This window comes from Pistacia vera, unplaced genomic scaffold (genome assembly GCF_008641045.1).
Source record: "Pistacia vera cultivar Batoury unplaced genomic scaffold, PisVer_v2 Contig563, whole genome shotgun sequence".
Taxonomy (NCBI): Eukaryota; Viridiplantae; Streptophyta; class Magnoliopsida; order Sapindales; family Anacardiaceae; genus Pistacia; species Pistacia vera.
In genome coordinates this window covers 330477-402565 of record NW_022196405.1, presented here as the reverse complement: position 1 = coordinate 402565, position 72089 = coordinate 330477, and the positions used below count along the sequence as shown (strand labels likewise).

Below are 72089 nucleotides of genomic sequence, written 5' to 3'. Positions count from 1 at the left end.
TGGTTTTTATTTAATTTTTTGTATGTAATTTAGACAATCTACTAATTCTTATATCGTTTATTAATTGGTGGGGATCATTGAGTTTGGAACTTCTATTCAAAATTTTGAGAGTAAAGGAAAAGTTATCAAAAAGAAATTTGATTAAAATATGTTTTATGGCATGTTACATGAAAGTTAATATCAGCTGCATGTTACACAGCCAAAATCATGTAAACATAACGTGTTCAGTTTTTTAGAAGAGCAAAAAGTAGAATACTCAAAATGTTTTAGTTCTTAAATAATTGTTATATCACTGAAAAAGCTACATCATCATGAAGCAATTGAGATATATCATAAATGTAATCTAAACCATTTTGGGATAAAGTCAGAAAATTTAAATGATTTTTAAACTTTTATCTCAATCTCTTTGAACTTTTTGAATTTTGTCAAATATCTTCTTAATTTGAATCAATTGAGTCTTTTTCTGCTCCAAAATCTCTTCTATTAGGAAGTTTGACCAACTTTAAAACCATATCCAAATATCATGTATATCTGACCGAAAAGGGAGGAGAAGTTTTCTATTACCAAAAGAATCACTTGAACAATAACAAAGTTTTATCATGACGATAAAGAGTAGTAGTTTTAATAATTTCTTAACATTTTGAACGTCAATATATATATATATATATTGAATTACAATAACAGTGAAATTTAGATTAGAACTTGGGCGTAATTAAGAGATCAGAAACATTTATTATTTATGTTTAACAAAATGGAAAACTCTAATTATATGAAATATAAGAATTCCCAAGTATAGATAATCAAGAGAAGAAGTTGCAAAAAGTTAAGAGAGTTAATTAAAGAAAACTTAACTGATGAAAAGCGTAAGCATTTCTGTAAACGTCTCCTCTCGGAATATAAGTTTGTGGTTTGGTTGATGAATAGTTATGTGATCGAATTGCTTCATAAATAGCCGCTCGAGCTCTAGCTAAATCATCTTCAACCCTCTCCAAACTACTCCTTTTCTGCCCACAGTACAAATATATAAAAAGACATATACAGTAAAATAACATGCTCTAGTGGAAATGAACAAAGAGATTCAAGATTACTCACTCTTTTACGCCTATTAGAAGTTACAGTAGCTAAGTTGCCACCAATGCTTTTGAGTGCCGGAAATGCAGCCGCTGAGGACGAGGATAGGAGATTTTCATGGTTTGTTTTGATGTGGGTATAATTTATGGAGCTATATAAAAAATTGGTAAGGTTGTTTTTGAGGTTCAAGGGAGATAGGTGGAAAATAAGAAGAAGAAGAAGAAGTATTAGAGCTGGTATAAGTGAAATTTTCGTTGAACAGTTCAATGCAGCCATGGCGGTTCTATATTTTCTTCAGGAGAGAGAGGGAGTGAGAGAGAAAGAGATACTTGAAATTGATGATGTATGAAGTTACAACAAATGTAAAGCTAGTATTGTCATATATAGTTGTGATTCTTTCCTTGAGGTTTTTGTTTCTTCCGAGACAATCTTTTTAGTATTCGAGTCAAAGTAATAATATATATATTTTCATTAATATAACATTTTTAATAGTATAGCATTCTCTGAACTAACACATTTAATGAGATTAGAAAATTCCATGAGCTCCTTATTCTTATGTTTATTATCATTAGAAATATTAAAACTATTCTATTATTGATAAAATTTGGTTTTCCCAAAATAATAATAATAAATAAATAAATAAAAAGTAAACTTATCATCTTACTTTAAATAAATTAATAAAAATTTATTAAATATCAATTAAGTGAGAACATTTCTTCCCCTTGGGGTTTTTGTCCATTATATCATAACCTTACATTTCAAGAAATAGTAAATAATCTCCTAAATTTAACAGACATTAAAGTAAATAAGACGACTAGAAAATATTCTGACAGAAGAATATAGCCAGAATACCTTAAGCCCGTCTTGCCATACTAATGTAGCAACGCAAAAATTTTCGTGATAACTTATCAAGTTACACCAATTGTAACCATTGTACTTCGACACACAAATCACGCATCATTCCACATTAACTAAAAACGACGCGATCAACTTCATCAGATTGGCAACATTCACCAGTACAAATGTGGAACACCGGCACCAAGATTCATTGGCAACAGAATTTTGGAGTTCGGACTCCGGACTCAACATTGAGTCGTTCTAAGGCATAAATCAACTGCATATGCGCAAACCATACGATGCTATTGCCGTGTTGTATAGGTTCTACGGTACAAAATTTGCGTCATTTTCAGAGTACGACATGGACATGCGTCAATTCAGGATTTGGCATATGCGCTGCGTCATGTTCTTCAATCCAACAATCTTGAGACTGATGTCATGGTTGTGTCCTATACGTTATGTGTGTCTGGTGTCGGTGTGCATCGTGGAATTGACTACCCCGCTTTTCCACCACCGTAAGGGTTAATAAAATCAAGTGACTTGCTTCTTAGTTACAAAGTTCTGTGGTGTGATGCTATTTTGTTCGTATGATATTCTTTTATTTTATATAATTATTTATTTATTTTTAACTTCTCCTATAAATATTCATATTATAGATGTCTAAACGAAGGCATAACGAACATGATACCCATCCATCAACAGACAACAATTGAGTCTAATTCATAAAAACCCAACACTCATTAATTACTATACAATGAAAAATTATGATACATAACAAATACCTCTTACAATTAATTCGTTTTGCACTAGCCATTTTGGTTCACTCATCAAATCTTTACATCTTTGTATCAATTTGTTTTACATGAGCCACCTGTGAATCCAAACATTATACCAAGATTGTAACTTATCAACACAAAAATTATCAATAAACCATAATGAGTCAATTAATTCACATACATAATAGTTGGGGAAAAGGCTACACACAATAGAAAATTAACAAAAAAATCAAATCCAAATATAATATTATCCTCGTCGTAAGCATAAATACTACAACCTATACCAAACATATAGAATTTAAATATAGAATGCAGTGAAATAGAGCAACCAAAACCTAATCCAGACACCAAATTTAAGGTGGAAACCTTACAAGATGGAAGAAAAAACCATGAGGTGGTAGTAAACCGCCCATACAAAATCTTCATATAATAAATTAATGTGTTACAACAAAGTTCTTCCCCAAAAGATACAAGGGACATACAATGATCAAACTATTTCATCGAGAATCAATTTCATTTTCAAAATCTAATTCATCCTCTGTTAGAAGATACGAGACAGAGAAAAAGAATTGGGGAAAACTTTATTCAGTCAACTCAACTCTGTTTTTACAACTACTACAACTCTTCTAAATAACTAATTACAATATGACACTTGGACTTCAGCAGTAACAAAAACTAATATAACTAATATCCCCCCTCAAGCTGGTAATGATTGATGAACATCAAACATACCAAGCTTGGACATGAGAATGCGATGTTGTTGCTTGCATAATCCCTTGGTCATCAAATTGGTAGGCTATTCACTGGAGGAGATGTATGTAGTTTTAATTAATTTGTGATCAATCTTTATACGAATCAGATGACAGTCAATCTCAACATGTTTGGTTCGTTCATGGTATATTGGATTAGCAACAATATGTAGGGTAGCTTTATTGTCACAATACAATAATGCTTGTAGCAGAAGTTTGATGCCCAAATCAAGGAGAAAACTTTGTATCCAAGTAATATCGCAACAAGTGGATGCCAATGATCTATATATTCAACCTCACAAGATGATCTGGAAATAGTAGATTGTTTCTTTATTTTCTAGGAAATTAAAGACTCTCCAAACTTGATACAATAACCTGTTAAAGACCTTCTAGACATTGGACAAGCAACCCAATCAGCATCACAATAAGCCTCAATGGTGTAATTCTTCTTTGCAGAAAAAATAGGCCAGTACTAGGATTCTATATGATGTATCTCAGTACTTTGAGAGCAACTTCTAGATGAGATTTCTTAGGTGAATGCATGTACTGATTTAGATGTTGAACTGAATAACAAATATCTGGTTGAGTCATACATAAGTAGATGATTTTACCTACTAATCTCTGATAGGAAGAAGCATCCTCTAGGAATGGGTCATTTGTACATGTGCCAACTAATTTATCCAATTCAATAGTCATCAATTCGAGATGTTGCTCATATGGAGTGTCAACTGGTTTAGAACCTAGCAGACTAGTTTCAGAAAGAATTCTAGGACATATTTTCGTTGATTTATTACCAAACCAACTCGTGAACGACTGATTTCCATCCCGAGGAAGTATCTCAAGATGCCTAAATCCTTGATTCTGAATTTGGCATTGAGATATCGCTTGACTTTATCAATGGATGTAAGATTGTTTCCCGTTAGTACTATGTCATCAACATACACTAATAAGATCACCAAACTGCTCCCATGAGTCTTAGTGAATAACAAGTAGTCATTTTTGGACTGTGGGAAACCATACTCTAACAGTGCAGTGGTAAACTTGTGATGCCATTGTTTGGAAGCTTGTTTCAGACCGTATAAGGATTTCAATAGTTTGCAAACCTTATTTTTGGTCTCAAGTTGATTATTCAGACTTGGAGAAACCTTTATGTAAATTTCCTCATTCAAATCTCCTTGAAGGAAGGCATTATAGACATCCATTTGAAAGAGGACCCAATCATTCATGGCTACAAGTGCTGAAATGGTCCTAACAGTAACCATTTTAGCTACAGGAGAAAAAGTCTCGGTGTAATCAATACCTTCTTGCTGTGTATACCCCTTTGCAACTATTCTAGCCTTATATCTTTCAATGCTACCATCTAACTTAAGTTTCACTTTATAAACCCATTTACACCCAATGGTCTTCTTTCCAGGTGGAAGAGAAACTCATTGCCATGTTTCATTTGATTATAATGTGAATTTCTGTATTCATAGCATTCCTCTGATTCTGGTCACTGATTAGGCACGCTCAAGCCTATAGGTTTATAAGAGCGGATAATCCTCTCATTCAACAAGACTTTTTTGGGTGAGGAATCAGGCCCACCCCAAAATCTATCATGGTATCAGAGGTAGGTCCAGTTGAGCTGAGTGCTTGACCGATAGGTGAGGAGTTAGAGCTAGCAACTATCTCTATCAACAGACATGACCCAACATATGGGCTTGACCGTGAGGGAAAGTGTTGGAGTCTCACACCAATTAAGCACCCTCAAGCCTACTGGGTTATAAGAGAGGGTAATCTTCCCACCCAATAATGAGAAGTCAGACCCATCTCAAATTCTATCATGGTATCAGAGCCAAGTTCAGTTAAGCTAAGTGCTTGACCAACGAGTGAGGAGCTAGAGCCAGCAACTACCTCCATCAACAGGCATGACCTAACATATAGGCTTAACCATGAGGGGGAGTGTTGGAGTCCCACACCGACTATGCACACTCAAGCCTACTGGTTTAAAAGAGAAAATCAGACCTTGTTGAATGGGAGGATTACCCTCTCTTATAAACCAGTAGCCTTGAGCGTGCCTAGTTGATATGAGACTCTAACACTCTCTCTCATGGTCAAGCCCATATGTTGGGTCATGCCTGTTGATGGAAGTAGTTGTTGGTTGAAACTCCTTACCCGCTAATCAAACACTCAGCTCAATTGAACTTGGGCTCTGATACCATGATAAAATTTGAGGTGGGTCTGACTCTTCACCTAATAAGACCTTGTTGAATAGGATGATTACCCCCTCTTATAAACCAGTAAGCTTGAACGTGCCTAGTTGGTGTGGGACTCAAACTCCAACTTAATTAGAGGTGAAACAAATGGGTCGGGTTAGGCAAGTCAACCCTAACCCGACCTGGGTATACCCCGCCGAGTAGGCTGGGCCTTCATAGGCCATCCAGATGACCCGACGAGTTATTATTATTTTTTTTAAAAAAAAAAAAACCTGTCCAACCCGCCGAGTTGGACAAAAAAAATTAAATTAATTAATTAAGTTTTTTTTTTTGGCAAAAACCCATTTTACCTTTGAAATATAGTCGTTTCATAGTAGTTGGAGGGGTCTTTTCGGTCATTTTCTTTTCCCATTTTTCTTTTCTATAAGTATGGCCCAAACTCTCATATTTCCTCACATCCTAAATTCTCTCATTCTCTCATTTTCTCTATTGAAATCTCTCAATCTCTTTGTTGTCAATTTGCTCTCATTTTAATTTTTATTAGTTTTTGCAATTTTCAATTCATATTTCCAAATTTCAATTCTCCTTCTTTAATTCTTTCTTTCTTTTATATCCCATTTTTTTTTTTTTTAAACTAGAATGGATAGATATTTCCATCCCATCAATTTCGATGATGAAGAAAATTATCCTAGTCCCTTTGAATTTACTAACGTAAATGCAATAGATTCAAATAGTCCTGCTTTTCTATTCTCAGAATCCGATACAACTCATAATATTTTTTCCCTTCCTCCCCATGCCACTACAGCTCCCGGTGGTTCTAGAAGTCGTCCTTGTAATCGTCGTCCTCATCATCCAACTCCATCTCAAGCAGAAGCGGGTTCATCAACTACAGTCGGAACCGACGATAGGCACACATCAGACGTTTGGGTGCATTTCGATAAGTTTTACAAGACCAAAAATGAAGTTCAGGTGAAGAAAGCAAGATGCAAGTATTGTGGAAATATTTATAAAGCTGATGCAGGTAATGGTATTAGTACTTTAAAAAGGCATGTTAGTAAACATATGAATCAACATGGAAATAGAGAAACCAACCAAACTCAAATAACTAATATGGGAATTACTTGGCATTATAGTTCTGATGTATATAGGGGACAATTAGCTTTATATATTGCTACAACTGATCAACCTATTAATATGGTTGAAGATAAATATTTTTGAAAGATTTATTAAAAATTTATTTTTTCCAGGATTTAAAAGTTATTCTAAAACTGTAACTATAAATGATTTAATAAAATTGTTTGGGAAAATGAAATTAGAATTAAGAAATAAAATACATAGTTGTCATGTTAGTGTGACTCTAACTGCTAATATTTGGAGTGATAGAGCTAAACAAAATTATATTTGTGTAACTTGTCATTATTTTGATAACAAATGTAAATTAAATAAATCTTTATTGGCATTTAGATTAATGGATGTGGATCATAGTGTTCAACAAATTTATAATAAAATTGTTGAAGTTTTAGAAGATTATGATATTATTCACAAAGTGATAAGTTTAACTTTAGATAATGCAAGTTCTAATAGTAGAGCTATAGATTTTTTTAAAAGTAATTTCCTTTTATGACAATTTGAAGTTTTTTCACCAACATTGTGCATGTCACATTATTAATTTAATTGTGAAAAGTAGTATGAAAAAAAATTAGAAATAATATTGATAGAATTAAGGATTCTTTAGCTTGGATTACTAGTAGTAATAGAAGAAATACTGAATTTCAAGATGCTTGTATAAAATCAAATATTTCTCCTAGAACTTTTGCATTAGACATGTCTGTTAGATGGAATAGTACTTATTTATTACTTGATTCATGTTTACCTTATGCAAATTTAATTAGTTATTTTGTAGCAAATAATAGAGGTCTTCATTATTTGGTAGACAGTGATTGACATATAGCTCAAAAATTTCATTCTTTTCTTAAATTTTTTTATCAATCTACTTTAAAATTTTCTGGTGTGTATTATCTTACTAGTTCACTAGTAATACATACAATTATAAAAATTTCAAATTTATTTAAAAAAAACAGAAACAATGAAATTTTAGCAGGACCAATAGAGGTAATGGAATTAAAATTTAAAATATATTGGAAACCCATTCCTTTTCTTTTTTGTTTAGCTATCATATTTGTTCTTATAATTAAATTAGCGCGTTTAGAAAATGGTTTAGACACGTTAAATGAAAATTTACGAGACGAAGCATATACCAATCAACTAGGAGAGATAAGACAGTGTCTTGCAGATGTATATTTGCAATATGAAATCAGGTATGGGAACCAGCGAAGAGGCACAATACCCAAAGAAGTAGCATCAGAAAAAACAAATGAAGACTTTGACTCCTGGAGTGCACTTAATAGGCCGAAGAGGATCCTAACCCGAAGCATAGCCTCATCTTCAGAAGCATCAACAACGAATATATTGTCCTCCATGCAGCTACGGAGTAATGAGCTTCACCAATATTTGGGAACTCCCGACGTGCTAGCAGCAGATCCACTATAAAGAGCCAACTTTGATGTCTTAGAGTATTGGAAAATCAGAAAATATATTTTTCTGGTATTATCAAGACTTGCCTGGATGTTTTCTCTGTTCCTGTCTCAACCGTCTCATCCGAACAAACATTTAGTGCAACTGGAAGAATTTTAAATGACAGGAGGACTAAACTTTCATCAAAATTGATTGAAGTCCTCACATGTCTTTGAGATTGGGAACAGTCGCACCATTAGAATCAATTCGAGGTTGTCAACAATACTTTAATAGAATCATTTCAATTTTGTAATTTAAATGATACAGATGAATGAGGTCATAGTCAACCCTCAAATTCGTTGTTTTGTAAATTGTAACTTTGTAATTTGTAAATTAATTGTCAATTATTGCATTCTTTTTTCCTTACCAAGTTTTTGTTCCAATTGGGTTTTTCTTGGTAAGGTTTTTAACAAGGCAATATTTGTTGTAATTTCTTATTTCTTATTTATTTTTTTTATAAATGAATAAATCTAATTTTTCTTATATTACAATTTAATTGAATTAATATTTGAAATGTTAACAAAAAAAAAAAATTAATTTAATTGAATTATTGATATTTGAAAAGTTAGCTAAAAAAATTTACACAAAATAAAAAAAATCCAGGCTGGCTCGGCCCGCCTGCACAAAAACCCGTCGGTTTAGGGTTGGCGTGCCGGGCTAGGCCAACCCTTCTAGCCAAAGAGGCGGGCTGGGTTGTTGGTGGGCCGGTTAGGCTCGACCCGTAATTTTGCTAAACCCGTCACGGGTCGGGCCGAGCGGGTTATTTTTCCACCTCTGAACTTAATTATATATTCTCTATCACTTTCTACATTATGTTCAACATCATAAAAAATAAAATCATCGAAGAAATGGCAGTCTCTTGTTGTACGTTTAACCTCATCTTCATACATGATTGTATCCTCCATATCTTCTTTACGTAGCGGTGAATCATCGACCTCCTCAACGACATAGATATTTCCTTTTTTGGTATCTTCTTATTGAAATTCAGTACCACTATTAAACTCTCAATCACTTTTTTGACATTTGTCTCTTGAGTAGCCCATACACCTCTTTTGGGTACCTTATCCACGACCATCGAATTGTCACCCATGGAAGAGGTCTTTCATATACTGATATACATACACGATCCGTTTGAGTTGCCAATATATAAGGATCTTTAACGTACCAAGTCTAGTTGTAATTAATTGAAACATAATTGTGCACTTGTCATAATTTGCTCTTGTTTGGTTCAATGTCAAACCACTTACACTTAAATATTACTTGTGTTTTTTCCTCATATATCTTATCTCTAGCATATCCAAACAACTTACCATAAAACAATAACTTGTCTTCATGTTCACTAGGTTCGACTATACCAGAGTTATCTGTTTTCCTACGATCATCTCTACTCTCAACAAGAAGATACCCAGTTACATCGCACCCAGAATATGTTTTACATTTATATAGGGTTCACATGCTACTACAAGAGTTGTTCTTTACTCTCCAGTCTCCACCTCTCCTCTTTGTTGCATTTGCATAATCTAAATACCAATAACGCTTAAGTTATAAAAATTGTAAAACCAATTACATACACATAAGTTGATGAAACAACATTCTCTAAATTATTGATTAGTTACTACATACGAACCCAAATCCTTAACCATACAGGAACGATTCAATGTTGCATTAAAGTCGTGTTTACATGCCTCTGGGTTTGTAAAATCCTTGTATGCCACCGCACATGTAAGCATAAATATTTCAAAATCTTAGTGTTTAAAACTATTTAGTGTTATGATAATATGTATAACATTTATCAGAACTGGAGCACATCCTCTTTGTTTCAAGTGCACTAGGTTTGAAGCAATGAAGACAATCAACCCAAGTATTATAAAACTTAGAGATCATATTGGAAAGATATACGGAATCATTAAATCAACCTTATTAGATGTGTTCTTTTTCAACAAGTTAGTAAGATGAATCTAGTCTTCATCACTTAAAAATTTAAGCATATTGTTAAAAGAAAAATATATCTTTATTAAGTCTTATTTTCTTTGGCCATGTAACTCTTCTTCCAAGCATAATAATGGTCAAGATAAGGTGTCGCACATGTAAGTTCAACACATATATATGTCTATTCATCCTCCAAATCAATGCCGAACTTAAACTTCACATAGGAAAAATCCATAGTGTAAGTGAAAGAAATTTTAATAATTAATCATGCAATACTGTAGGTTTAAATTTTTTTGCATAAAGTTACCTTTAGTCAATGCAACAACATGTCCCTATATCAGGTTTCAAAATTTTTATCAACCTTGATTGTGATGAGGAGCCTTGAACTTAATGATGTTGCTGCATTTACTGGCCAATTTACAAGAATGCAATCCATTACTTTCATTGATTCCCTAGCAAACTGCATCGCCATCCTTATGTGACACTTAACATAGTTTACGCTGACGATACCACGGCTAACACCATGCTACTTTGGTTTTAGCTGGGTGGCTGCAACTGGAAAAATAAACAACAAAATCACTTGTAAATAGACAACACACAAATTGTCAAATCAATGATAGAGTTAAAAAGATTATCAATTACTTACATTAGACTAGTTGTGAGTTTAAATTATAGTCCCAAGCCTATGTCTCGTAGTTTGATTCAACAACAGGTCGCTTAGTCCTTATTAGTTGCATTATTATATTTGAGCTTAAGCTATGTTAATTGTATTATAATATTTGAGCTTAAGCCCACTGTATAGTCTAGGGTTTCCTAATTGTTTGTGTGTCCCACATCACCAAGTTAGCAGGATTATCATTCCTATTAAATAGAATATATGTGTACTATTTTAGAGATAATAAAGTAGACTCTTTTCACCAAAAGTTAACTTGGTATCAGAGCCTCTTTTTGTGCGATCAAATTTCCGATTTCAGTCACCTTCCGTCCTTCCGTCATTGATCTCCATTTGCTGATTTTCTTAGATCATAGGGCTTGTTTGTAAGTTTTCAAACCTGTAGGGTTTTATGAAGAGTGTGCTTATAGAATTAGAAACTTGTAGGGCTGTTTTGAAATTTATATTGTTGTTTTGAAATTTGTGTTTCTCGTTGGTGTTGTTATTTATTGTTTGGTTGGTGTAGTTATTTGCACTTTGGGAGTATTTGTGTTTCCTAGGTGTTATTTGCTGGTGGTGTTGGTTTGATTCACATGTGTTAATGGGTTCTATTGTACCTCACTGTGAGGTTGCCAGACCTATTGATGTTGTCTTTGACAGAACCAATTATGTTGAATAGCATCAGGCCATGAGGAGTTTCTGAAAGGGCACAAAATGTGGTGTTATATTACTAGTGATATCAAAGAACCCAAACAAAGGGAGCATGAAACTAATGAAAATGTCTCAAGATTGCCTTGAAAATTGGGACAACAGAAACCATTAGATGATTACCTAGCTCAATAATACCTCTATACCAAATCTCAGTTAGGAATTTGGTAACTATGACCCAGCTAAAGATGTTTGGAACTTGTTAGGCAATGGTTTTGTTACTAGTGGAATTGTTCACCAACATTAGGTTTGGAGCGCACTTATTACAGTGAAGCAAGAATTTGGACAACCAATTCATGATTATTATGCTAAAATGTTTGGTTATTGGGATCAGTTGGCTCTATCTAAATCTATACTTTAGAATCAAGATGATGTTCAGGTTGTACTTACACATAGGAAGAAGATGCGTCTGATTCAGTTTCTCATGGGTCTTCATCCTAACTATGAGAATATTCAGGCTTATTTACTACATCTATAACCACCAACTACCTTTGATAGAACTCTAGCTCATCTGATTCCAAAGGAAGACTGATTCAACACCCTAAAGACACCTCAGACCGATGTTGTCATGGTTGTATCATCTGTCTCATTTTCCTAATATTAAATCTAATACTTCAAGACCTAAACAATTGACCTATCATTATTGTAAGAAGCCTAATCCTTTCCTTCATGATTGTCTTAGTTGGCCTAAGGAGTTGACTTGTAATTACTGCAAGAAATCTAGCCATTTCATCAATGATTGTTCTATTTGGCCACCAAGATCTTTAGGCAACAATTATCATTAGGAAAATTAGCCCAAATCTCATCATTCTCATGATGATGCTTCTCACTCTGTTGTTGCTATTGTTGAAGATTCAAAATCAAGCCCTAAACCTTACATCAACTTTTTTGATCTTCAAAAATTATTGAGTCAGGTTGTTTTTTGTCCATTTACATCTAGCTCTCCAATTGCCATGTCTGTCACTCTAGGTAAATTTGCTTGGTTTTTTTATTTATTTTTTTATTTTTTTTAAATTGCTTGTTGTAACCAAATGACTCCTAATCCAAGTTTATTTATGTTTAAAAATCAACCCCTCACTTACCGTCTATTACACTTGCTAATGGTTCTTTTATGTCTGCTAGTCATGTGGGTAGTGTTTCTACTCCTTGTTTATCTTTGTCTGATACCTATCTTGTTCCAAAACTTACCCCTTAATTTGTTATATGTTGGTCAACTTTGCGAACTTGGTCTTGATGGTCTATTTTCTCAATCTGGTTGATATGTGTAGGATCTTCATACAAGGCAAATCCTTGTGAAAGGGCGTAAGGTTGGTCGGTTGTTCGAGCTTACTTCTCTTAATGTTCCTACACTTTAGGTTGCTTCCATATCATCTACCTCTCCATTGAATCTTTGAGATTCTCGTCTTGGTCATGTCTTAGTTTCTAGACTTCGTTTTATGGTGTCTATTGGTTATTTACGTCAGGTAAAGATAAATCTATTGATTGTTTGTCTTGTTAACTCGCCAAACAATTAGCTTTACCTTTTTCTGTTAGTGATTTTGTTTTTTTTACCCCTTTGATTTGATTCATTCTTATGTTTGAGGCCTTGTGCCAAATGAATCTATGGGTGGTTTTTGTTATTTTGTAACATTTGTGGATGATTGCTCTAGATTCACTTGATTATATCATATGCGGCAAAGATCTTAATGGCCTAAGAGTTATTTTGATTTTTCTACAATGATTCAAACTCAATTCGCTTGCAATAGTAAAATTATCCACACTGATAATGCTTTGGAATATAAGAAAAAAGAAAAAACTTCTTCATCAGCACTTTGAGATAAAGGATTTGGGTAATAAATAAGTAGTATTGCTCTTACAAAGCTTGTATAAAAATTTAAACATACAAAGTGGCGTAGCATTGCCCTTTAATTGACATATCATTGGGTAATAAATAAGTAGTATCTTTTTATTTTCACTCTAACAATCATTATACATCACATCACTTTGTATACTAAACATTGTAAAAAACTTTGAAAAGTAGTATTACTGATTACGATACAATGTGTATCTCATTTACAGTTCTTGAAGGAAAAAATTCCAAAAATTAGTTACAATTTGTTAATCCCTAATTCACACTTTCTGCAACTATCAACTCATATCTTTTTGCCAAGTCAACTTCCTTCTTAATACTCTTTCATAGAGCCTTATCACATATTGGGTTTCTTCTAGGATAAACCTTTTTTCGCTTAATTACTTACCAATAGGGCCAAATCCAATTAACAGCACAATATATATATATATATATATCCTCCTTCTACAATTATGATGAAGCTGGCAGTCTGAAGTTGAGTCTCCTGAGCCACACTGAGTGAAGCATCATATGAATCACATCAAATGGCTTTGCCGGTCGGTTCAAAACAAAATGTCTCCGCACTCTCTTTACTCTTCTATACATTTTCAAGTATTTGTTATTTGAAATTCCTTTCAAGATGGTCTTGATTTCCGATATCTTCTCCGTTGGAATATGTATAGAAAATTGGTCCCAGTTAAGTACATCACTAAACGGTAACCAATAATTATCAGAAATTATCACAGGAACACAACTCGCATAAATTGCTTCAACCTCTCTTGGGCTTGCCACTTCGAACCCACTTGGACATAGACAAAACTTGCTTTGACCCATCATTTCTGTGTAATCTAGGCCTTTTGGTAGACGCTCATAAACTTGAACTTCATTGTCTCTGTTCTTCCAATCGTTGAATAGCTTTTCCCGTATGTAACCATGAGCCCTTCCTGCAAAAAACGCCAGGATCGACCGGTTTTGGGGGCCCTGGCTCAGACGTGGGGGGCCATATCTCCCTAACGGCGGCAAGTAGAGTTCGGGCATTGACACATCTCTTGTGGGATCAAATCCCTCTGAAGTGTTGGCATTGCAAAGGACTCTTATGAAGTTTCGAAAAAACTCTGGATTGTCGTTTGTAACCTCTGGTGCCTGCAGTATGCAAATGATAATTGAAAGAAATTCAGTATAATTAAACTCCTGAATATATGATAATGACTCAACACCATAAAATAAAATAATAAAAATTAAACTTAATTCTTGCGGTCAATCTCGAGGAGCTATTGACTTTTAAGCACATGCGAAATCGTATTATGCAAGGTAACTATAAAATTAATTATAATCCATTAATAAAAAATTCGCATTAGATTTAAGATACCAATTATTTGTCATAATTTAATACCTTGAATGATTTTATACGTCACTTATATTATACGCTAGGCTCTAATTATTCAAAAATTACACATGAATACTTACCCAGTCGTGGCATGAGACCATGAAATGGTCGGCGCCGTGGGTTCTATTCCAAAAGGGGTATTTCTGAGCAAGGATGGAGATATAATCCATCAGCAGCCGTTGCATCCTGTCACGAGAGTAGTCGTTGATGGAGATGATAGGCAAGTAAACATAGCGAACAATACTTGAAACACTAAGCGGCAGAAAAAAAGCATGTGCCTCATCAGGATGACTAGCCCGGAATGGATTGGTTTTTCTCTCCATTTCATCGATGAATTGTCCTTCTAGGGCGTATTTATCCTTCAATGGCCCATTATGCACTAGAGGTTGCTCTCCTTCCTGGTAGATCCATATTTTGAATCTCTTCACCATCTCAATGTGGCTTCTGATTAGTTACAATAATAATTATTAAAAAGAAAAAAAAAAAAAGGAAGCCTTTAGGGTCAATTAAAAGTTTCTATGGTGAGAAACTTAACTGATGAAATGCATATGCATTTTTGTAAACGGATCTTTTGGGGGGGAACTTCTCTTCCTTTTCTGATGTGTAGTTTTGAAGCTGAACTGCCCTGCGAATGGCATCTCGTGCTCTGGCTAAATCTGCTTCAATTCTCTTTACACGACTCTTGTTCTACTGATACAAATATATATACAGGAGTTAAGAAAAATTGGCCGTGATCAATATTAATCGAGAAGTCAATCAAGAGAAAGTGAAAGCACATGATGATAACGATATAATATGAAGATTCTTACTTTGATTTTACTAGCTTTATGTTTACTGCTTTTATAAATGATAGTCGGAGAAAAGATGGGGGAGGAATTTTGTGGTGGGGTTGTGTCATTGGAATCTCTATTGATACTGGAAGATGTGATAGAAGTCAAGAAATGATCAATGTGGTTTCCATTAAAGGGACGAGAAAAAGTGAGAAAGAGAAGAAGAAGCAGAAGTGCGGGAAGTAGAGGGTAAGAGGTGGTGCAGCTTAAGCTTTCCATGGCGATTTCCCACTCTTTTGCATGAGGTTTCTTTCGATCTATCATATACATATAATATATAGATAAGAACATGGAAAAGCCAAATTAGTCTAACTTCATTCAATAGAGTCTTGTCATTTAACTTTATTTAAAATATAATCAATCATAATAATAGTTATATACAGGGAAGGGAAAAATAGAAGCATACATATAAAAGCATAATTTTACTGTACAAATAACAAGACTTTTTTTTTTTTGGATGATTATATATTTGAATTATGTTACATATAGTAAGACGTAAAACAATTTTTTTTTCCCTACTTTTTATATGCATTTGATTCAAATTAGAAGTGTTTGTTGATGTAGGACATTGTGGCATATTTATTAAGTTCTCATATTGAATATTTTAAATGTTTGTAGGAAATATTTTATTGACAATTTAATTATAAAAAAGAAATTAGTTTTAATTATATTTTCATTTTCTCAATTGGTCTTTTGTACGTAGAGAAGCTGATTATAAAGTTTATATAATGTATTAGTTATTAACTGAAAAATGGGCCGTGTTTTGACCCTATTTAAAGTGCAATATAACTTTTTAACTAATTAAATCATCTCATTTAAATTGGATGGGAAAGTTTATATATATACCTAATAAATCTTAAAAATTACATTAATTTAATAAACTCTATAACGGAGATGTAAGAGTAGTAATTGACCTAATCTTTTTTGTATCTTAGAGTCATTTTGAATAAGGCGGTTTTGACTAAAATTTATTGAATAATGTCATTCACTCCAGGAGTGAATTAAAAAAATACCCATTTGACTAAAAGTGAATTTTTATGTTTTGCTAATAAATACATAGTATAGAGAAACGAACGAAGAAGAATATGAGGATTCTAGAAAAGAGTGTACAGAAAAAAAAAAGTTTTTGAACCTTAGCAATATTATCAAATGATCTTGCTGCAATAAGAGCATATACTGTTTCGGTGCAAATGCCTTCAAGCACAAAGCTTTTAATGGGTATAAATAAATTATGAACAAGGAATTGTGTAAACTCTAACCCCGATAAGTAGATAATGATTGTTAAAAATTATACTTATTGATGAGAACTAGAGGAAAGAGTTCTCAAATGAATCTTGGATCACAAATCCCTTGAGCATTGTGCCTCTTGATTGCAATGCAAGTCATATGATGCTGAAAGTTCGACAAGATTAATTGGATAGTCTAAGCAATTGTTGCTGATAGTCATGTAGAGTCTCCTGTATAAGCATAGGGATTGGAGTTTTATAACTACTACCTTTTTATAACAATAGATGGTTAAGCTGGCTACTATTAAAGTATTAAGACCTTTAAGTTGAATGAGAACTAGGGTGTTACTGAGCTAGGCAGACTATGACCAGTTACCGAGATTCAGAACATTTATTAGTGGGTCATATAAAATGATTTTTTTTCCTAAACAATATGAATTATAATTAATGGTAAAAAAAAAAAATATATATATATATAATCTCCTAATTTGAGCCCTTTTGAGTTTTCAAAAATCTTATTGGTAGAATACTGTGGTTCGTTTTCCTAATTGTTTTCATGTGAAATTATATATCTTTAAGAAAATTATTTAATAAAAAATATAATTATAAATAGAAATATAATTTAAGAGTCCTATTAAGATTTGAAATATAAATCCTATTAGAAATAGGACATCCTATATCCTGCCCATAAATATAAGTGTGAAAACTAATTAAGGTTATAAGAAAATATGAGAGAATATGAGAACACAAAGTATTTGAAGTAAGAGTTATTAAACACCATGGATACAATGTCTTATAAACTAGGATCTATTTCACTATAGGTATTGGGTTGAGGTTAGAAATTAGGATTGTTTCTACTCTGCTTTATGTACCGAGTTTATGATGTTGTATACTCTTGTATATCGTGTTCATGAAACTATATTGGATTTATCTCATCCATGGATGTAAACAGATTATGCTGAACTACATAAATATCGTGTCTCTTTGTGTGGAGTGATTTTATTCCTATGTTATTTATATCGTGTTGTACTACCATAGGAGAAGATGCGTCTGATTCAGTTTTCTCATGGGTCTTCATCCTAACTATGAGAATATTCAGGTTATTTACTAATCTATAACACCACACTACCTTTGATAGAACTCTAGCTCATCTGATTCCAAAGGAAGACTGATTCAACACCTAAGACACCTCAGACCGATGTTGTCATGGTTGTATCCTTGTCTCATTTCCTAATATTAAATCTAATACTTCAAGACCTAAACATTGACCTATCATTATTGTAAGAAGCCTAATCCTTTCCTTCATGATTGTCTTAGTTGGCCTAAGGAGTTGACTTGTAATTACTGCAAGAAATCTAGCCATTTCATCAATGATTGTTCTATTTGGCCACCAAGATCTTTAGCAACATACATTAGGAAAATTAGCCCAAATCTCATCATTCTCATGATGATGCTTCTCACTCTGTTGTTGCTATTGTTGAAGATTCAGAATCAAGCTGTAACCTTACATCAACTTTTTGATCTTCAAAAATTATTGAGTCAGGTGTTTTTTCGTCATTTACATTAGCTCTCCAATTGCCATGTCTGTCACTCCAGGTAAATTTGCTTTTTTTTTTTTTTTTTTTAATTTTTAATTTCTTTTATATTGCTTGTTGTAACCAAATGACTCCTAATCCAAGTTTATTTTGTTTAAAAAATCAACCCTCCTTACCATCTATTACACTTGCTAATGGTTCTTTTAGTCTGCTAGTCATGTGGTAGTGTTCTACCTTTGTTTATCTTGTCTGATACCTATCTTGTTCCAAAACTACCCCTTAATTTGTATATGTTGGTCAACTTTGCGAACTTGGTCTTGATGGTCTATTTCTCAATCTGGTTGATATGTGTGGATCTTCATACAAGGCAAATCCTTGTGAAAGGGCGTAAGGTTGTCGGTTGTTCGAGCTTACTTCTCTAATGTTCCTACACTTTAGGTTGCTTCCATACATCTACCTCTCCATTGAATCTGAGATTCTCGTCTTGGTCATGTCTAGTTCTAGACTTCGTTTTATGGTTCTATTGGTTATTTCGTAGGTAAAGATAAATCTATTGATTGTTTGTCTTGTTAACTCGCCAAACAATTAGCTTACCTTTTTCTGTTAGTGATTTTGTTTTTTTACCCCTTTGATTGATTCATTCTTATGTTTGAGGCCTTGCCAAATGAATCTATGGGGGTTTTTGTTATTTTGTAACATTTGTGGATGATTGCTCTAGATTCACTTGATTATCATATGGCAAAGTTTAATGGCCTAAGAGTTTTTGATTTTTCTACAATGATTCAAACTCAATTCTCTTGCAATATTAAAATTATCTACACTTATAATGCTTTGGAATAGAGGTGGAACAAATGAACCGGATTAGGCGGGTCAATCCTAACCCGCCCGCATTAGAGAAGGTTCAATAAGGGGGCCGGGTTGAACCCACCCCTGTAACCCTCGGGTGGGCCGGGTTTACTATATGACAACCTGCCAACCCGTGGGGTTGCTATTGTTGACAATAGCCACCCGACGGGCTGGCCCAAAAAAAATTAAAAAAATAAAAAATTAATTATTTTTTTCAAGTTTCTCCCATTTTTTAATTCTTTTAATTAACTATTATGATTGAACTCTTACAAATAATTTTCACAATAATATTAAACTATACTTCTAAATCATAAATATTAAATAATAAAACTTCGTAATATTTGACACATTGTTATTATTTTTTTTATGGTACGTAAAGTATAAAAAAATTAATACTAAGTCTTATTCTTAAATTTCCATATCTTGTATAAAATATATTTATTCTTATGCTAAGTTTCATCAATTGAATGAATAAATCTAATTTTCTTATATTACAATTTTATTGTATTAAAATTGAATTAATTTGAAATGTTAATAAAAAAATTAATTTAATTTAATTATTGATATTTGAAAATTTAACTAAAAGCAATTACATTATTCATTTATAAATCGTTAATTATTTATTTGAAAAGTTTACTAATAAAAAAAAAAAAATCGAATAATAGGGTTAACCCGACCCGACCTGCAGCCTAACCCAGCAGGTTAGGGTTGGTGGGCCGGGTTGGGCCAGCCATTACCCAAAAATGATGGGCACTACCCGGCCTGTCTTGTTGGCGGGCAGGTTGGACCAACTCGCCAAAAGAAGTAACCTACCACGGGCTAGGCCGGGTCGGACCGGGCGTTCTTTCCACCTCTACTTTGGAATATAAGAAAAAGAAAAAACTTCTTCATCAGCACTTTGAGATAAAGGATTGGGTACTAAATAAGTAGTATTGCTCTACAAAGCTTGTATAAAATTTAAACATACAAAGTGGCGTAGCATTGCCCTTAATTGACATATCATTGGGTAATAATTAGTATCTTTTTATTTTCACTCTAACAATCATCACATCACTTTGTATACTAAACATTGTAAAAAACTTGAAAAGTGGTATTACTGATTACGATACAATGTGTATCTCATTTAGTTTTGAAGGAAAAAATTAAAAAATTAGTTTCAATTTGTTAATCCTAATTCACACTTTCTGCACTATCAACCTCTCTCTTTTGCCAATTCAACTTCCTTCTTATACTCTTTCATAGAGCCTTATCACTATTGGGTTTCTTCTAGGATAAACCTTTTTCGCTTAATGTACCAATAGGCCAAATCCATTAACAGCATATATATATATATAATATATATATATATATATATATATATATAATACTCCTCTCTACAATTTGATGAAGCTGGCAGTTGAAGTTGATATCTCTGAGCCACACTGAGTGAAGCATCATATGAATCACATCAAATGGCTTTGCCGGTCGGTTCAAAACAAAATGTCTCCGCACTCTCTTTACTCTTCTATCTTTTCAAGTATTTGTTATTTGAAATTCCTTCAAGATGGTCTTGATTTCCGATATCTTCTCCGATGGAAGTATAGAAAATTGGTCCCAGTAAGTACATCACTAAACGGTAACCAATAATTATCAGAAATTATCACAGGAACACAACTCGCATAAATGCTTCAATCTCTCTTGGGCTTGCCACTCTGCGAACCCACTTGGACATAGACAAAACTTGCTTGACCCATCATTTCTGTGTATCTACGCCTTTTGGTAGACGCTCATAAACTGAACTTCATTGTCTCTGTTCTCCAATCGTTGAATAGCTTTTCCCGATGTAACCATGAGCCCTTCCTGCAAAAAAACGCAGGATCGACCGGTTTTGGGGGCCCTGGCTCAGACGTGGGGGGCCATATCTCCTAACGGCGGCAAGTAGAGTTCGGGCATTGACACCATCTCTTGTGGGATCAAATCCCTCTGAAGTGTTGCATTGCAAAGGACTCTTATGAAGTTCGAAAAAAAACTCTGGATTGTCGTTTGTAACCTCTGGTGCCTGCAGTATGCAAATGATAATTGAAAGAAATTCAGTATAATTAAACTCCTGAATATATGATAATGACTCAACACCATAAAATAAAATAATAAAAATAAACTTAATTCTTGGGTCAATCTCGGGAGCTATTGACTTTAAGCACATGCGAAATCGTATTATGCAAGGTAATATAAATTAATTATAATCCATTAATAAAAAATTCGCATTAGATTTAAGATACCAATTATTGTCATAATTTAATACCTTGAATGATTTATACGTCACTTATTATACGCTAGGCTCTAATTATTCAAAAATCTACAATGAATACTTACCCAGTCGTGGCATGAGACCATGAAATGGTCGGCGCCGTGGGTTCTATTCCAAAAGGGGTATTTCTGAGCAAGGATGGAGATATAATCCATCAGCAGCGTTGCATCCTGTCACGAGAGTAGTCGTGATGGAGATGATAGGCAAGTAAACATAGCGAACTACTTGAAACACTAAGCGGCAGAAAAAAGCATGTGCCTCATCAGGATGACTAGCCGGAATGGATTGTTTTTCTCTCCATTTCATCGATGAATTGTCCTTCTAGGGCGTATTTATCCTTCAATGGCCCATTATGCACTAGAGGTTGCTCTCCTTCCTGGTAGATCCATATTTGAATCTCTCACCATCTCAAGTGGCTTTAGTGTCAATATAATTATTAAAAAGAAAAAAAGAAAAAAGGAAGCCTTTAGGGCAATTTAAAAGTTTCTATGGTGAAAACTTACTGATGAAATGCATATGCATTTTTGTAAACGATCCTTTTGGGAGGAACTCTCTCTTCCTTTTCTGATGGGTATTTGATGAGGAAGAGGAGGTTGGTGAGCTTAATTATGAAGAATTGGAACAATCATTATATGGAGAAGGAGCTTCCTATAGATGGTGGTGAATCTGGTGATCACCTATCTTATTATGACTCAGCAGATGCTTCAGAAGGTTATTTACAATTTTATAAGCAATTTCAATTTGGTATTATCTAGTTTATATTCAATTAGTTTAAATGGGAAAATTTAACCTATGGTTTTCCTTTTTTGCTAGAATTTTTTGTAGATGATGTCGCCGATGTTAATAATGATGACGATCCTCTATCAGGTGGTGTGTGAATTATGAATTGTTAATTTTAATTGAGGATGGAATGATGGATTGAAGACCATTCGGTGAAGATCATTTTTGGTTAGAATGTTGAAGTGTTGATTTGGAAGTTGAAAACTTGAAAGTTGAAAGTTGAAAACTTGAAAGTTGAAAGTTGAAACAACTATTATGTGATTTTTGATTTTTCTTCATTTATCTTGTTAGTTTGATTTGAAATTTGTTGTATTATTGATGTAATGGTGTATGATAATGCTTTGTTAAGGAGTTTTTATACTAGAATTTATTATTTGGAGCAAAATCTGGGAAATACAGGTTCTGTGAACAGTATTTTTGTGACGTCATCATGCTGACGTCAGCATGATGACGTCACCGGTTGAACCAACTGATTCAACCGGTTAAACCGGTCGACCCGGGACCCGGCCATCTTGCCGGGTTTTGTCCCGGGTCGGTTTTTAAAACATTGTATATGTGTACTATTTCAGAGATAATAAAATATACTCTTTTCACCAAAAGTTAACTCGGTATCAGAGCCTCCTTTTGTCCCATCAAATTGCCTGTTTCAGTCACCTTCCATCATTGATCTCCACAGATCCGCCGCCAATCTTGCTGATTTTCTTAGATCAATTCAGATTGTAGGGGTCTGTAGTGTGTTTGTAGGATTTGAAACTTGCATGGTTGTTTTGAAATTTGTGTTGCTTGTTGTGTTGTTATTTGTTGTTTGGTTGGTGTAGTTATTTGCACTTTGGGAGTATTTGTGTTTCCTAGGTGTTATTTGCTGGTGGTGTTAGTTTGATTCACATGTGTTAATGGGTTCTACTGTGCCTCACTGTGAGGTTGCCAGACCTATTGATGTTATCTTTGACAGAACCAATTATGTTGAATAGCATCAGGCCATGAGGAGTTTCTGAAAGGGCACAAAATGTGGTGTGATATTACTAGTGATATCAAAGAACCCAAACAAAGGGAGTATGAAACTAACGAAAATTTCTCAAGATTGCCTTGAAAATTGGGACAACGGAAACCATTAGATGATTACCTAGCTCCATAATACCTCTATACCAAATCTCAGTTAGGAATTTGGTAACTATGACCCAGCTAAAGATGTTTGGAACTTGTTAGGCAATGGTTTTGTTACTAGTGGAATTGTTCACCAACATTAGGTTTGGAGCGCACTTATTACAGTGAAGCAAGAATTTGGACAACCAATTCATGATTATTATGCTAAAATGTTTGGTTATTGGGATCAGTTGGCTCTATCTAAATCTATACTTTAGAATCAAGATGATGTTCAGGTTGTAATTACACATAGGAAGAAGATGCGTCTGATTCAGTTTCTCATGGGTCTTCTCCTAACTATGAGAATATTCAGGCTATTTCTACTACATCATAACCACCAACTACCTTTGATAGAACTCTAGCTCATCTGATTCCAAAGGAAGACTGATTCAACACCCTAAAGACACCTCAGACCGATGTGTCATGGTTGTATCATCTGTCTCATTTTCCTATATAAATCTAATACTTCAAGACCTAAACAATTGACCTATCATTATGTAAGAAGCCTAATCCTTTCCTTCATGATTGTCTTAGTTGGCCTAAGGAGTTGAATTGTAATACTGCAAGAAATCTAGCCATTTCATCAATGATTGTTCTATTTGGCCACCAAGATCTTTAGGAAACAATTATCATTAGGAAAATTAGCCCAAATCTCATCATTCTCATGATGATGCTTCACTCTGTTGTTGCTATGTTGAAGATTCAGAATCAAGCTGTAAACCTACATCAACTTTTTTTCTTCAAAAATTATTGAGTCAGGTTGTTTTGTTCATTTACATCTAGTCTCAATTGCCATGTCTGTCACTCCAGGTAAATTTGCTGTTTTTTTTTTTTTTTTTAATTTTTTAATTTCTTTTATATTGCTTGTTGTAACCAAATGACTCCTAATCCAAGTTTATTAGTTTAAAAAATCAACCCCTCACTTACCATCTATTACACTTGCTAATGGTTCTTTATGTCGCTAGTCATGTGGGTAGTGTTTCTACTCTTGTTTATCTTTGTCTGATACCTATCTTGTTCCAAAACTTACCCTTAATTTGTTATATGTTGGTCAACTTTGCGAACTTGGTTCTGATGGTCTATTTCTCAATCTGGTTGATATGTGTGGATCTTCATACAAGGCAAATCCTTGTGAAAGGCGAGTGGTCGGTGTTCGAGCTTACTTCTCTTAATGTTCCTACACTTTAGGTTGCTTCCAATATCTACCTCTCCATTGAATCTTTGAGATTCTCGTCTTGGTCATGTCTTAGTTTCTAGACTTCGGTTTATGGTGTCTATTGGTATTACGTCAGGTAAAGATAAATCTATTGATTGTTGTCTGTTAACTCGCCAACAATTAGCTTTACTTTTTCTGTTAGTGATTTTGTTTTTTTTACCCCTTTGATTTGATTCATTCTTATGTTGAGGCCTTGTGCCAAATGAATCTATGGGTGGTTTTGTATTATTTGGAACATTTGTGGATGATTGCTCTAGATTCACTTGATTATATCATATGCGGCAAAGATCTTAATGGCCTAAGAGTTATTTTGATTTTTCTACAATGATTCAAACTCAATCTCTTGCAATATAAATTATCTACACTTATAATGCTTTGGAATAGAGGTGGAACAAATGAACCGGATTAGGCGGGTCAATCCTAACCGGCCCGCATTAGAGAGGTTCAATAAGGCGGGCCGGGTTGAACCCAACCCGCATGTAACCCTGGGTGGGCCGGGTTACTATATGACAACTGCCAACCCGGTGGGTTGCTATTTGTTGACAATAGCCAACCGACGGGCTGGCCCCAAAAAATTAAAAAAAATAAAAAATTAATTATTTTTTTCAGTTTCTCCCATTTTTTTAATTCTTTTAATTAAACTATTATGATTGAACTCTTACAAATAATTTTACACCAATAATATTAAACTATACTTCTAAATCATAAATATTAAAATGAAAAAACTTCGTAATATTTGACACATTGTTATTATTATTTTTTATGGTACGTAAAGTATAAAAAAATTAATACTAAGTCTTATTCTTAAATTTCCATATCTTGTATAAAATATAATTTATTCTTATGCTAAAGTTCATCCATTGAATGAATAAATCTAATTTTTTTATATTACATTTTATTGTATTAAAATTGAATATATTTGAAATGTTAATAAAAAAAATTAATTTAATTTAATTATTGATATTTGAAAATTTAACTAAAAGCAATTACATTTATTCATTTATAAACGTTAATTATTATTTGAAAAGTTTACTAAATAAAAAAAAAAAATCGAATAATAGGGTTAACCCGACCCGACCTGCAGCCTAACCCAGCAGGTTAGGGTTGGTGGGCCGGGTGGGCCAGCCATTACCCCAAAATGATGGGCTAACCGACCGGTGTCTTTGTTGGCGGGCAGGTTAGGACCAACTCGCCAAAAGAAGTAACTACCACGGGCTAGGCCGGGTCGGACCGGGCGGGTTACTTTTCCACCTCTACTTTGGAATATAAGAAAAAAGAAAAAACTTCTTCATCAGCACTTTGAGATAAAGGATTTGGGTACTAAATAAGTAGTATTGCTCTTACAAAGCTTGTATAAAATTTAAACATACAAAGTGGGTAGCATTGCCTTTAATTGACATATCATTGGGTAATAAATTAGTATCTTTTTATTTTCACTCTAACAATCATCACATCACTTTGTATACTAAACATTGTAAAAAACTTTGAAAAGTGGTATTACTGATTACGAACAATGTTATCTCATTTATAGTTTGAAGGAAAAATTTAAAAAAATAGTTTCAAGTTTGCTTAATCCCTAATTCACACTTTCTGCAACTATCAACTCATCTCTTTTTGCCAATTCAACTTCCTTCTTAATACTCTTTCATAGAGCCTTATCACATATTGGGTTTCTTCTAGGATAAACCTTTTTTCGCTTAATTACTTACCAATAGGGCCAAATCCAATTAACAGCACAATATATATATATATATATATCCTCCTTCTACAATTATGATGAAGCTGGCAGTCTGAAGTTGAGTCTCCTGAGCCACACTGAGTGAAGCATCATATGAATCACATCAAATGGCTTTGCCGGTCGGTTCAAAACAAAATGTCTCCGCACTCTCTTTACTCTTCTATACATTTTCAAGTATTTGTTATTTGAAATTCCTTTCAAGATGGTCTTGATTTCCGATATCTTCTCCGTTGGAATATGTATAGAAAATTGGTCCCAGTTAAGTACATCACTAAACGGTAACCAATAATTATCAGAAATTATCACAGGAACACAACTCGCATAAATTGCTTCAACCTCTCTTGGGCTTGCCACTTCGAACCCACTTGGACATAGACAAAACTTGCTTTGACCCATCATTTCTGTGTAATCTAGGCCTTTTGGTAGACGCTCATAAACTTGAACTTCATTGTCTCTGTTCTTCCAATCGTTGAATAGCTTTTCCCGTATGTAACCATGAGCCCTTCCTGCAAAAAACGCCAGGATCGACCGGTTTTGGGGGCCCTGGCTCAGACGTGGGGGGCCATATCTCCCTAACGGCGGCAAGTAGAGTTCGGGCATTGACACATCTCTTGTGGGATCAAATCCCTCTGAAGTGTTGGCATTGCAAAGGACTCTTATGAAGTTTCGAAAAAACTCTGGATTGTCGTTTGTAACCTCTGGTGCCTGCAGTATGCAAATGATAATTGAAAGAAATTCAGTATAATTAAACTCCTGAATATATGATAATGACTCAACACCATAAAATAAAATAATAAAAATTAAACTTAATTCTTGCGGTCAATCTCGAGGAGCTATTGACTTTTAAGCACATGCGAAATCGTATTATGCAAGGTAACTATAAAATTAATTATAATCCATTAATAAAAAATTCGCATTAGATTTAAGATACCAATTATTTGTCATAATTTAATACCTTGAATGATTTTATACGTCACTTATATTATACGCTAGGCTCTAATTATTCAAAAATTACACATGAATACTTACCCAGTCGTGGCATGAGACCATGAAATGGTCGGCGCCGTGGGTTCTATTCCAAAAGGGGTATTTCTGAGCAAGGATGGAGATATAATCCATCAGCAGCCGTTGCATCCTGTCACGAGAGTAGTCGTTGATGGAGATGATAGGCAAGTAAACATAGCGAACAATACTTGAAACACTAAGCGGCAGAAAAAAAGCATGTGCCTCATCAGGATGACTAGCCCGGAATGGATTGGTTTTTCTCTCCATTTCATCGATGAATTGTCCTTCTAGGGCGTATTTATCCTTCAATGGCCCATTATGCACTAGAGGTTGCTCTCCTTCCTGGTAGATCCATATTTTGAATCTCTTCACCATCTCAATGTGGCTTCTGATTAGTTACAATAATAATTATTAAAAAGAAAAAAGAAAAAAGGAAGCCTTTAGGGTCAATTAAAAGTTTCTATGGTGAGAAACTTAACTGATGAAATGCATATGCATTTTTGTAAACGGATCCTTTTGGGAGGAACTTCTCTTCCTTTTCTGATGTGTAGTTTTGAAGCTGAACTGCCATGCGAATGGCATCTCGTGCTCTGGCTAAATCTGCTTCAATTTTCTTTACACGACTCTTGTTCTACTGATACAAATATATATACAGGAGTTAAGAAAAATTGGCCGTGATCAATATTAATCGAGAAGTCAATCAAGAGAAAGTGAAAGCACATGATGATAACGATATAATATGAAGATTCTTACTTTGATTTTACTAGCTTTATGTTTACTGCTTTTATAAATGATAGTCGGAGAAAAGATGGGGGAGGAATTTTGTGGTGGGGTTGTGTCATTGGAATCTCTATTGATACTGGAAGATGTGATAGAAGTCAAGAAATGATCAATGTGGTTTCCATTAAAGGGACGAGAAAAAGTGAGAAAGAGAAGAAGAAGCAGAAATGCGGGAAGTAGAAGGTAAGATGTGGTGCCGCTTAAGCTCTCCATAGCGATTTCCCACTCTTTTGCATGAGGTTTCTTTCGATCTATCATATACATATAATATATAGATAAGAACATGGAAAAGCCAAATTAGTCTAACTTCATTCATTTAAAATATAATCAATCATAATAATAGTTATATACAGGGAAGGGAAAAATAGAATCATACATATAAAAGCATAGTTTTACTGTACAAATAACAAGACTTTTTTTTTTTTGGGATGATTATATATTTGAATTATGTTACATATAGTAAGACGTAAAACAATTTTTTTTTCCCTACTTTTTATATGCATTTGATTCAAATTAGAAGTGTTTGTTGATGCAGGACATTATGGCATATTTATTAAGTTCTCATATTGAATATTTTAAATGTTTGTAGGAAATATTTTATTGACAATTTAATTATAAAAAAGAAATTAGTTTTAATTATATTTTCATTTTCTCAATTGGTCTTTTGTACGTAGAGAAGCTGATTATAAAGTTTATATAATGTATTAGTTATTAACTGAAAAATGGGCCGTGTTTTGACCCTATTTAAAGTGCAATATAACTTTTTAACTAATTAAATCATCTCATTTAAATTGGATGGGAAAGTTTATATATATACCTAATAAATCTTAAAAATTACATTAATTTAATAAACTCTATAACGGAGATGTAAGAGTAGTAATTGACCTAATCTTTTATGTATCTCAGAGTCATTTTGAATTAGGCGGTTTTGACTAAAATTTATTGAATAATGTCATTCACTTCAAGAGTGAATTAAAAAAATACCCATTTGACTAAAAGTGAATTTTTATGTTTTGCTAATAAATACATAGTATAGAGAAACGAACGAAGAAGAATATGAGGATTCTAGAAAAGAGTGTACAGAAAAAAAAAAAGTTTTTGAACCTTACCAATATTATCAAATGATCTTGGTGCAATAAGAGCATATACTGTGTCGGTGCAAATGCTTTCAAGCACAAAGCTTTTAATGGGTATAAATAAATTATGAACAAGGAATTGTGTAAACTCTAACCCCGATAAGTAGATAATAATTGTTAAAAATTATACATATTGATGAGAACTAGGGGAAAGAGTTCTCAAATGAGTCTTGGATCACAAATCCCTTGAGCATTGTGCCTCTTGATTGCAATGCAAGTCATATGATGCTGAAAGTTCGACAAGATTAATTGGATAGTCTAAGCAATTGTTGCTGATAGTCATGTAGAGTCTCCTGTATAAGCATAGGGATTGGAGTTTTATAACTACTACCTTTTTATAACAATAGATGGTTAAGCTGGCTACCATTAAGTATTAACACCTTTAAGTTGAATGAGAACTAGGGTGTTACTGAGCTAGGCACACCATGACCAGTTACCGAGATTCAGAACATTTATTAGTGGGTCATATAAAATGAATTTTTTCCTGGTTAGAGCTTCATCTAAACAGTATACATTATAATTAATGGTAAATAATAAATATGGATCATCTCCTAATTTGAGCCCTTTGAGTGTTCAAAGATCTTATTGTTAGGATATTATGGCTCGCTTTCCTATTTGTTCTCATGTAAAACTATATGTCTTTAAGAAAATTATTTAATAAAGAATATAATTATAAATAGAAATATAATTTAAGAGTCCTATTAAGATTTGAAATATATATCCTATTAGAAATAAGATATCTTATATCCTGCCCATAAATATAGGGATGAAAACTAATTAAGGTTGTAAGAAAATATGAGAGAATGTGAGAACACAAAGTATTTAAAGTAAGAGTTATTAAACACCATGGGTACAGTGTCTTATAAACTAGGATCCATTTCACTCTAAGTATTGGGTTGAGGTTAGAAATTAGGATTGTTTCCGCTCTGCTTTATGTACCGAGTTTATGATGTTATAAACTCTTGTATATCGTGTTTATGAAACTATATTGAATTTCTCTCATCCATGGATGTAAACGGGTTATGCTGAACTCCATAAATATCGTGTCTCTTTGTATGGAGTGGCTTTATTCCTATGTTATTTATATCAAAAGTATGTTTTTTGTTGCGCGATCTCCTAACAATTACGCTGCGCAATCTCCTAACACTTAGAACATATGTTCATCGATACTAATGCTTTGTTATGATTTCTTTTTTTTTAAATATATATTTTTTTTATCAACCACCAATCATGTACTTGTATTTTGTTCACGTAAAAATTTGATCCAAAAAGGATTTTGATCCATAAAAAGATTAAAAAAAAAAAAAATTCTAATTACGATTGGTTATAAATGTATACATGTCTTTAGATTTTTAGAAACTAAGAGAATTCACATTAGAAGAGGATTCAAATTCAAATAACAATTACTCTTAAGGTTTGAGAAAAGTATCTTTAAAAAATGGCTCCGGTTGTTTAGTTTTTTAGAATAGTATTCTATTCTGAATAGAATAGGATTCTGAGAATGTGTTCGGTACATTTTTGGAAAACATTTTCTGAAAATATTTGAATTATTTTTAACCCTCTACAATTGCTAATTTAGCTAAACACCCCCTACAATAAAAGTTTATAAATTAACAAAAACACCCTCACCCACCTAATAATTGCTGGCAGCCTGCCATCACTATCAGACAGTGGCCGAAAGTCATCGGAATGGTGCACAATCGGATGGATGTGGCCGGTCGTGTGCCAATCTGGCTTTTTCTGGCCAAATCTACGGTCAAAGATCTGGCCGCTGCTTAGCCATCGTTGACGGCCATATTTCTAGTCGTCGTTTGACCATCAACAGCCAGATCTTTGGCTGTAGATCTGATCATTTTCTGCTAGATCCATGGTGGATCTGGCTAGAAACGGACAAATCAGCGCATGAACAGCCAAATCAGCTAGTCGTGCGCCATTTCAACGACTTTCGGCCATCGTCCGACCGTGGTGGATGGTTGCTAGCAAAAAGTTGGGTGGGTGAGGGTGTTTTTGTTAATTTTAAATTTTTTATTAAGAAAGGTAATTGTTAAATGTTTTGAGCTGAATAGAATATAATTGGATTTTGAAAAATATTAAAACAACCACATTTTCTATTTTTTAGGATAGGATAGTGTTAGAATAGGGTACCAAACGTAGCCAACTTTTAATTAAAATAATTTTGAAGTGACATTTTCATCTGTATGTACTGTTAATATTCATTACAATTTTTTTTTAATGTATGTATAATTTTTTTTCAATAATTAACTCCAAGTAACTGTTAAATGTTAATAATTCTCTCTCTCTCTCTCTCTCTCTCTCTCTCTCTCTCTATATATATATATATATATATATATGAAAAATGAATCACGAATATAGACGAGTTAAGTAAAGTTCATTAATTAATTCGATTTTATATCAAATTGAAGTGTTAAAATATATAAAAATAATAAAAATTGGTAATAGTTTAATGAACAAAATGACAAAATAAAATATAAACTAGTTGTATACGCTAAAAATCATTTTGGGCCTTATTAGGCCCAAGCAGACATTTTTTTACTATGTAGGCCCAAGGCCGTGGCCCAATGCTGGTTGGGCCAACATTAGAATTCATGTCACGGGCCAAAATGCATGACCTAAACCCTACCTCTCTCCAGATTAGGCGTCACCATTGGCCCACCTAGGGCCAAGCCCATTGGTCCATTATAATTAGGAGACTTCCTATTTGAGTATTATCCTAATTCGTCCAAGATTTCATATCCTATGTGAATTAGGACTCTTGATCCTAAGGCAAGTAAATCATGATCCTTCCTATTCACTAAACCTCTACTATTATGGACTACTAGGATACGAAGATTCTATGAATACTATATAAACAGGGTTACACCTCTGTTTCAATCTCAATACCACCTACTTGTACCCAAGCTCTTACTCCTAAGAGTTATACACCTACGTCGTGATTCTAATCTTCGACTAAAATTCTGATAACCCTTCCTTCCCTTAGCTCTCACTAAATTGTCACATTCAGCCTTACTGACTTGAGTGTTGGAGTGCCTACGGTAGACACCACACTGGTGTTTACATAAGTTTCATGCTTGTTTACTTTGTATGTAGGTATAACGGATTGTTAGTGGCCTTAACCTCACAAGATCAAACCTTCTTTCCGTAACTGTAGATTTTAGCATCTACAGTTTAGCACCCACCTTGGGGCCTCTGGCAATCAACTCTCATTCGCAATCTTGCTCTACAAAGAATCACACCATGGTTGAAATCATAGACATTGCCTTAGTAGACCTCACAGCTAAGGTTGAGGCTCTCTCGATACTAATACATCAACAAGCCGACAAGGTCATGACACTAGAAGCCAAAAACAACAACATCCGGGCCAAGAATCAAAGGTTATGGGAAAAGGTAACTCAGTTTTATTCTTTGATTTCCTATTCAACTAGATACCGGAGAACCATTTCCGCATCACGATAAACTCCATGCAACCACACATGACTCCGGACCCCAGATCCTCGACCTTAGACCCACAATCTTCCCAGCTCTAGTCATCCATAACGGATGGCTTGACACCCACCATTACAAACACAACAAACCTAGCCATGTAAACACGACCCCTATCAGCTGATCCCTCAATCACCCGTGCCCAGCTCACTCAAGCTATCCCCAACCATCAGTAACAAAAAATCACCAACATCGACCATCCCATCAGTATGAATGACCCACACTACATCTAAGACCCTTCTAGCTCGACTCTTTCTCATGGGTCAAGTAGTCAACCCTACCAAACACTGCTCGGCTCGACTTAGCTCACCAGTCGAGCAGCCCCTAAGTCACACCCTTGACCATCCGTGCCAATTGACCTCCGGACAAGTTTTCGAATTCATCTAGAACCGACTCACGGCTAATCCACGGTGGACCTACATGGTCACACCAATAGCCTTGAGAAGTTTGAGAAGGATAAGAGAGAGAAATGATTATCCGAAGAGGGCTAGCACCTTCCGAGGATAATGATAGGATTTCTATGGTAATAGTTACATAGAAAATTATTTGTGACATTTTAAGCGTTAAGATGGTCAAGCAATAATTAATTGTATTTGATTATTATATCTTAAAACGTTAAGATAAATGAGATGAACTAAAATAACCTTTTAATAGTTAAAAGGCAAAAGGGTAAACTTATGGGTTGTTAATGTAAACTGGTTTAGTTTACATGGGCCCTTGAATAATATTGATTATTCAAAGGGCAAATTAATTAATGCTTGGGGTCCTTTTAGAATAAGATTTTATTTGGGGATGCAAGTGAAAAACATCTAATTATAAAATGGCCCATGTATATATAAATGCAAATGGTTGGATTTTAGGTCAAGTTTTTCATTTGGTTCACTCAAAAGAAAAACAATCTCTCTCTCTTAGAGTTCGGCCACTCTCTCACTCTCTCAAGGTGGTGTTAAAGTGTGGAGGACTCATCCTTTTGAATTTTGGCTTCATCAACCTTAAGCAAAGGAGAAGGTATAATGTTTTCAAGCTTTGTTTGAATTTTTTTTGAATCCTATTAATCCAACCCTTTCATGCTTTCAATCTACATTTTCCGCCACCTTTTCATAGTTTTCTTTCAAAGGCGACCTTAAAGCCCCAAGGGACTATTACAATAATGTCTTCAAAGGCAAGTCCCACGCATTATAGGAACTACAGACCAACCCCACTCTTCTAGCCAAGCCGAATCAACCATCAATGGGAAAATTGGGTGAGGTATAGATTCACCTGGACTATTCTGACTAGAAGACTCAGATTGGACTCGACTGAGTCCTAAAATCAGAGAGCGACTGATCAACGTCCTGAAAAAGAATCATGACTGCTTCGCGTGGTCCTACACAGATATGACAAGGATCAACCTTGACGCAATTGTGTACCATCTCCAAGTTGATCCTGATTGCTACTTGGTCAGACAGAAGAGAAGAAAGTTTGCTTCAGAGCGAAACCGAGTCATCAATGAAAAAATAGAAAAAATATTGAGTGATGGGCTTTTTCGGGAGGTTCACTACCCTAACTGGCTCGCTAATGTGGTGGTGGTTCAAAAGTAGAATGGAAAGTGGCGAGTCTGCATAGATTTCATAGACCTGAACAAAGCATGCCCCAATGACTCCTTTCCACTCTCACACATCAACATGCTGGTCGACGCTACAGCCAGTCATGAGTTGCTCAACTTCATGGATGCCTTCTCTGGCTACAATCAAATACTCATGCACCTAGATGACCAAGAAAAGACTACTTTCATCATAGAGAAATGCATTTACTATTACAAAGTGATGCCATTCAGACTCAAGAATGTTGGGCCCACCTATCAACGACTCATCCACAAGATGTTTGCAGAACACTTGGGAGATATTATGGAAGTGTAAATCGATGACATGCTCATCAAGTTCTTGATAGCCGAGCAACACTTGGATCACCTCAATCAAGCCTTCACAGTCTTGAGGAAGTACAATATGAAGCTCAACCAGCAAAGTGCTCATCTGGGGTCTCCTATGGTAAATTTTTGGGGTACATATGACTCAGCGCAGGATAGAGGCTAACCCTGACCAGATCCAAGCCATCCTGAACATCCCTTCACCCACAAGCATCACAGACATCCATTGTCTCTTTGTAAGAGTGGCTGCCCTAAGCTGATTCATCTTTCAGTCGGCTAACAAGTGTTACCACTTCTTTGCGACCCTTCGAAAGTCAAAGTAGTTTGAATGGACCCCAGCCTGCAAAGAAACCCTACAGCAGCTTAAAAGGTACTTGATTCTCCCCCTTTACTTTTTAAACCATTAACCGAGGAAAAATTGTACACATATTTGGCAGTCTTGGAGTCAACTATTTTAGTTGTCCTAATTAAAGAGGACAATGGGAAACAACTACTAGTCTACTACGTAAGTAAGTCGCTCCTCGATGTTGAGACCCAGTATAGTCAGTTAGAAAAACTAGCACAAAAACTCATCCACAAATCCAAGAAGCTCCAGCCCTATTTCCAATGTCACTCCATCATTGTTCTCACCTCCCACTTGCTCAAGAAGATGCTGCACAAGCTTAAGCTCTCGAGACGACTCACCCAATGGACAATCGAACTAAATGAGTTTGATGTCTCCTTCTAGCTACGCACTGCCATCAAGTCTCAAGTGTTAGTAGATTTCATAACAAACTTCACTCCTAACACTTCCGCTCAAGCAAAGAGAAAGCTATTATGCCTAACAAGCGAGACTCTTTTGAAATGGACTCTCTCAATTGATGGGTCAAGCAATGTAAATGGAAGCGGTTTAGGTATAATACTAGTTACACAAGATAGAGAAGTCATCTAGCAAGCCATTCGGTGTGGCTTCAAGCGTACAAATAATGAAGCCGAGTATGAGGCGCTAATAACCGGTCTCTCACTCTCAAAGGAGATAGGGGTAACAAAGTCAAGTTCAATTCTCAGCTTGTAGTCGATCAACTACAAGGCATCTACCAAGCTCAAGACTCGAAGATGACAAGATACCTGAACCTGGTTAAGGAAGTCTGGTCGGCATTCAAATAGTTCAACGTTAGCCAAGTCCCCAGAACTGAAAACACCCATGCTGATGCATTTGCCAACCTCGGCTCAGCCCTTTAAGTTACTTCTGACTCTTCCATCCACTACTTTTTCCAATGGTCGGTCGACTAGAAAGAACCCCAATCTAAGTAGTACTGATCCCCAAAGAACTCACTGAGGTTATGGACATTGAGTCTTCCAACTCATGGATGACTCTCATCCTCAAATACTTAGAAAAAGATGAGCTCTCAGCCAGCAAGAATGAAGCACACCAATTGAGAGTCAAGGTAGCCAGACTCACCATCCATGAGGGTCAGCTTCTTAAAAAGTCATTCTCTAGTCCCTATCTCAAGTGTATTACTCCGGAAGAAACCCAATACATATTAATGGAACTCCATGATGGCGAGTGCGGGAACCACATTAGGGGACGCAGTTTAGCACATTGAGTGATAACTTCAGGATTCTATTGGCCCACTATGTGCTCGGATTCAGCCTCATATGTCAAGAAGTGTGATAGTTGTCAACGATTTGCTCATGTCTCGCACCTCCCTCCTGTATGATCCCAACTTCATCCTCACCCTTTGGCTATTTATGAAGTGGAGGATGGACATAGTTGGCAAGCTTCCAACTGCACTTGGGTAGCGAGTATATATGCTGGCAGTCACAGACTACTTCACAAAATGGATTAAGGTAGAAACATTTGCCCAAGTCCGAGATCAGAAGGTAAAAGGTTTCATCTAGAGGAACGTCATCTGTCGATTTAGAATTTCAAAAGAGATAGTTATCGACAATAGGTCCTAATTCATCAGCTCGGGCTTCAAGGACTTCTGTGAAATGTGGGGAATCAAGCCCAACTTCTCAACACCTCGAAACCCTTAGTCAAACGACCAAGTTAAGTCATATGATAAGACTGTCATGCAAACAATGAAGAAGTGCCTCTAGAAAGCAAAGTGCATGTGGGCAGATGAACCACCAAAAGTCTTATGGTCTTGCAAAACCGTCGTCCACTCGTCCACAAGTGAGACACCCTTCTCTCTTGCATACAGCTTCGAAGCAGTCATCTCAACCGAGGTATCAATCTCATCACCTAGACTCTAATGGATGAGTGAAGAGTCAAACAGCTAGAACTTATACCACAACTGGGACACTAGTGATGAGCTCTAAGAACAAGCCCAGATCAGAAATTCCATCTACTAGTAGTAAGTCACTTGACAGCACAACTGTAATGTTTGAGTGAGAACATTAAAAGAATGCGACTAGGTTCCTTCGCAAAGTATTCCAGAACACCAAGGAAATCAATGCTGGTAAACTTGGGCTTACCTAGGAGAGATCATACAAGATCACTAAGTCAGTCGGCAAAGGCTTCTACAAACTCCAATCTCCCGAGGGCAAAGACATCAGCCACATTTGGAATGACATCCATCTTTAATCAAATTCATAGTGACTTAGCATAAAAAGACTAACATCTTGAACTTTCAACTATAGTCGTTCATGTCGACTCACCCACAAGGCCCAATGCATTGAAAATTCAACTACAAATCGGACTGTTCAATTTGGCCACAAGGCCTCATCCCTTGAATTTTAACTATAGTCAGTTATGTCGACTCAACCACAAGGCCTAATGCCTTGAATGTCAACTACTAGTCGGTCATGCCAACTCAGCCACAAGGCCCAATGCCTTGAATTTGAACTACTAGTTGGTCATGCCAACTTGGCCATAAGGCTTATGCCTTCACTTTCGCAATCAGTAGGTCACGCCGACTCGACTCTGAAGGCCTAATGCCTTTATCTTCACATTCAATCGGTCATACCGACTCAGACTACTAAGCACTTGTTTTGTTGATTCGAATAGTTGCAAAAATTATAAGTCATTAATTCAACGTCAATTGGTCATACTGACAAGGCCTTAGGGCATCAATTGTGAAATAATCTCAACGATTCAAAGCCAGTCGGTCATGCCAACACGACCTCAAAACACTAAACAATTACACCTATGTTAGTTAGACCACACAAACTCGGATTCAAACAACTCAGTACATTTACAAGCAAAACTGACAGATACAAATCAATATCAACAACATATCAATTTTTTATAAAGTCTCATAAGGCTGAGTTAATTACAAAGCAATGGGCGTTCAACGCCCAAAATATAAGTCCGGCAAACAAAAAAGAAATACTTTAAGGAGCACCATGCTCTAGACGCCCAAAATATAAGTCCAGCAAACAAAAAAGAAATACTTTAAGGAGCACCATGCTCCAGATCCTCATCCTGAGTTGACTAACCCACAGATGGCTTAACTTCCTTCCCCTTACCAGCAGACGCCATCACTACCGACTCGTCCTGAGGAGTAGATTCATTCAACCTTGCCAAAGTGCTCTCCAAGTCTTCAACGAAGTCCTCCATCAAGTCTTTAGGCTCTGGCTTGACTCAATCTTCCTTCGCTCCACCGTCCCCACAAGCTGACTCAACCTCAATCTCCTCCCACGGCTTAATGTCTTTGTCAAGATTATAATAAGAAGTGTTCTCGGCCTTGTACTCTTTCATCAGCTTGGCGCGAGCTTTGATCATGGCGTCTGTGGCAATTGACTTACATCACTCCTTGAGGGCAACTAACTTCTCTTCCTTCTCGGCCAACACTTTATTTGCCTCAGCCAACTTTGACTCAACTTGTCACAACTTGGCAGTGCTCTCCTTCGATAGTTTCAACATTGAAGCCTATTGGGTGCGTAGACTAGTGTTAGACTTGGTACTTCGTAAGCGACCACAACTTTTTTAGGTAGAGAATCCCGCACAAAATCTACAAAAGTTCATAAAATTAGTTGTATACTTAAAACAAAAAAGCTCAAATCTGAGACTTACCTAAAACTTCCGAGCCATTGCCTACTCAATTGCAGCAGTCATCCCCATCTGATTCAGTCGACTCTCGTCTATGACGAGCAGAAAGGAATGGGTCAGCTTTCCCATCCCAGTTGTGTCAGAATAGACATAGGTCATCGTTAGAAGGGTGATGGTCAATTTCTTGGTGTCCTCATAAATTTGGACACTCTTCGACAATTTGGCTCTGGCCAATGATTGCCCAACTAGTGGAGTTGACTTGGTTCGCTCCACTTGAATATTTTCTCTCGACCTCGATGTAGACTCCCTCTTTCTCTTAGCTTGACACTGTACAGTTGCTTCACTCGCACTAGGGATGTCCACGTTGATGTTCCTCATCAACCTCTTTACAAAGGAAAACTCTTCAGGAGTTACGAGGTAAAGAAACGAATGCTAGAACAAGATGTGGTTACAGTAACGAATCAACAAAACACTCCACGCTTACTTCAACGAAGGAAAAGGTGTACCTTTCAATACAGTAGCTACTTCATTCTAAAGATGACTCACCTTGAACTTTGCCTCTTGCAACACCACTCTCCAATCTCTTTGCTCCTTCGGTATGGCAAGTACTTCTTAGGTGGTCTCGTCCAGTCTGTCACCACCCTGTCCGGCCTTGTTGAACGAGAGATCTACAAAATAATAAAAGATAAGACTCAGTAATCAAATTACAGAAGACAAGTAAAAATGTCACTCACCCGTGGCTCTCCAAGTGGATGGAATGTCGCCTTGTCCCCTTTCTTTGAAGACTCTTTCAACCTTTAAGAAAAAGAAATTTCTTTCTAGTTCTTATCACTTGACCTGAGGCATGTCACCAGATGGAGTCAACCATTCGAATTCCCGCTTAAAAGGAAGATTAAATCCCTATCGTACACGTGTGGTGCGATAGGTTCACCTCGAGATTTGCAACATACCATTTCCCACGCAAAGTCTATGAAACCATACATTACACGCATCCTATTCTCCCAGCACCACCAAATCGTGCTCAAACAAAACTCACCTTGCTCGGACAAGCCAACTTGAGCTCTAGTCCTCAAAGTGATGAAATCTTCCTCTCAAAGTTCATAGTCAGACTACATTCACACTCGGTTTGATCGGTCGAGTGAGGACATCTACAAAGGATGTGTCTTGCATCCTCTTGCTCAACTCAGTCAACTGAGCGAGCATAACTACAAAAAGTTACTCCTCGCATCCTATCACTCGGCTTGGTCAATCGAGTGGGCATATCTACAAAAGGGTGCACTTCGCACCTTATCACTTGACTCGGTTAGCCGAGGGGGGACATCTATGGTGAAGACACTTTGCATCATTCATCAAGACAGAACACCTTCATTCGGCTGAGGGAACACTCGCTCAGCTCGAGATACTGTCGTCTGGCATGGGTAACCTCCACTTAGATTGATTACTGTCCAAGCTAAGTATTTTTTAACTTAGACAATGGGGCGCTAACTGTATGGGCTAAAAATCATCTTGGGCTTTATCAGGCCCAAACAAATATTTTTTTACTATGTAGGCCTAAGGCCATGGCCCAATGCCGGTTGGACCAACATCAAAATTCATGTCACGAGCCAAAACGCATGGCCCAAACTCGGCCTCTCTCCATATTGGGCGTCACCATTGGTCTACCTAGGGCCAGGTCCATTGGTCAATGATAATTAGGAGACTTCCTGTTCGAGTCTTATCCTAATTCGTCCAAGATTCTATATCTTATGCGAATTAAGTCTTTTGATCCTGAAACAAGTAAATAAGGATCTTTCCTATTCACTAAACCTCTACTATTATGGACTCAAAGTCCTATTAGAATACGAAGATCCTATGACTACTGTATAAACAGGGGTCATACCTCTGTTTAGGCATTCAATCTCAATACCACCTACTTGCACCCAAGCCCTTACTCCTAAGAGTTATACACCTATGCCATGGTTCTAGTCTCCGACTAAACTTCTAGTAACCTTTCCTTCCCTTAGCCCTCACTAAATTGCACCATTGAGCCTTACTAACTTGAGCGTCGAAGTTCCTACAGTAGATACCACATAGTGTTTACATAAGCTTCACGCTTGTTTACTTTGTGTGCAGGTATAACGGATTGTCAATGGCCTCAACCTCACAGGATCAGACCTTCTTTCTGTAACCATAGATTTTAGCATCTACACTAGTATTATAATTTACGAATAGATAATCAAAAGTTAATAATACATAATATTCTACAAGGTGAAGTAAGTAAATAAATGAGAGAAAATTTTGTTTAGGGGGCATAGTAACATTTAGGTAAAAACATTATGGGTTAAAAATGAAAATTTTGAATTTCAAGGAGTATGTATCACTACAAGAAAATACACTTTTTGTATCAGAAGGTCTTTGTTATAAATTTGTTGTAAAAAGACATTTTTGTATCAAATTTGCAACGAAAACCTAACCGTTACTTAAATTGGCGTTGCAAAAAAATATGTAACAGAAATTTCTTGTTACAAATAATTATTTCCTATAGAAATTTTTTTCGTAGCAAAAAATAAAAAAAATAAAAAACCTCATTTTTTTTATATCAACCTTTTTTTTCGTAGCAAAACTTTCAACTCTTTTTTGCAATAATACTTCTTTCTTATGCAAAAATTGTTCTTTCTTTTACCACAAAAAAAATATATATATGGCAAAAAATATTATATAACATTGCTATCTACTTTTTTAACAATACAATATAATCTAATTATATGTAAGAAATAAAAACATATTTTAAAATTTTATAAAATTGGATAATTGTTAAAACCTACAAACTATATTAAAATAAGAGTAATACTACACGTACAAAGAAATCTTATAAAGACTTATGTATAAACTGATATGGCAAAAAATGAATAGAAAAGTGAATATGATGAGTTTGACTTTTTTTTTTTTTTTTTTTTTTGGTTGTAATTAAGCTTTTATAAACCAAAAAAAGAAGGGTGCCTCAAGAGGCTACAAACAGCCTGCTATTGGACAGGCTTAGAAACAAGCAGAGAAACAAACTACTCCCTAAAAGGAGCGCAACAACAAAAAGTCCTACAACTCGACATACCTAGAGTCCGAGGCTAAGATAAAAACAATTCAAACAGCCTACACAAGGCCTACAAGCACCCAACAATCAAACCCAAGAAGGGACAAAGAGTAGTCAAGGCTAGCTCAGTCCAAAGCATCAAAGGAAAATAGAGTTAGGAAGACTCCACTCAAAAGCAATGTTCCTACTATCAACCGAATCTTCAACTTTCTTCAGATCCATAGCAAGGTACCGAACAATAAAAATCACATAATCTTGGATAGAGATATGAAATTACCTTTGAATCTTCTTTCGTATCTTTCCCTCCTTAACATGTGGATCATGGCACCAAGGGCTAACTTACAAAGAATAAAAAAAAGCTTGTTACTGTTAAATCTATGAGTTTGAATTTTTGTATTCACTCTTCCATTCATTTTCTACCACATCAGTTTGTATAGAAATCTTTTTAAGATTTCTTTGTACGTCTAGCATTATTGTTAAAACAAAATAATAACAACAATCCTTATTCTAAATATTATTTTTATTTATCACTAAAATAATTATTTCACAATACAATTATGTATACATAAACAACCTACTTTATTCATCTCTCAATCCTAATAGTGTTTAAATGCAAACTTCCATTATAACATACAAATGAGGTCACTTGAAAAACTTAGGCATACACAATGAGAACATGTCCATGAAATCTTAAGGTTCAATAATAGACAAAATCTAGGAAAAGAGATTAAGCACTTCTTTCTCCTCGTCCTCCTTAAAGATAGTTGGGCAATTCACACCACTTTTTAAAACACTAGAGCCGTTCCACACCTACCCGAAGTCAAACTCAAACAAAGCTAATCCCACAAAGAAACCTTTATTAGAACAAATCATCTTATGCAAGATACATCATCTTCTCTAATCCCTTTGAATGCTTGAGGTGCCTGTAAATTAGATGAAGATGAAGTAAGCACATGTTGATAGGTTTCATGAGTGGAAGGAGAAACCTAAAAAAGCAATAATGTTACAAGGAAATTAAGGTCAAGTCACATGAGGAATATAAACATTCAATTAGTGGAAAACCTACGATTAGGGCAAATGTGTATGAGTGCTGCTCCATATAATAGTCTTCATTCTTGGAAATGAATCCTACCCAAGATTGGTTAGGTTTCACATGAAATCATTAACAATGGGTTGAAGAAGGAAATTCCCTTTAATTGCCTAAAGCATTTAAAATGTTGGCACTTAGGTTAATTTAACTTGTAAATACCATAAGCCAAGTGTTGTGCAGGAAATCCAGAGAGGATAATTCCCCATTTGGAAAAAAAATATTTAGATTGACTCGATTTGGAAGGAAAACATTCAAATTGACTTAGATTCCAACTAAGGTAGCCAAAGATCATGCAGCTTCCTAATTCTATGAATTTGAATCTCACCTTAATTCTATCATGTAAATGGCTGCTATATAAACCCCTATCAAATCATTATGGAGAAGAAAAAATTTAGAGAGATTAGGCTTATTTTTATACTCAAAACATTAATAAGATAACAGTGGATGTAGGATTCAGAGTAAACTTGCCGAACCAATTTAAAAATCCTTTTTTACATTATTGTTCTTATTCATATCTTGTTGATTTTAATTAATCACGAGTCCATTGGTTTCGATTTTGTCAAGGTCAATTGGATCACTCTAGTTGTGCGAAATTTCATAACAATAATTTGGCACAAGAAGGAGGGCCCTCCCCTTGAACACTCCGCAAAGCTCCCTCTGTTCTTCAGCAGATTCTTTTCTATCTTCTGAATCGTAAGAGATCAATCATGGTTCGTATCACCAGATCCAACTCCAGAAACATAGCCGTTACCAGATGTGAAAAAAATGAGCACGGTCAAGTTTGAATCTGGTGAAGCAGTAAACATACGAATTATAGCCCTTTGGGTTAGATTTCCAATGGTCCAAGAATCATCCAAATCAGAATCTACAGCTCAAGTTATCACCAAAACACTAAAGCATGTTCCAAGCTCATCAATGAGAGTGGGACCTCGTCACCATATCTTGATAGCTCGTCAACGAGAGCATGACCTCGTCACCATAACTCGTTAGCTCATCAATGAGAGCACGACCTTGTTGCCATAACTAGTTAGCTGGTCAACAAGAGCACGACCTTGTTGCCATAACTCGTTAGCTCGTCAGCGAGAGCACAACCTCGTCGCCATAACTCGTTAGCTCGTCAACTACAGCGTAACCTCATCAGCATAACTCGTTAGCTTGTCAACAAGAGTGCGGCCTTGTCGCCCATAACTCATAAACATGAGTGCACATCGTCAGATCGTCATTTATGAAGCTCAAAGGTCGTCATTTCTGAAACTCAAAGGATATCGTTTTTGGAGCTCATCGTTTCCAGAGTTCGTCGTTTTTGAAGCTCGACGTTTCTTAAGCACATAGTTTTTGAAGCTCGAATCGACCTCAAAAACTGGAAAGCTATTATTGTTCAAGAAATCCTGGAGAGGATAATTCTCTATTAGTAACGAAGATATTTAGATTGGCTCATTTTGGAAAGAAGATATTTAGATTTACTCTGATTCCAACTAAGATAGCCGTACGAATTTGAATGTTACCTCAATTCTATTATGTAAATATGTGTTATATAAACCCCCCTCAAATCATTATAGAGGAGGGGAAAAATTATGAAAAATTTCGTAACAAGTCTAACCCTCTTTCTCTCTCACATGCACTCTATCTCTTTTTGGTTTTTTTTTTTTTCTTAAACCATACAAAGCGTCATATAATTGTTTAATATAAAAAGCACTTACAATTAGAAACCGAAACACAAGCCTTTAGTTTAAAACAAATCATCTTTTTGCAAAATAAAGTACAAAAATATCTCTCGTTAAAACTTTAAATAAAAGTCAATCACTTCATTCAAATATTAAATGCGTAAATACAAATCTTATCTATCTTATTCAAAAATCAAAATAATAGTGAAGAAAAAAAGAAAACCAATGGTGTCACAATGGTGGTGACCACTTTTCGACTGCCACGTGAAATGGTTGCGGTTGATTAGAGATGTCGTCATCGATTGGACTGCAATTGACCAAATCTAGTCACCACTTGGCCCTCAAGTGACGACTAAATCACCCAATTGCCCCTTGGCTTGGCCTGCGACTAGCCAGATTTGGGATTTGGCTACCGCTTGGCCTACAGCTAGCTACATTTAGTTGGCGAGGGGTGAAGAAAAATAAAGAAGGGAGAGAAGAGAAGAAGAAAGAAAGAAGGAGAGAGAACAGGAAGAAGTAAACGAGGGGTAAGAGAAAAAAAAAAAAGGAGAAGAAGGAAAGAAATGATGGAGAGAAAAATGCAAATGGGGGAGAAATGAAAAAAAAATAAAAAATTAAGCTTTCTTTTTAAATTTTAAAAAGCCTAAAAATACCTTTTTAAAAACTTGGAAATATCAATCTCACTTTCATATTAGTTAACTTTAACAGAAGAATCTGAAGAACTAATAGGATCCAGGCTAAGGTTACATTTTTTAATTAAACTGAGTGGTGATATCATGATGTCGTGAAAATGATGAGGTTTGCCAATAAAACCCCTTTTAATTAGACACAGACTTAAATTTATAGTAATACTATATTCAGAGACCTTTCTCATTAACTTTTTCTTACAAATGCGACGTGTTAACTCGTAATTGGTCAGCTTGCAATGGATCCCAACTGCCCAATAATGAGTTCTGCCTGTCTAATTATAAGTTGACTAATTACGAGCTACCATATCAATGTTAGTGAAAGAAATTTGTAGGAAGTGTTTGCCAACTTATCTTTATCCCTTAAATTTATGTCTAAATTAAACTCAAATATACCTCATTAAGCTGATTAGGGTTGGGCTTGACTGTCGTGTCAATTTTAGGATCTTAATCTTTCGGGCCCCGTATCTGAAAAAAAAATTGATTGAGCTGGGCCCGTATTTAGACCCTTTGCTGCAGCGGGAGTAAAGAACTAACAGTGACTCTGGCTTTCAATTTCCCATCAAGTTCCAATACAATTTTTCTTATGCCAATTAAAAAATTAGAGAACTCCACGTAATTGAAGCACAAAATTTTCATGATACATAACAATCCATTTCACAACTAATTAATTTATTTAAAGGAAAAATAAAATAAAAGAGAGTAAAATAACTCATTCAAATTCTTCCCTTGAACAATGCTGCTATCATGAAAACAATATGCACACCTTCTACATCATGTTATGTGTGTTGTAGTTTTGTCACATTTCACACAACAATACAATGACTCATCAAATGTATATTTCCCCCTCCACCCTTATTTTGAAAAAATAATAATAATAATAATTGTAAACAAATGAAGAATATTCCCAGAGCTACACAACAATTCCACCTTATGCTTGTTAAATACAATTCAAAGAACAAAAAATCACACAATATTTAAGCACCCCACACGGTCACGCCACTCCAAAAACACAAGCGTAGCTCCATAATGTGCCAATGCACCAAACACCACAAGAACATGAAAAATCTGATGGCTATGTCCTGCAAGATCAAACCATCCAGGCTTCCATCTCTCAGGAATCCTCATGACATAGAACGCGGTTCCTGTAAGATAAAACAAGGCCATGGCGGACTCATATGCGAGAGTTATGTCCCGTTTGGGGTTGTCCCAATTCACAATCACAGCATGGACTGCAGGGACAATGCCAAAGAACCCCATTGAAGAGAACAGCAAGGCGCGAAATGCTCGAAATTTGGAGGTTGAAAGCGCCGGTGCTAGAAGTGTTACAATGGTGAACATTCCCATGGCTGTGATGCCCCCAAGGTAGATGAAATGCCATTGAGGTTCACACTGGAATATGTAGTAGATTGGGGGGAAGAATGAGGTAATGATCATGACAGTGATTCCAGTGTAGTCAATTCGCAGCAATGAGAGACTTAATTGATGAGAGTGACAAGAGAAGAGGTGGCAAATGCTGCTTGAAAGCAAGCAGAACATAGAGCCGCCTAAGAATACAAAGAATGGCCACCGTGTTACGGGCATCACCAGTGGGTTTATGTCCATTTCCGGTTGCGTTATCTGCTTCAAATCAATAAGATTTGTTGCTCCCTGGAAAGAAATCTTATGGTGTTAGCCCTGCTTTGATATGAACCAATCAATTTTATGTACTTTGAATTGTGAAATCGCCATGTTTGAAGTGACTTACCGCAAAGAAATCTTCAGAGTTATGTGAAACATTTGAAGCTCCACTAATAGGAAAAGACCTACAACAAACATGTACATAAATAAACAAAAAAAAAAAAAAGCTTGATTTGGAAATTAAGGTAAATTCTACTATAAATTAAAAGAGGTCATTGGACATCACTCGAAAATTAGATTAAATTTGGATAAGACTAGATGAACTAAACTATCTAGAGTAAAATTTTCTTTCCTTTTCACTACTTGTAACGATTTATTCAAGAGTCCTCAATTACTTTTCTTGGTAAAAATTAGTATAATATTGGTTTCATAAAACAGGACAATGAATTATAAGTAATTGTTTTTCTTTCAAGCTTAAAATGATTATTTAATTTAGAAGCAAAGAAAATCTAGAAAAATAAAATCAGTCCAAATTATATCAAAAAAATTACTAATTAAAGAATATAAGAAGAATTTTATTCAGACCTTGTCAGTAAGCTAATGAGATCCGATATTTGAGGTATTTCCATCAAATTCGCCATAGCCAATCCCAGAAAAAGAATAAAACCAATTAAATGCCTGAAAAATTACGAAATCAAGATTAAAATTAAGAACAATTAGAAAGACAAAATAACCATTGAAAGAAAATTGATTAAGAAGATGGAAAGAAACTGGAAATTAACTTACGTCCAAACATTAAGTGTTTCATTATGCCAACGAAATATGCTAAAGAAAGCTTCCTTGAGAGGCCAATTAGCTCTGTAATAATTAAGTATGAACTCGTTATCTTTCAAGTAGTCTGGTAATTCCCAGAACGACACCAGTGCATACCGTTTGGATTTGTTACTGCAGCTCTCATGGTGATGATGATGATGAATAACATCCTTCTTATCAGGAGAGGGATGAAGGGTATCTTGATCCATATTGTTCTTGGTCTTTCTCTTGATGAAAATAGCTTCGTCTCTGAAAGACATAGTGAGCGAGAGAGAGATGAAATGAGGATGAATTGAGAAAAGATTTAAGAAAGTATAGATGGATTAGCTAACTGTACCAACTGCAGCATTTAAAGAGCTCCCTTACTCTGGATACGACAGCTTGATTTGGGGTACATGCAATTAAGCGTGTACAAGTGAAAGTTGTTAGGTTAACAATAAATATGATAATATGAACGAATGAACAAGTGGCCGAATCTACCACAACATCTCTTCCAAAATATGCCTTTTTTTTAATGCTTCTATTTATTTCTTAACTCAGAATATAGTGTTATTAATTATATTGAAATACAAATATTAAATTATGGTTTCAAAGGATATAGTATTCTATTATCTATATACATAAAACTATGATAGTTTTTTTTTATTCTAACTCAGAATATGTAAAAAGTTAATAAAATTCACTTATTTGATCATTAATAGTACAACTTTGGTTTGAAAATTTTAGAAAGTAATATTTTCTAGATATTTGAAGAAATTATACTTTAAGGAAATGAATGTGATATTATAAAATTGCATTTGATAAATTGTTTTGATCTTGATTATTTTTATTTTGTTTTGTCAAAGTAAGAAATAAAGTTAGGCTAACTTATATTAAATTAAAAAAGGAAATTTCAACCTAATTAAACTCAAAGAATTTATATAAACCTAATCAAAAGTTAATAAGCTACTAGATATTTAAATCTAAAGTGGTCATTAAAGGAATATTCTGGACGTTATCCCTAGGTAGGGCCGTAGGGATGGACCCACGTTGGGCCAATGGGGGCTACTGACCCCACTGAACCAGCATGCCCTTTAAGGCCTTGTATTGTATATATAAAAACATGTTAAAATGCATTTATAATTTAGTATAGCTTACTTTTAAATTATTACCAGTGGGTCCTCAGAAAATTAGGAAACTTATGCTAAACTATAAAAATTTTGTTAGGAAATATATTATATATCATTTTGTTTTAATTGGCCACCTGAATTTTTTACACACCTAAATTATTATTTATTTTAGTTCCTTAGTAGATGATCATCTCTATATTTAAAGTTATTATGTAAGACATTTTATTGATAGATTTCCAAAATTATAATTTTTAAATTCTTTATTATTTTATAGTTGGGGACTCTCCTCATAGCTTTATTTTTTCTTATACAAATCTTAAGATTCACTTATTATATATTACTCTCTCCTAAAAGAGGTTTCTGACTCTTTTTTTTTATTATTTTTTTTTAACTTTGAGTATTTATTCAGTTTTATTAATTTATCAGGTATTAAAAATTTTCTTTTTTGATATGTAACCATATATTAGATTGAATTATCAAAAACTAAGTGTTGATACAAAAATTTGTACCAACTACAGTGATTCGATCGACCTTGGTGGGATCAAAACTGGTGTGTGTGTGATTATGGATATTCAGCAATGAACAAATAATGAATGTAAAGAAGAAGATGACACAGAGATTTTTAAAGTGGTTCAGCAAGATAAACTATTAAGCTTACGTCCACTGTTCTTTGTATTTGCTGTGAGAGCTTACAGTCTAAGTTCTAGCATAATTTCCTAACCCATTTTTAATCATTTTAGGGGGTTTATATACAAAGTTTGTATAAGTAGCAAGAGCGAAATTAAAGGGATTACAATTAAATTGAAATATAACTCCGATATTCTCGCGATTGGGCGTTGTGATTGCGTAAGGATTGTTGTCAATTTGATCATTCCTGTAATATCTGGGATTTGAAGTTATCTGGGAATTGATTGAATGATTATTCGGATTGTTCGCAACTAGCTTGTGTTGGGTTGAGCTATATCTCGATGAGCTTATGTTGGGCCGGACAACCAGTATAGTCAGATTGATTCTGGGTCGAGCTACTACCTCGCAACTCCCCGAGCTTGGTGGAAAAAATCACTCACAACATCTACCCCCTAGTGTTCAATGCTCGTTTTGAGCTTCAAAGACTATTGCTCAATTTGATACTAAGCTCGATGTTGTCAGTAGGCCATCAAATATAGGCTCGGTCAAGCTCCAAGGGTCGTCCTTGAGCCTGGTCGACGTACTTCTCACTTGGATCTTCATTCTTCTATGATACCTGATAAACTTAGAATATGAAAAGTTAGGGAATTATGTAAATTCCATGCGATCATGTCACATTAAATGAGACAGCCTTTGGAAGTCATGTTTCGTCACGCGTGGGCGACTACAGCTGCCTACGAGCGGAGTCGAGGCAACGTGCGACGACAGTTATGATTGTAGCAGTTTGAAGGTTCGTCGCCCCTCGCGGATGGATGACACGTGGCCACGTCCAAAGGCTAGGATTACTCGATGAATAGAAGGTCGAGATTCACTGTAGATCGATGGCTACAATCAAACCCCTCCTTTTCGTCTCCGATGCAAGCCACTATAAAAGCAAGCGAAGTTGTCAAAAACTTATCTTGCAAAAATTCTTTGACATCTTTCGCTTATTCCATTGTCGCTGCATTGTCGTGACGGTGTTCTTTTCGACAAGTTCTTCCCATTCTCTTATTCCGATAAGATTTCCTTCCTTCTCGTTAATTGCTTTCTTGATTTTCGCGGCTAAGGGTGCCATTATCGTGGCCACATTGAGCCTTTTAGGGCTTTACTAGGGTTTTCAAGCGCATCTCCGACAACCTTGGGCTTTAGGAGAGTTTATCACAGTGGGCGTCGAAACCCTGGGTAGGTCGCATGTGCTCGTTGTGTGGCACGAGCTATCTTGGGTGCCTGAACTGAAAGCAAGTGTGGATTGGTCGCCGAGTTTTTCGAGCTCTGACACATGTTTGCTTTTGTTTTAGGTACCTAGGAACGAGCTATAATTATGTCTTCTTCCAACTGTCACACGGTTGATCGCATGTTTGACTTAGTCATAGGCTCAGCAGTCCTTAGGGTTATAATTCCCGAGGTCTCCAAGGAAATCGTCACACGGAGCTCGGACCCCAACATGGCAGGCTCGTCTGATTGTGTCTCAGTGCAGCTGGCTTATCGTAAGCGGTCTCTAGTTTATAGACTACAGAGGGAACCACAATCCTCAATTAATGTCAAGGACCTGAGGCGCATAAGAAAGGTTTATGCGTCGTAACTCAATTTAATCGTTCCCGGGGATTCTTCTCAAAAGAATCCTCCACCTGGGTGAGTAACGACCTTTGAGACCCTCTTGAGATGCGGGGTATCTATTCCCCCTTATTATTTTATTAATAGCGTTCTAAGACGGTTCAACATCGTTCCTTTCCAGCTGTCCGCGAACTTATACGTCATAATCATAGGTCTGTATATAGAATATATGATTGTCGGTATGGGCGAGCCATCCGTCGAGGAGCTTGTCCATCTGTATAGACTAAAGAAAGGGAAAGACCAGATATACTACCTTTCCAAGGCGATGAAGGTGCGTTTCAACGTACTAGTCGACGTCCCGAAGAAGGTCCCACATTGGACTCACAATTTTTCTTTTATAAGGCTTGGGAGATCGGTGTTTTCGCTTCAGAAGCGAGTAAGACTTCAGACTTCTAGTGCGTGTGAAGGTCGCTTTCAAGCTTTATGTTTAAACTAACTAAGTTGCTTTCCTTTGTAGTTAACGTCAAACAAAACTATCTCCCTGCTACGAGCTTGGAGAGGCTCTAGCGATTCAGCAACCTTCCCAACGGATAGCGTAACGTCAACAAGATCATCATGCTTCCTTACTTGAGAGCATACAACTTCTATTGGGTCGATGCCAAGTTTCTCACCAAAAAGGTTAAGTTACCGTTTGCTCGCGTAGATAGGTTGCTCACTGTTTGCTTCTCTTTTTTGCAGAAATATGGACTGATAAGCCATAGCGCCTTAAGAAAAAGGCAGCAGCTTCAACGGTTGCCTAAAAGACATTGGTTGCTTTGGCGATGAAACAGCCCATTGATATTGCCAACGTAAAACGTGGCAGGGGCAAGCTTGGGGAAGGCCTAAACGCGAAGAAGCCCGCAATTTCCTCGAAGGCAGTTGGTGGGAAAAGTGCCCTTGAGCCCCAAAAGGGGCTGGCAAAGAAAACACCCGAGCTGATCGGAGGGTTGGGGAAACAAAAGGCACCTAAGTAGCATGACGGCTCGAGTAAGAAGAAATCAATTGAGCCTCTGGGGGGCTCAGGTAAGCAAAAGGTGTCCGAGCAACAGGTTGACTTGGGTAAGGAGGTTATTGTGCAGGTTGGAGGCCTAAAGAAATCAGCGGCAAAGAAGAAGTCCACAACTGCAGGCGAGGCTACTGCTATTAGGGGAAGTAAGTCTGACTCATCTTGACAGGGAAGCAAAAAGATGGACGAGGCGACCCGGGCTACGGTCGATGCTTTGATCGACCAACTTTTCGACCACATCAACATTAAGGCTGAAACGGCCAGAGATGGCGTCACCTTGCGAACATTCAAGGGTGTCAGGGATTCATCTCCCACCAAGATGTTGGCCTGGGTGTGCAACTATACGACTAAGGTACTAGTAGTCTGCCTTATTTGCATTTTATGTACACTTTCAGTATTTCTTGCTAACTTTCCTTCCTTTATTTAGGCTGCCATGGCGAGCAGACTTCTCTATGACGAGTGTTATCCTACATTGGAAGGTACCCACACAGGATGGCGGTAGGCGGAGATGGTGAAAGAGGATGATTTGGCCAGGGCTGAGTTGCGAAGAAGGCAAATGAGGTAAAGCAGACCGAGCTTAAGCGGCTCAAGGAGGAGATGGCAGCCTTCGAGGTCAAGGAAAGAGAATTCCTTGACAAGCTCTAAGCAAGCGAGGCTATGCGAGCTAAAGCTGAAGCTGAAGCTGAAGCAACCGAGGTTGTGAAGAATTTGGTACAACAGCGAGGTGCTAATAACAAGCTGAATTTTGAGCTTTCCTCGGCCCAAAAAGTTGTCTCGGATTGGGAGGCCAAGTCCAAACAGACCTCGCTCGACCTTGCTTAAGAGGTGGAAGGTCAACGGAAAGCTGAAGCTAAGGTCGGGCAACTTAGGCTTCAAGTTGAGGAGTTGAATGAGGCCATCACTACTTGGGCTTGGTAGACGTCAGTCTTCCTTGTGCAAAAGTTATGGGAAGCCTACCCTTTAATCGACTTCCCTTTCCTTCTACGAGCTTATTAGGGGGAGGTCAATAGGATGAAGACCGAGGGTCAAGGAATGGCCTACGTATACTTGAATGACTCAAAGGATGATGGTGAAGGCTAGGTTAAAGTCAAGAAAGGTAAAGAGGAGATCGAGCTCAAGTAAGAAGTCGAGGATTCGGCTCCCCTAGCTACACTTTCCCTGGTCAAGGCTCCCAACCTTGAAGAGACCGCTATCATTCCTTCCGTCCAGAAACCATCTTTTCCAGTTGGCGGCGAGCTCCCTGGACCGAAGATGATCCGCCTGCACCTCCAACTGCCCGAAAGATCATTGCATATTTTTCTTTTTCCTTTCTTTTTTTTTGGTTATATTGTAATCAAACTCATTTATGAATAAAAGATATTTTAGTATATCCTTGTCGAGCAAATTTTTCATAATTCTGTAGAGTCACTTCAGTCGTCCTAACTAGACTTGTCATAAAAAATCCGAATTTGCTCCAAGTTACGCGTAACTCACTTCTTGAAGAGCTTTTTTGAATGTATGCGAGGACATCTTATGCGACAAACAACTCCAATTTCGGATCCATTGCCCATTTCGAGTTATGGTTGCCAGCTTAAGGCCGATTTCCTTCAACTTGTTTTTCTTGAATTTTTTTTTTCAAGTTTAACTTTGTCAATTCGGGTATTTTATCCTTATAGAGTCAGATTTTGGCATGGCTTATTGAGATAAACTGCCTTTTTTCTGGACTCTTGACTTCGAGTTCCTTGATCGCGTAGGTTGCGATTTTTGAAGTAATGAATAATGAGTGTTAAACAAGTAAAAATAACAATGATGAACAAAGAAATATTTTGAATAATAACTCACCGTGAACGGCCTTACAATGAATGATGAAAAAGAAAGACATGGCTATAACCCAAGCTGCTTATTGGTAATATATTTGCAAATGTTCGATGTTCCAGACTGGCAATATTGCTTCCCCATTGAGGCGTTCCAGGTGGAAGGTTCTTGGTGCGAGCTTTTCAGTGATCTTGAAAGGACCTTCCCATTTGGGTCCAAGTGCCTCGAAGTTCGGGTTTTGGATACTGTAGACGACCTTCTTAAGAACCAGATTGTCCACTTCAAAATCTCTATTTTTTACTTTGGTGTTAAAATATCGTCTGGCTCACCGCTGATATGAGACGAACCTTAACTGAGACTTGACCTGATGTTCTTTGATTAGGTCTAGCCTCAGACGGAGAATACATAAAAGTGGTTGTTTATTGACATAAATGTTATGCTAAAATTTATTAAATATATTTCTTTGATATTGTACTTTGCTTAATATGTATCTGGAAATCCAATAGAGTTTCTGCATTACCAACATTATGAAATCGACAAAATTTATTTGGGATTCAATTCCCGATTGTCTTATTGCTTCAATGATGTTATGACCTAACTAAAATCAAAGAAAAAATCCTACCTACTTTATTTATCCAAGTTAATTAATTAATTAGAGAGGGACAAGTTTTGGTCCCATTCATCAGCCTGCCCAACCTGTTCCCTAAAACTTATACTTCATTAAATTTTTATAAATTATTTTAAATAATTCATATTTATAATAATAATAATAATTTTGTTTCTTGTAACTTTTTTTAACTTAAATGAACATTTTTCTTCTCAGCTATTAAAATGAAACAAAAAGAAAAGAAAAGAATAAAAGTCCTACCAAAGAGGCTAATTAAGACCAATAATATCATAAAACTTAAATTGAAAGAGATATTATGTTGACAAAGTTGAATCCCAAACTTTGAATTGATGTTAACTTTACCCTTGATAAATTCCTATCTGCAAATCAAACAAAATTCCAAGTTGGATAATTTCCTTAATCCAATGAATGCGAATTGAGTGAGGGTGGCTGCATAATTCCCCAATATTATGGGGCCGAAAAGGAAAAGTTTGTGTTTAATTTATTAAATTATCATTAATGAATTATTAATTGTTGACATGATTTTCATAGTTGGGATTAGGCAACCATCTTTGACCAGGTTGTGACAGGTGGCCGACCCTTAGACCATTGATTATTTATGACTTGTATTATACTTATTTATTTTGCCCTCAAGAAACTTTAATGATAACCATTTCCTTCCCAACCGACAACGACTCTTGTCAACTCAACATATCTTCTTCGTCCACTTAATATTATTTTATGTTTTGTAAAATAATAAAGAGTCGTACTTAGTTCGGGCTTTCACCAGTAGCCGTTGGATAAACTTATATTACATTTGTGCAGGTTGATCTAACGGTTATAAATTATCTAACATACACTCGCTTTCCGAGGTGCAATATATTATAGGAGGTGCTACAAAATCTTAAAAAGTCTTTTATTTTTTATTTAATAATAAGTTTCAATTCGTCAACCTTTAAATTTAAAGAAGAAAGGATCGAGAAAGCTGGCTAATATTTGCCGAACAAAGGTTGGTTTACAATCTGATTTTATAAATTTTTCTCATAATTTTAATATAATAATTTATAATTAATTAGTTTATAATTATATATATAGGATTTTTTGTTGGATAAATAAAATTCATTACAAACTGATAAATTATAAACTATCACGCCGAAATTATGAAAGAATATTTATGAAATTGAGTTATAAATATATTATTGTTCATATTTATCACGTGTATTTCTAATTTTCTATGTTGTTTATTTAATGCTTTTACCTAACGTATCCTTTGCAACTCATTATTCCCTCTTAACCTTAAACTTGTTTTCACTCTTATACTTACAGGTTATGAGACATTATTTCTAATAGGAATTTAATTCTTATTCTTAATAGAATTCTCATTAATACATTCTTAATACAATAAAATTATACTTACACATTTTTTATACAATCTTGAAGTGATAACTCGCGATTTATTAGTTTGCATTTAGATAGACGAGATTCATTATGAATTGACCAATCACGAGCTACTATTTCAGGATTGTATAAAAAATTTATAAATATAGTGCTACTCTTCTTAATAAGATTCACATCCCTTATAATATTTATATTTTTCTTTAAATTAATTTTCCTAAAGAAATAATTATTTTACAAGAAAACATATAAAAAAACGGAGCATAATATCCTAACATAATTGAGACGATTAATTGGACAATAAATAATTGGACTAAAGACAATCTATGGATCAAAGATTTCTTAATTTACAATGATTTTTTTTTTTCAGTTAAAATAACTGAAAAGTGAGTGTTTAGCTTAAGAGAAAGTAAAGAAAAAGTACGAGAAAATTAAAGACAAATCTAATCAATTACAAGAATATTCTTTTATAATATGATCTTATCTTTTCTATTTTTCTTTTCCAAAGGAAAAACTTTTCTTTAGGCCCCGATGTTGGGCTTTGCTGAATATCTCTATCTGAGTTCTAAGTTTTACGTAGCTTCAGCCAACTTACTAAACCCAAAAAACATTATCTCAAATCATGCTTCAACGTCATCTTCGTCTATCAACTCCTTGTCTTTAGGGAAAATAAATAAATTTAATTCCTTGATACTGTTTCTTTTGATCGTTTCACTTTTATTTGAAATGTTCCCCCTTTTGTCTTCAATATACTACACTTATGAAATCATTATACAACTCTATATATATACAAAATGAAATAACAAAAAATGGATAAAAGAGTTAATATAACAATCAACTCATTAATTATTGAAAAATATGTCAGTTAAAAGATAATATCACATTATTTTGTATGCGTATATTTGTAAGATGACCTTGTATATATAATATTATTCTTTTGCGTCTTTTATTTTTCATTGTATTCCTTTTAAGGATAAGGAAACCGCCATTAGGGATTTGAAAATTTAGGAAGAGTTTTCTAAAAATCAACCAGCTTAATGACACTAGCATCACATCCAAATGTCACTTTTATCTTCTTCCTAAGCCATGGTATCTACCATTGATACTCAAGTTTGCACTTTTAACTCTCTTAAACTTTTATGTCTTCATTCCCATCTTCAATGATTTACTAGAGTTGAAATGACTGTGATGAAAGTTCTCCTCCCAATGCTTTTACAAGTAAATTTGTTAAATGTAATATAGTAAAATTTATCTATAATCATAATAGTGAGATCAAACTAATTTATTATTATAAGAGATTATAACTTAATAAATGTGTGGTTACAAAAATTATTGTTTTAATTTCTTATTTTATAATTCACGTTTTAGTAGTATGTGTTAGGATTTCAATTCATTATTTTAGTATAGAGAGGTTGATTTATTTCGTACTCTATATACAAGTCGTGTATGCTTTAACTTAAGAAGAAATCATTACTGCAATTAGACTAGAAGAGAAAGGAAATAATCTAGAGAATGCTAGTATGGAAATACAAAAAGTTTCATGTAAAAAAGCTTTAAACATACTTGAGAAGCTATAAATATTTTGGCTTCAACAAGAATTATTCATGCTAGCGTATCTGATACGTTTACAAGTCATAAAACACTTGTAAACATGAGTGGACAAGGAACTGCAAGTCTTAAAAGACTTGCTAATTCGATTGAATTGAAGAATTTCACTCCAAGTCTTAAAACACTTGGATTGTGGAATGTGGAAAGCAATAGAGGAAATTTGGCCCAAGCAAGTTCCAAGGAGGGAGAGAGTTCAAACATTTCGGCTCAAACCATTCCAAGTCCAAGCTCAACAAGGGAAGCTTAAGCTCACCAAGAAAGAAGTCCAAGTGTTGAAAATGTCTAATCCGGCCCAAGTCTCATTCCAAAGGGGAAGATCCACATGAACCCTTATTGGATCCATTTGCATGACTCTCAAGGCCCAAATTCCTACATCATTGATCAAGTTTTGATCTAATGAAGTAAGATTATTTCAACTAATAGGATGGTTAAAGATAGAGATCCTAGAATTAGGGAATTATATCTCTTTTGCATTAAATAGGCATGACCTTGCTTTTTGAATGAATGACTTATAATATTAGTTAAGTTTATTTCATTTTATTGTATTTATCAATTACTTATTTATCCTCGTATTTGCCTATATAAGAGCAACTATTTCATTGTAACAATTAGCTTTTGATATATATGAAATTGGTTTATCCATCTGAGAGAACTTTTGTGTTCTTGAGTGTGCATTCTTTATCTAAGTCTTGGCAAGGGGATTTGGTAGTGAATCAATTCAAGTTGGTGGAGTAATCCTTTAGGCTTGAAGTGTTTCTATTTGTCTTGGTCCGGATTTGTAAGTAAGTGTGATTTAGTTAATGTTTTTAGTTTGACCGAATTTCTACTTGATTTTAGAGTATGTTGTGTTGTTGAATTGGTTGGAGATGGATCAATATTACTACGTATCCACAAGTTAAAAGATGTGATAACAATTCTAAAGTATAAATCATTATCCCAAACTACTTTAAGTAAATATTTTATTTCATCTTCAATATTTAATGTAACATAACATATTTCTTTTTACAATGTACAAATAATTATTACTATGTAGAGACAACTCTCTTAAGACAAGAATTAAAAAAATTATAATTTATTACAATATGAAGTTTATTTTTATTTATATTATCTTAAGTTATGACTCAAATTTTTTATGACTACATAGAGGTTATTCCTATATAGAGTATCACTATAGAAAAGTTTTACTGTATTTATAGGATTTGATTCACTAGTTAGTTTTTTTGTTTGATTACTTGCTAATAAAGTTGCAATTATCATTTAGGGTGATTATGCTCACATTTATTATTTTCTTTTCTTTATCTTTTTTATTAGATAATTTTTTTCCTTCATCACCATGTGGTATTACTTCATTTCTATCATCTTCATCATGTCTAAGTAAGCCTTTCATTTCATTTACAAGGCACACTTGAAGATTAAGCAATATTGATTTACCAATAATATTATATTTACTCACGATCTTACTAACCATCTCACTAACGTGTGTAAATATAACACATAGTACTGATACCATAAGCATAATACAGATACCATATATAATTTTAACAAAGGTGAGTAAGGTGGTTAGTAAGTTCGTGAGTAAGCATAGCATTATTCATTGATTTACTTACTAACTTCTCTCCGTTTTCTGCTATTTCTTCCTTATTTACCATTTTTCTCTTATCTCCTTTCTGCTGCCCTTCCTATCTTACATCAAAGTGATATAAGAGCAAGTTCATTTTCGCTTTCATACTGAACCAATTCAAAAATTGTCGTCTCCAACACAAAACCAACACCCAAATACCTTACCTCCCTCCTTAAAACCCCAAAATTCAGCAACCAAAACAACTCCCCAATCCTTGGTTGCACCTTCATTAGATGTGTTTTCCAAATAGCCATATCTCGTTGAATTATTATTCATTATTACAATTATAAGGGGTAAATACACTAAAGCTAAAATGGTAAAATCACATGTGGGCCCTATTAAGCTCATATTGTAAAGAAATGCCCAACAAGAAGTAAAACCCAAAACAAGGCTAAGAGTAAGCCCAATGTAAGTCTAACCCTGCCCGTGAACCATGACGTGACCAAAGAATTGAGATAGGGCTCGATGACCTAAGACTCTTGTGATAAGTAACATGTCTCAAATTGACAAGCTTAGTCCGTCGAAATGAGAATACTAAGGTGGTTTTCTAAAAACATGTGATTTGCCTCGCGTGGAAAAGAGTAACCACCAATCTAAGGGAACAAAGTTATGACAAAAAAGATCATTAAGGAAGATAAGAGGTTGATCAAATATTTAATGTTGACAATTAGTGGCTAACTATCATTTAATTACCACTAGTGGCGCCTCTATTAATTCCCTTTGATGAATTATTTATGTGCATAGGAGAGGAGAAGGCCTTGAGGTTGGCATGAAGGCTCTTGAGACTAGAGTTTAGAGTGTGAAAATACCACATTCAAGACTTAATTAAGAGATTTTAGCGTCAACATGCACTATTCACAGAGTTACCGTTCATTGTCAATATTTGCAAAATTAATAGTTCACGTTTTCTATTCACATAGTTACTTTTCACGAGATACTAGTTTAGAAACATTGCCATCTTTTTACTATTCTTTAAGTTAATTGTAGGCTTCCTTATTGTTTTGCTTTGATCCTCCAGTATTAAATTTTTTTTGGAGAGATTCTATTGTTAATACAAAATAATGGTTATTTACTTTGCATTCATCTAGTTAACCTTTATCATTTGAAAGAGCTAAGCTACAACTTCAGCTTAAAAAAAAAAAAAAAAAGTCACTTACACCTTGAACGCCATTGTAAGTCAACAAGATCAAATTAAGATCTTGAAAGATGTCATGAATAGTCTTTAACAAATACTAGATCAGTTGAATAAGAAATATTATGACCTCCACATTGTGGTGAGAGATTATAACCGTCAAAACAGGGTTATAGTAAAAAAACCTATCACTCAAGAAAAAGATTTAAATGCCATGACTAATTCCACCATCACACCTAAAGTTGAGTTTTGATAGAATTTGAGGTGGGCCTCACTCCTCACCCAAATATATGGGCAACAACTACCTCCACTAATAGGCATGACCTAATATATGGGCTTGACTGTGAGGAGGAGTGTTGGAGTCCTATACCGACTAGGCATGCTCAAACCTACTGGTTTATAAGAGGAGGTAATCTTCTCATTCAACAAGGCCTTATAGGGTAAGGAGTCAAGCCCATATCAAATTTTATCATGGTATCAAAGCTAGACCCAGTTGAGCTGAGTGCTTGACCAACGGGTGAGGAGTTAGAGCTAGCAACTACCTCCATCAACAAGCATGACCCAACATATGGGCATGACCGTGAGGGAGTGTATTGGAGTCCTACACCGACTAAGTACGCTCAAGCTTATTGGTTTGTAAGAGAGGGTAATAATCTTATTCACAAGGTCTTATTGGGTGAGGAGTTAAGTCTACCTGAAATTCTATCATGGTATCAGAGCATTCGATGATGGCCTTGGCCCATGGTCCAATGTAGAAAACTGTCATAAACAACGGCTGCTCTAGGATTTGCCTTGTCTTTTCAAATCAAATTTTACCTTCCCAAAGCAAATGAAATGATTTAAACCACTCTGTGACACCTCTTCTTCTTCTTCTTCTCTTTCTCTTTCTTCATTTCTCTTTGTTCATTCTTGTTTATTTTAAAAGTAAGTGAGAATGGAAGAGACTGAGGTGGTTCCAGTGCCATCAGATGAGCTTCTCTACCCAAGGGCGTAGCCAAAAATAATATATAGAGGGGTCAAGGTTGGAAGAACAATACAATTTTAAACTAACATAAATGTAAATTTTGTATTCATAAAATTCTCATTAACTAATACATTTATAATTGTACACAACAGGATTTCATCTTTTGAAAGTATTGTATAATGACTTTATTATCAATACTATAAAATACATCTTTCTCTATATACACAACTAAGCTATCATTTAATCATTAATCACTCATTCTATTTCGCAAACGATTCCTCACAAAATTTATTGTTGAAAATACTCTCTCTACACTAGTAGTGGCGACTGGTGGAATCAATGCTAATTTCATCAACAAATAAACTAATGAAAACACTATATCCTTCCTAGTTTCAACCATCATTTTTGCAAGATCTCCAATCCTTTTCAATCCCATAAATTTGACATTATAGTGTATAACCAAAATGTAAACATCAAGTTGAGAATCATGAGTCATGAGTTCTAAGTCAGAAAAATCATTTGGATAAAGTTCGGCAAGGCACATCAGTGTGGTCCCAAGAATGAAGAACCCATCTTCTTCATAAAAGAAACAACACAAAATTGCCATTGGTCAACTCCAAAATCCATTTGATAAACACTTTTATATAACAAAGATAAAAATGGGTAAAACAATGTGGTCCCAAGAACTCATCGTCTCCATATAAAAAACACAAATTTGGCAATATGGGTAAAACAATGTGGTCCCAAGGCCAACTTCAAAATCCATTCGAATCAAACTCGTTTGTATAACAAAGAGAAAAATGGGTAAAACAATGTGGTCCCAAGAAGTCATCTTCTCCATATAAAAAAAACACAAAATCAGCAATATGGATACACGTATTTCCCAAGCCAACTCCAAATAAGTTTAAAAACTATCTTCTTACTTCCCTAACTTCAATATCGCAATGACAATTTATCTTCCTAAATCCTAATCTATATTTAACTTTAAACTTTCAAAATAAATAAATAAAATATAGAATGTATTGCTAAAAATTGAGAAAAAAGAAGGCTTATTGGCTTGACAGGAGAAAATTACACTTTGTGGAGAAAAAGAAGGCTTATTGACAAACTCTCTCCCCCCCCCCCCCCCCCAAAAAAAAAAAAAAAAAAAAAACACAAATTCGGTAATATGGGTAAAACAATGTGGTCCCAAGGCCAACTCCAAAACCATTTAAATCAAACTCTTTTGTATAACAAAGAAAATGGGTAAAACAATGTGGTCCTAAGAAGTCATCTTCATAAAAAAACAATGATGTACGTTTACTACAACATGCAAAAATAGCAAGTTACTAGTCGCAAAAGTATAAAGTGATGGGTAGGATATCATTCCCACGAGGACTGTAGCAATCACTAAGTTTCCTAATGTTATCAAGTTGAAGTAATCGAATTCTTTGGATTGGTAGAAGCAAATTTTAATGAAAAAGGAAACAAAGCTGAAGTTAAACAAAGATTAAATCTTAACTAGAAGCAAAATGAAACACAGAATATCAAATTCAAGTAAAACGGTAGTTTTGACTTCGTTTGGACTTTTATGGGTTAAACCTAAGAGTTACACTATTTTCACATTCATGCGCGTGGTCGTAAATCGGATTCACTAATATGTTAATACCCTCTCGGGCTATGTTTCCTATTTAGTCTATTAACAATCCACACCCAACTAATTGAAAGTTAATAATTCAAATTCATTAAGCATAAGAATCCTAAAGTGATTTCATTAATTCTTGAATCTATCTCTAGCATCCAATACTATAATGGTGAAGACCCAAGAAGCCTACACTGAATTATTTCTCAATCTCATCATGTTCATCACATTCAGCATTTAAAATCAGAGTAACACACAACCAAAACTTATTCATATGGAAATAAAACCATCAAGTAATTAACCCATATAAACCAAACTACAATCAAAACCCTAACCCATAGAAGATTAGTTCATAGCTAAATTAATACTACAAAACGAAAAAAATAAACAAGTTAACAAAATGAAACTGAGATGAAAGATAAAGATCTTCCCAAAAGATGAATCTTCTAGCAAAAATCTGAATCTTCCCTTTAACAATCCGAAAAACTACAAGCTTTACTCTAAGAAAAGTGTAAAAAACGGCTGAACCTAAAAAGCTGAAGACCTGGCCAAAAGTTCAGTTTTTCTTTTTATACTTAGTCTAAAACCTAGCCCAAACACGCACACACAAACTGTGCGTTTCACAAAACTGAAATATTTGACTGTCGCCGCGGCGAAGAACGAAAAATTCCAAATCGTCTCTGCCTAACTTCGCCGCGACGAAGACAAATTCTTCGCCGAGGCGAAGCTCTTTCAAAGTTCTGAAATTTACAGAACTGCCACTCTGCTTGCTTCTTTGTTCGATTCTTCGAATTTCGGCTCTCTTCGTGAAGCAAGCTTCATCGTGCGTGTGTCCTGCTCCAGAACTCTCCTATCTTCTGAAATCCGCTCAATTCTGAGTCAAACTATTCAATTTTTTCTTTATTCGCTCAAAAAGTCCATTTTAACCTGAAATACGAAAAGTAAAGAATTAAGCACCAATTCAGGTAAAATGCACTAGAAAGTACCTGAAATCCGCAAAAAGATCAAATAAAATGTATAATTTACGGATTATCACTACCCCCAATAAGAGATGCTCGTCCCCGAGCATACAGTAAAAACTAACGAAAACAAAGACACATGAAAAAAACAAAAACATGCAAACACTGAAAAACACAATCAACACCTGAAAACACAATCAACAAAACTCAAATGCCACAATGAATTGCCTAGAGATTGCACTGTCTCACAATTGTTGAAAAATTATTATCAGGAAATGTTCGACACCCAAGAAGTTATAGCTACATCGACTGTCTTCCACAATCGATCCACCAAGTAGGTGATCCCCACTTCATTCCACATTCCAACTTCCCGGATTATTTTATGCAAAAATTGTAAAGTTTATCAAATGTGGCAGACTCCATAAGCCTAAATATCAAACTACTCTCCACTAATGAGGACTAAACACAGATGAGAATCAAAAGGTCTTTAAAAGCTTGTAACGTTAGGCTCGGTCATGGCTCCAATAAAAGGATAAACAAAGCAAGAGAACTCGTTTGTCCTAAAGCAAAACTAAAATCACATTGAAACCCACACTTTCTCACCACCAATCGACATGTCCACTAGTGAACAGCCTTCAAACGCGTATCCTTAAAACTTTTGAATACCATAATGCAGGGAGACTCGTTTAAGGTGTACGTGGCGTTGTTAAACCTGAGGTCGCCAAATACTGCTAGGCAGTTTTAAGCGTTCTGGTTTCCACGGTATACCTTTAACTAGGCCGCATTGTGTTCAATTTTTTTTTTTTTTTTTTTTTTAAGCAAACACAATCAATAGAATTGAATTGAGGTGACTACCTCCTTTGTTTTTATTCTTTCTCTCATCCCCCACATCATTCTTTTTGGTCTCATCTTCATTCTTCTTCTCTTAACCCCCAAACTAATCTTTACTCATTCGTACACTCGTTTCGTTCTTTGTTTTGCACTAGGACCGAATTCTCCTAGGGTACGATAAAGTGTTTAGGGCAAAAGGAATTTACAATTCTGTTGTTTTTCAAGAAAATAAAGCAAAGTTAAAATGGCTCAAATGGTGACAGGGACAATTTCATTCATAGGTTGGCTAGAAAGGCTTAAACGTTCCGAAAAATGCCTAAATCATTTCCTCCCCATGTCTACTCCTAGAATTTCGCCGAGCATTTCTCAACTAGGTTCTAGAGTCCACCAACATTATCAAGACTTTGCCTAATCGCATAAAATAATCTAAGCATGCCGAAAAAATGAAAATCGTGGTTGAACCACTCAACAAACCTCAATCAAAATCCAGTCAATAAACGTAAACTTGAAGCAATGCTTAACATTTCTCAACAATAAAAGTCAACAATCTTATCTCATCATTGATTTATACAACCATCATCGCAAAACAAAACAACCAAAAGAAAAATGCAACACAAAAAAGTTAGTTATTTTTTTTTTTTTTACAATTTTAAGGTATATGCGCGTTGTTAAACCCAGGTCGCCAAATACTGCTAGGCAGTTTTTAAGGGTTACTGTTTTTCCAGCCAATATACCCTTAAACTCAAAATCTATTCCCTACCCCCAAACTATATGACATTGTCCCCAGTTCCATTATGCAAAAGTCAGAATAGAGCATAAAACAAAAGAAAAACTAAAGAACAAATAAAGGTACGAGAATGCTCCCTTTATAAGTCATGATTTGTCGCTCCACAATGTTCACCCGTTCTCGGATTCTTCATCATCCATATTCTATCAAACAAAAAAAAAACTGTGGTGTCCCTTATGTTAGAACGAATTCACAACTAATATTGAAAGTATTACAACCTAATCTCGCCATTTAACAACTACTAATTAAAAACATTAACTAAACAACAACAAATAAACAAAATCCAAACCAAACCAAAATAAATGAGTTTAATTTCACTGGACAAGAAATTAAATGAAGCAATTAAACTAAACATAAACAGGTGCTCGGTTCGGTCTTGTTCTTCCCTTTCTTCCTCTTCATCTTCCTCGTCTTCCTCTGATTCCGCCAATCATCTGAGTTCCAGTCAACCCATTGATACGCGAAAGTGTCAACCTTCAGCTCCTTGAAGCTGTCTGTCAGCAATTTAGAATGCTCTGTGTCCGCTCCATCATCCATCCTGTCTCTCTCATGATTTCATCATGCTCATCATTTCTTGCTCATCTCTTTTTGTGACCCTGTGGAGCTGGATGATGTGGCCATGCTCGTTCTCTGCCTCTTTGCCCCCCTCTTGGTTGGGCAGCTTCCGTTCGGTCAAGGTGTTTCTTGAAATAGTCGGCATCTAGAGTTGGAGCTGGATGAATACGTGGCTCATCATCTTGAACCTTGACCCCCGCTTTTAGGCACATGGCTGTGATGAGATGCGGGAAACAGTAACTTGATCGCCCATTTTGGGATGCTATCCTGACACTGTCATAAATGATGTCTCCCACATCCATACTCTTTCCTGTGGCAATAGAGTAAGCAATTCCGCCTTCTCATGGTCACTGTGCTGTAGTGCGTCTCCGGCATTAGTTTAGCACAGACAAAGTACTCGCCACAGCCGAGCCATTGGTGTCAATTGTGTTCCTTTGAGTGTCTTTTTCTGTTTTTTAGACACTTCCCATGCTGTCCCAGGTTTCGCAATGACCGCAATATAATATCATCTTTATTGGCTGATCTTTTGAACTCCACATACTCATCAACGAAACTGATGTTCGGGGATGTTATAGAATTTGTTGATATCCCTGTCTGAGAATGGCACATCCTCCCCTCGTACAAACACAATCCCATCCTGACTTCGGGGAGTTGGCATAGAACTCTCTCACCAACGGTTCACACAGCCTGCACATCAGGAGCACGCATGAACATGTCCCAACGTCTACCCCTACTCCAGTCCACAGATTGTGGTGCTGTCAATCCACGTTCAGGATGAAACCCTTATCCTTCCTTTGATCACCTCCTCATAACGTTTACGGGCGGCCTCGTTTACAAACCGGTTGTCATATGTTTCTCCCTTGCTCGTATCTTAACTTTCGGAGCCATTGATTCACTGAATTCAATCCACACTGTTAACCCCAAGGAATTAGCCCTATAAAACATGCCATGTCCAACCTGCAAATACAATCCACACTTCCAAAAATTCGCATTTCAACCCCCAAACTACGATTTTTTTCTATTTTAAGGTGTACGCCGTTGTTATACCAGAGGTTGCCAAATACTGCTAAGCAGTTTTTAAGGCGGTTCTGGTTTCCAGCCAATATACCCTTAAAATAAATTCCACGTCAAAATTTCAAAAACAATCCACACTTCTAAAAATTCGCATTCAACCCCCAAACTACGATTTTTTCAATTCAACACAAACACCCAATAACATCAACCACACTTCTAACAATCAATTTGTTCACAAACTTCTCACATGAATCACAACACAACTCACAAGCCCAAAATTTCTCAAGTTAAAATTTCACTAATTTTTAGATCTACGATTATAGACTAAAAAGTTTCCAAAATAAAGCTTGGGTTTTCGAGATCTTACCAATTGAAGCGTTTGCACCACCAATTGACCCGAAACGATCCAACAAGAAAACCCAAATTTTTTGATCCAAAAATTTTTGTGAAATTTGTTGTTGAAAAGGGTTGTTTTGGTGTTTAGGAATGTTGTAGAGTGATTATTTTGGTTGGAAAAGCAAATAAAGTAAAGATTGAAAGTTGGAAAATTTCTCTCAACTCAAGATGCAAGGCGGCGTGAAAATGAGAGAAAAAAAGTTGGTATATATAAAAGAGCTCTTCGCCGCGGCGAAGTTCATCACGCATAAACCCTAAAAATTCCAGGTTTCCCGCGGCGAAGAAAAATTCTTCGCCGCGGCGAAATGCCTTAGCCAATTTTTCGCAAATTCTACCTTTTCTTCGCCGTAGCGACAAAAATTACTTCACCGCGGCGAAATCCTCCAGTAGCAAACCTGGTATCTTCATGCTCTTCGCCGCGGCGAAGAATGTTTCTTCCGCCCGGCGAAGTCTGGAAATTTTTATACCTTCCTTTGCTCTACGTCACCTGAAACACTGAAAACAAGAAAAACATCAAATTTTATACAAACTCATAATGAAATAGAAGAATTCGAACAACAAAATTAAAATCAAAAAGTTAAACACTTGGTTGCCTCCCAAGAAGCGCTTGTTTATAGTCGGAAGCTTGACTCTCTCCATCATTTAGGTTGGAATTTCAAGTCGGATTGGGGTGAACTTGCAACTCATCACCCCCTCAATGTATGGCTTCAACCTCTGTCCATTAACCGTGAAAGTGCCCTTTTCCTCAGTGTGACTCCACTGCTCCGGATGCATGTATCTTCGTAATAGTATGTGTCTGGACCATCTAGACTTAAGTTTTCCGGGGAAAAGCAGAAGTCTAGAGTTGAACAACAATACCTTCTGTCCAACTTCAAAAACCTTGATCCGATGTGCTTGCGTGCCACCTTTTTGTCTTTTCTTTATAGTTTCCGGGCACTTTCATATGCTTCGGACGAAACTCATCAGCTCGTTCAAAGTCAGCATTCTATTCTCTCCCCGCGCTTTCAAGTCCAGTTCAATTGCTTGACGGCCCAATATGCCTTATGTTCAGTTCTACCGGCAAGTGGCACGCCTCCCATAGACCAATCTGAATAGAGACATACCAATTGGGGTTTTGAAAGCAGTGCGATAAGCCCATAAAGCATCGTCCAGCTTCCATGACCAATCCTTCCTCGATGCATTGACTGTTCTCTAAAATCCCCTTCAGTTCTCTATTCGACAGTTCCACTTGTCCGCTCGTTTGGTGGATGATGGTGTTGCCACTCTATGTGTCACTCCATACTTACTCAGCATGCATCCATTTGCCTATTGCAAAAGTGCGATCTTCCACACTAATAATTGCTCGTGGTACTCCAAACCTTGAGAAAATATTCTTCCTCACAAATTAATCACCACCCTAGCATCATTAGTTGGCAATGCAACCGCCTTAACCCATTTCGCACACTAATCCACTGCTCCCAAATATATGTGTCCCATTGGAACTTGGGAAGGGACCCATGAAATCTATCCCCCACACGTCAAAAATTTCAACCACCAGGATATTGTTCAACGGCATCTCATCTCTTTTTGAAATATTTCCCATCCGTTGACATTGGTCACACTCCGGAATCATCCGAAGGAATCCTAAAGAGGGTTGGCCAATAAAACCCAGATTGTAGCACCTTCGCTGCTGTTCTAGCTCCCCCAAAATGCCACCTACTCCTTCTCATGACAATGTCTTAAATGCTCTCCATTTTCTCCTCCGGGACACATCTCCGTATCATTTGATCTGTACAGTGCTTGTAAAAGAACGGCTCTTCCCAAAAGTAGTATTTTAAATCAGAGAAAAATTTCCTCTTCTGTTGAAATGTCATACCACTGGGAGCACCCTTGATGATAGATAATTTGCAAATTTCGCATACCATGGTGCTTCTTCCACTCTCATCAGCTTCTCATCCAGAAATGTTTCTGAAATTGGCTTCTAACTCATTTCCCTCTATTGGTCTCTCAATTCTCGACAAATGATCAGCTACCACATTTTCCGACCCCTTCTTGTCTCGAATCTCTAACTCAAACTCTTGAAGTAATAGAATCCATCTTATCAACCGAGGTTTTGCTTCTTGCTTCGCCAGTAGGTGTCTGAGTGCTGAATGGTCCGTGTAAACGTCACCTTCGCACCTAATAGTAAGAACGAAATTTGTCAAAAGCAAACACACCAGCCAATAATTCTTTTCAGTGGTGGTGTAATTCAGTTGTGCATCAACGAGTGTCTTGCTAGCAACTGAATTACATGCAACACTTTATTTCTTTTCTGTCCTAAACACCCCTAAAGCAAAGTCACTAGCATCACCCATTAGTTCAAAGGGCAGTCCCCAATCGAACTGCAAAATAGGTACAGACACTAGTAATTTTTTCAGAGTTAGGAAGCATGCATGCAATCATCATTAAAATCAAAAAACAAATCTTTTTAATAAATTGCAAAGGGGTTTAGAGATCTTTGAAAAATCCTTGATGAAGCGTCTGTAAAACCCCGCTGCCCCAAGAAACTTCGGACGGCTTTGACATTTGATGGTGGTGGTAGCTTCTCAATCACCTCTATCTTTGCCTGATCAACTTCAATCCCATCCTTGGAAATCCTATGCCCGAGCACTATCCCCTCTGGACCATGAATGACATTTTTTCCCAATTCAGCACCAAATTTGTTTCCTTACACCGCTGCAAAACAAGAGACAAATTTGTTAGATAGTTATCAAATGATGATCTGAAAACTGAGGTCATCCATGAAAACTCTATGAATTTTCCTCCCCATGTCTCCAAAGATTGACATCATGCATCTTTGGAATGTTACTGGTGCATTGCATAACCCAAACGGCATTCTTCGGTAAGCAAAGGTGTCGTAGGGGCAAGTGAAGGTCGTTTTCTCTTGATCCTCCGGAGCGGGACAATTTGGTTATATCCTGAATAGCCACCAGGAAACAATAATATGCATGTCCTGCCAACCTCTCACACATCTGATCATGAAGGGCAATGGAAAATGATCCTTCCTTGTCGCCTCGTTTTTACGGTAATCAATGCACACTCTCCAACCCGTTACCATTCTTGGAATCAACTCTTACTCTCATTCTTCACAACAGTGATCCCTCATTTCTTTGGAACAACTTGTACCGGCTTACCCATGGACTATCGGAAATCGGATAGATGATCCCCGCATCTAAGAGTTTCACCACCTCCTTCCTCACTACTTCCTTCATTGAAGGATTCAATCTCCGTTGTGGTTGTACCCTCGGCTTAAAGTCACCCTCCATGAGAATCTTATGCATGCAAAATGAGGTGTAGATACCTCTAATGTCCGTATGGTCCATCCAATTGCTAGTCTTGTTCCCTCAACACTCTATCAATCACCTCTCTTCCTCTAAGCATTAATTTTGCACTAATTATCACCGGAAAAGTTTCCGAGTCTCCAAGATAGACATATTTGAGGTGAGGTGGTAAGGGTTTCAGTTCAAGCCTTGGAGCTTCTTAATATTTTCCTTGGCCCCTCTTGTCAAAATCAAACTCCTCAAATTCTACATCTTGACTCTCCTCAATCGGTTGAAGGGCTTCTAACATCTAGCACAATCGTTCCTTGCTGATTCTTCTACCTCTACCGTTTTAGATTTGGCTATACACGCTTCTAGAGGTAATTCTGGGATGTTTTCTCCCATGGACTCCACAACAATTTCATCCACCACGTCCAAACTAAAACATAATCCGTTCCGACGGAAACTTCTTGCATCAACACATTAAACGTTACTGTTTCATCCTGAACCTTAACAGCAACTTCCTTCCTGCACGTCAATCAGTGCTCTCCCCGTGGCCAAGAATGGTCGGCCCAAAATGAGAGGAATCTCCTTATCCTCTTCCATGTCTAGCACTACAAAGTCCGCTGGAAAAATAACTCCCCACCTTCACTAATACATCCTCAACTATCCCCCTCGGGTGCTTTATCAACCGATCCGCTAGTTGCATGACATTGTCGTTGGCTTCACTTCACCAATCCCTAATCTCCTGAAGCAGAAAAGGGCATCAAATTTATACTAGCTCCTAAATCACAAAGCACACATAACGTAATATCCCCATAACACAAGGAATAGTAAAACTCCCTGGATCTTTGAGCTTCGGGGTAATTTCTTCTAGAGGATTGCACTGCCTCTTCGTTAGCATCACCGTTTCCTCATCTTCTAATTTCCTTTGTTCGAAAGGATTTCCTTCAGAACTTCGCATAACTTGGCATTTGCTGTATTGCATCTGCAAAAGGAATGTTAATATGCAATTTTTTAAAATTTCAATGAACTTCGAAAATTGCTATCCTGATTCTTCTTTTTCAATCTCTGAGGAAAAGCACGGGTGGGGTGTGATTGCTAATTCTGGTGGTTCTCGGGGATGGCAATTTCTCCTTCTTCTTTTGCTTTTCATCTTCTTTCTTTTTCTCTTCCCCCAAGGTACCTGAATTCTCTTTACAATTAATCTCTTCATCAATTCTCTCTTCAAACTCTTCCTTTCCAGGTTGCTCCCTCTTTGGTAGTGTGGCCTCACCTCTTCCAAAATTGTCCCACTTCTCAAAATGATGGCATTAGCTGTCACGTGGGTTGGTCACTGTGTTGCTTGGTAGAGACCCCTTGGTCTATCATTCAGCTTCTCGACCATTTGGCCCATCTGTACCTCAAGATTCCGATGGACGCTCCCTGGTTTCTAAAGTTTGTCCTCGTCTCATTCATGAACCCTATAGTCTCTTGCATAATTACCGATATCCTCCAACTTCGACACTCTTTGATCCCCCGGTGATTGGTCACCCCTGGCGGGTTATTGTGAACTTGCCTCTGGTTCCATTGGTTACCTTGTTGGTCTGATTTCCTCATGCC

The 72089-nt window shown here is 35.9% G+C and overlaps 3 protein-coding genes and 1 pseudogene across 3 annotated transcripts; all 4 read right to left on the bottom strand.

Annotated features, from left to right (window-relative positions):
- Positions 1–13575: 13575 nt before the first annotated feature.
- Positions 13576–15146, bottom strand: LOC116108419 (probable glycosyltransferase At3g42180). The gene is made up of 2 exons (XM_031394670.1): positions 14787–15146; positions 13576–14462 (listed from the first exon to the last, which is right to left on the bottom strand). The coding sequence occupies exons 1-2, from the start codon at positions 15135–15137 to the stop codon at positions 13791–13793; spliced, it is 1023 nt and encodes a 340-aa protein (XP_031250530.1). The 5' UTR covers positions 15138–15146; the 3' UTR covers positions 13576–13790.
- Positions 15147–15222: 76 nt separating this feature from the next.
- Positions 15223–22721, bottom strand: LOC116108407 (annotated as a pseudogene).
- A 3451-nt stretch (positions 22722–26172) lies between these two features.
- Positions 26173–27895, bottom strand: LOC116108415 (probable glycosyltransferase At3g42180). The gene is made up of 3 exons (XM_031394667.1): positions 27792–27895; positions 27337–27700; positions 26173–27012 (listed from the first exon to the last, which is right to left on the bottom strand). The coding sequence occupies exons 1-3, from the start codon at positions 27881–27883 to the stop codon at positions 26341–26343; spliced, it is 1128 nt and encodes a 375-aa protein (XP_031250527.1). The 5' UTR covers positions 27884–27895; the 3' UTR covers positions 26173–26340.
- A 17931-nt stretch (positions 27896–45826) lies between these two features.
- On the bottom strand, positions 45827–47884 carry LOC116108382 (heptahelical transmembrane protein 1). Its single transcript, XM_031394631.1, has 4 exons — positions 47525–47884; positions 47324–47416; positions 46866–46923; positions 45827–46768 (listed from the first exon to the last, which is right to left on the bottom strand). Exons 1-4 carry the CDS (start codon positions 47809–47811, stop codon positions 46085–46087), a joined length of 1122 nt encoding a protein of 373 aa, XP_031250491.1. The 5' UTR covers positions 47812–47884; the 3' UTR covers positions 45827–46084.
- Between the last annotated feature and the right edge of the window lie 24205 nt (positions 47885–72089).

What these genes read in the sequence shown, in the direction of transcription:
- LOC116108419 (XM_031394670.1), bottom strand. Translation starts at nt 15,137, where the DNA reads ATGGTGAAGAGATTCAAAATATGGATCTACCAGGAAGGAGAGCAACCT. An exon ending in TGGTCTCATGCCACGACTGG is followed by an intron (nt 14,463 to 14,786) that starts GTAAGTATTCAT and finishes TGCATACTGCAG; the next exon opens with GCACCAGAGGTTACAAACGA.
- LOC116108415 (XM_031394667.1), bottom strand. Translation starts at nt 27,883, where the DNA reads ATGGCAGTTCAGCTTCAAAACTACACATCAGAAAAGGAAGAGAAGTTC. An exon ending in AATGCATATGCATTTCATCA is followed by an intron (nt 27,701 to 27,791) that starts GTTAAGTTTCTC and finishes GTAACTAATCAG; the next exon opens with AAGCCACATTGAGATGGTGA. An exon ending in TGGTCTCATGCCACGACTGG is followed by an intron (nt 27,013 to 27,336) that starts GTAAGTATTCAT and finishes TGCATACTGCAG; the next exon opens with GCACCAGAGGTTACAAACGA.
- LOC116108382 (XM_031394631.1), bottom strand. Translation starts at nt 47,811, where the DNA reads ATGTCTTTCAGAGACGAAGCTATTTTCATCAAGAGAAAGACCAAGAAC. An exon ending in GAAACACTTAATGTTTGGAC is followed by an intron (nt 47,417 to 47,524) that starts GTAAGTTAATTT and finishes GTAATTTTTCAG; the next exon opens with GCATTTAATTGGTTTTATTC. An exon ending in ACTCTGAAGATTTCTTTGCG is followed by an intron (nt 46,769 to 46,865) that starts GTAAGTCACTTC and finishes ATTTCTTTCCAG; the next exon opens with GGAGCAACAAATCTTATTGA.